This window comes from Tamandua tetradactyla, chromosome 25, assembly GCF_023851605.1.
Source record: "Tamandua tetradactyla isolate mTamTet1 chromosome 25, mTamTet1.pri, whole genome shotgun sequence".
NCBI classification, from domain to species: Eukaryota; Metazoa; Chordata; class Mammalia; order Pilosa; family Myrmecophagidae; genus Tamandua; species Tamandua tetradactyla.
In genome coordinates, this window is record NC_135351.1 from 90252 (window position 1) to 162340 (window position 72089).

General features: G+C 37.1%; 1 protein-coding gene across 4 annotated transcripts; it reads left to right on the forward strand.

The window, feature by feature from the left end:
- Positions 1 to 10789: 10789 nt before the first annotated feature.
- On the forward strand, positions 10790 to 47656 carry LOC143668864 (uncharacterized). 4 transcript variants are annotated; one of them, XM_077143446.1, is made up of 11 exons: positions 10790 to 11325; positions 12618 to 12679; positions 27880 to 27939; positions 36129 to 36206; positions 38216 to 38353; positions 39672 to 39809; positions 41127 to 41264; positions 42581 to 42718; positions 44032 to 44169; positions 44935 to 45072; positions 46122 to 47656. In XM_077143446.1, exons 2-11 carry the CDS (start codon positions 12643 to 12645, stop codon positions 46868 to 46870), a joined length of 1752 nt encoding a protein of 583 aa, XP_076999561.1. In that variant the 5' UTR covers positions 10790 to 11325; positions 12618 to 12642; the 3' UTR covers positions 46871 to 47656. The 4 variants fall into 4 exon arrangements, with proteins under 4 accessions (XP_076999561.1, XP_076999562.1, XP_076999563.1 ...); XM_077143447.1 differs by lacking the exon at positions 10790 to 11325 and having other exon boundaries at positions 12570 to 12679; XM_077143445.1 differs by lacking the exons at positions 10790 to 11325; positions 12618 to 12679 and adding an exon at positions 24801 to 25267.
- The last annotated feature ends 24433 nt before the right edge of the window (positions 47657 to 72089 follow it).

Consider the following 72089-nt stretch of genomic DNA (forward strand, 5'->3'; position numbering starts at 1 on the left):
GCAGATGCCTATGATTCTTATGACCTGGTAGACAAATAATCTTAGAGAAAAACCAAAGGAGGAATACAGATCTATTAAACCTCATTGCAAACTCAGCGTCCCAATTTGCCTGATATTGAGAGGTTTTCAGGACACAGGACTTTCAGTGCTAAGATTGAGATAGTCCTAGGGAAAAAAACTGACAGCTCTTTTCTTAAAAAAAATTATGTTGCTGAGAAATAGTAAACATTCTGCTTGACTTAATACTTTAGTGAATATGTTTTCCTCTAATCATTAGGCAGCAAAAAGCAACCAGAACATTAAAGACCGGGAAATGTCCACTTGAGGTGAATTCAAAAAAGGTCAGAAATTAATATTGTGCTTGGGAGAATTCTCTTTATGGAAGGACTGCAAAGAACTGGAGGGCAAAGCACTGTGCTGACTCAGCACATTATGTACAATTTGTCATGTATATTTACAAGAAGCATCTTTCTGGTTTGAAAATATGTGCATGATAACATGGATATCATATGGAATAAGATTTTATCTCCATACCTCTCTTTCAGGGACAGAACTAAGGAAATGCTAAAGAGGCACCTTAGGCATACAAATTAAGAAGATTTGTACTTGCAAGACTATAAAAATGCATGCATCCTTGAATTTTAGGCCTGAAGAGACTTGTTGTCTCACCCTGTTCTATTTTGCTAGCTGCCAGAATGCAACATACTGGAAACATAATGACTTTCAAAAAGGGGAATGTAATAAGTTGCTAGTTTACAGTTCTAAGGCTGAGAAAATGTCCCAATTAAAGAAAATCTGTAGATATGTCCAATCTAAGGCATCCATGGAAAGATACCTTGGCTCAAGATACCTTGGTTCAGGGTCTCTCTCTCAAGTGGAAGGCACATGATGAACATAGTCAGAGTTTCTCTCTCATCTGGAAGGGCACATGGTGAACATGGCATCATCTGCTAGCTTCTTCTCCTGGCTTCCTGTTTCATGAAGCTTCCTGGGAGGCATTTTCCTTCTTCATCTCCAAAGGTTGCTGGCTGGTGGACTCTGCTTCTCGTGGTTATGTCATTCTGCTCTGCTCCCTCTGAATCTCCCATTCTACAAAAGGTTTCCTCTTTTATAGGACCCCAGAAACTAATAAAGATCCACCCAAATAGGTGGAGACATATCATTGCCTAATCCAGTTTAACAACCACTCTTGATTAAATCACAACTCCAGGGAGATGATTTCATTACAGTTTCAAACATACACTATTGAATATGGATTAGTCTGCCTTTATGAACTGGATTTTGATTAAAACGTGACTTTTTTAGAGAACACACATCCTTTCAAACCAGCACACACCCTAATCCCAATGCTGCTCTCTTTTTCCATTAATTTCTTCCCTGAGAGAATGATTGTGATAGTTTATTTCTATAAGGCCATTTTAGCTCCTGAGAAGAAATGTGCTGTGGTAATAATATCCTACAGTATTGATTATGTTTGCAGTCAGAATATTTTGAACTGAAAATGTTCAAACTATGAGGGAATTATCTAGATGTAAATATAATATACCTTTAGGTAAAATTTTCCTTGTTATCTGTCAATTACCTCATCAGAAACATCTCGCCACATAAGCAACCCCCTGATCTTTCACATTTAAGCACAGAGCTGTAGCCAGACTTTCTATTGATGTTCCATATTCCTCATTTTTATTCAAAGGACTCCTCAAATTCATATTATGATTTTCTTCTTTGAGTTTTTTTTCCTTCTTTCTATTTATGTTCTGCATACATTGGAGAGAAAAGGTATATTGGAAGAAACATTTATTAAACCTTCTATTTACTGAACCCAATGCAAGACATTATCCATCTAATAATATATCTAATAATAGATTCAATTATCATATTTCTAAAATGTCATGTTTTATGTATTTTTCCTATTGAAAAGACATCTTAAGAAGCATAGAGTTTGACAGTAACAAAAGCGTTGTTACTTTCTCTTTAAAAAAGTTTAATAAAGTTATTCTTTATAGTTTTATATGTATAGGTATATAAAACCTAACCATCTCTGAGCAAATCTGGCTTCAATTTCACCTAGGGTAATGCAATTCTTTTCTTTATGCCATCAGAACTTTAGCACAAGTTTCTTACATGATTCCTATGTTTTATTTCCTAATGTTAGGATAGATAAAATGATTAATCCAGTTTGAGTTAGAGAAAGAGGAAGCAGTCTGCTTAAGGCAAATCCTTCACCTGACCACCTCACAAATCACATGATAGTCAAGTTGCCTTGTGAAAATTCACCCTGTGAGAAAAATGACTGAATCTTTTCACATGTGTATGTCAGAAAAACACAGTAATGGATGCAATCAACCTTCATCACTCAGAGGCTCTGTATTTGAGGATTGGCTTCCTCGCTAAAATTTGTTACACCCAAATCAAAGCTTCCTGCGCTTTCACAGTCTGGACATGCAAGATTATAGGCAAGTTTCACTCATCTGATTGAACATGCCAGTTCCAGCTGAGGCCGAAGAAGTGAAGATGCCCTCCCACCTGCTTGTCTCAGCTTTCGTATTGTTAACTGTCCCTTTAGTGGAATACTTAGTGTCACTTTTTTTCCCTGCATTTTTGGGCTTTTTGTTGGTGATTTCACTGATCTAAATGTCCCCCAAGCATGAAGTGCTGTTTTGGGTTACTAAATGTGAGATGGCTTAGATGCGCCTTACAGATTTTATAAATTTTGTTCAGGTATGAGTAATGGTGCTTTTGACTGTCATCTCAATGTTAATAATGAGTGAACAATATATATTAAATAAGATGTTTTTAAACAGAAGCACACATAAAACAGGGTTTTGTATTGATTGGTTGTCGAAAATATTGTGACCATTGCCCCTATTCCCCCTAGGGGCAATGGTTCAGTATTCACTAATTTGGTGTTTGGGGCAAATTCATGAACATAATTTTGTCTTGGAGCTTTTGGCCATAAAATGTATATTGTAAATTCTTTTTTTTTTTTTTTTTTTTACCAACTGATGGACCAGAAGAGATGAACATGCTATGGTATAGATAAATTTTAAAGGAACCCTGTTGGGAGAATCAAGTAAGCACCAGACAAAAAATTTAAACCAAAAGAAATATGGTGAACATTTTTTGAAAATCACTTTATCTCATTAAAATGAAATACAGTCTTTAGAAAAGTTCAGTCATTTTATTTTCTAATCAAAATTACATACTGATTCCAACAATGGTATGTATAACATTTATTTTAAATGGCTGTATGTCTTCTTAGCTCAAGATTTGAATCTTAGTTTTTGCCATGAACTCCATATAAAACATCAGGGTCCTAAATTGTTATATTTTAGTACCCAGAGTAAGAAAATGCTAAAAAAAATCTGATATTTAATAAATATCTTTAAATCTACTTAGTGATGTCATTATTTGAAAAAAAAGTGACACTTCAATGTAATGTATTTTTCAACTGAACAAGACAATTTCTGAGTTCCAATGCTGAATTTTAGATTGTCTTGCTTTATTAATTCATGTTATTATAAAAGGTATTTTTAGTATTCTAAATATCATGTTTTCCCTAGTTTATATAATGCTCAGGATTAGCTTGATCAATATGAACAACAACAACAACAAAAAAACCCATAAGATTTAGCAATTCATATTTTAGCCTAAGGAAATCATCATCAAAATTCAGCAAGATAAGTACATATAATTTTATTTTTTAAATGGAAATATTCTACATGGAGTCACTACTGTGGCCTTTATTTATTCTGATTTTATATATTTGTAAAATACTTTGATCTACAAAGTATTAGAATTTGTGAATTACAAATTCTAATTTTGTAAAATAGCCACTGGTTATTTTAAATTTACATTTCCTTACTTATTTTCTATCCATTTTCAATAATTTTTCAGTAGTGTTTAAGATAGACACATTTCTTAATATGCTGTTCTTGAATTTGTTAAAAATACCAAATAATTCTAATTTCATAGTTAATCCTCCTGGTAACAAAACATGCTATTATTTCTTTTTGTCTAACATCACATTTTAAATAATATAATTCAGAAATGGCTTTCTGCTGATACTATTAAAAGACTATTTTGAATTTAATTTTGCTACCACATAACTGTTCAATTCAGTTGAAACACATCACCAATGAATGAAAGACATTATTGAAAATTACTGTTTACTATGTAAAGCTAAAAATATTAATTGACTGTTGTCATGGTTGGGGACAGGTGTCAACTTGGCCAAGTTGTGGTACCTGTTCATCTGATTGGGCAAGCGCTGGCCTGTCTGTTGCAATGAGGACATTTCATAGGATTAGGTCATGATCACGTCAGCTACATCCACAGCTGATTCCATTTGTAATCAGCCAAAGGGGAGTGTCTTCTGCAATTAGTGATGCTAAATCCAATCATGGGAAGCCTTTTAAGGAGGACTCAGAGGAGACAGGTTGCATTCCTGCTTTGGCTGGTGAGCCTCTCCTGTGGAGTTCATCCAGGCCATCCATTGGAGTCGTCAGCTTCGCAGACTGCCCTGTGGATTTTGGACTCTGCATTCCTACGGTCACGTGAGACACTTTCATAAATTTTATATTTGCAAGTGTTCCCTGTTGATTCTGTTTCTCTAGAGAACCCTAACTAATACATCTTGGTACCGGGAGTGGTTCTTAAGGAACAGAATCTTAAAAATGGGTTTTTATGAATGGTTTTCTACTCTGACTGGGCTCAGAGACACTAAGGACTCTGATTCCCGTAATCAGAATGACACTCCCAATCCATGGACTGAGTTGGCAAAGGAGATATTCAAAATATCATCATTCGATTCTCCTAATGCTTCGCTTGTACGAAGCCAGACTCTGGGGGATAATGTTTTTGACACTTTTACAGAGTTTTGTAGAAATGAGAGTTATAGAGATGTTGGTTGGTTGTTGTTAGATACGCTGTCTACATTAAAGGGTGACAGGGATGGGCTTAAGGCTTCAAACAAGAAGCTTAAGTGCCGTCTGAAAGATGTAGAGGTTTCTATGAGTATCCTGAAGGAAAATTTTATTTCCTGTAGCCGTAGACTTGAGATCTCTGAAAATCAGACTCAGAATCTTATTGTTAGAGTAGCAACTTTACAACGTAAACTGAAATCTCAGCCTTGCATGGTGTCTGCCATTAAAGTGAGGGCATTGATTGGAAAGGAGTGGGACCCTGAAAAATGGGATGGTGACATATGGATTGATAATGATGTTGGGGGTGAGGTTGAAACCCTAGACCATGCTGAGCCTTCTTTAGATAACCCTGTAATAGTCTGCCCTGAGGACATAGCCGCCCCACCTCCAGCCTGCCTTGAGGAATTGGCCACCCAACCTCCTCCTGAAGGGATTAGCCCTAGAGTTACTAATCCTGTTTCACCAGATGAAACTGCAAATGAAAGCCCTGAAGCAAATGGCTTGGAAGATATTTCTAATTCTTTTCATGACCCACCCCCACCACCCCTCATTTCTTCTAGACCTATAACTAGACTAAAGTCCCAACAGGCCCCTAAAGGTGAGGTACAAAGTATCACACATGAGGAGGTACGTTATACTCCAAAAGAACTGTGTGAGTTTTCCAATTTATATAGACAGAAATCAGGGGAATATGTGTGGCAATGGATTTTAAGAGTGTGGGATAATGGTGGGAGGAATATAAGGCTGGATTAGGCTGAATTTATTGATATGGGCCCACTAAGCAGAGATTCTGCATTCAATGTTATAGCTAGAGCAGTTAGAAAAGGTGTTAACAGCTTGTTTGGGTGGTTGGTTGAAACATGGATCAAAAGGTGGCCAACATTACCTGAGGTTGAAATGCCAGAACTGCCCTGGTATAATGTAGATGAGGGGATCCAGAGGCTTAGAGAGATTGGGATGTTAGAGTGGATTTATCATGCAAAGCCTGCTCTTACACCCCAGGAATGTCCAGAGGATGCACCTTTTACCAGAACAGTGAGAAATAAATTTGTGAGACTAGCACCATCATCCCTCAAGAGCTCTGTGGTTGCACTTCTCTGTAGGTCAGATATTACTGTAGGAACTGCTGTCACTGAGCTGGAATCCTTAAACACAATGGGGATGACAGGATCCCGAGTTGGCAGAAGCCAGGTGGCAGCACTTAATCACCAAAGACAGGGTAGACGTGGGTATTATAATAGACAACAAACTCAAAGGAGGCATCAAAATTATATGACACGCAGAGATTTGTGGCATTGGCTAGTAAATCATGGGGTGCCTAGAAATACAATAGAAGGGCAGTCTACTAAATTCTTGTTGGAGCTGTATAAACAAAAGAGTTCTAGGTCAAGGGAACAGAAGTCTAACCTGAATTACAAAAACACAGAGTCACGGCCCCTTAACCAATTTCCAGACTTGAAACACTTTACAGACCCTGAGCCCCTTGAATGAAGGGGAGGCCAGGTCCCTATGGGGGAGAAACCTGTTACACTGCCACAAATTTATACTGTTAACCTTCCTCTAAGTCTTCCCCAAGGAGACCGACGGCCTTTTACCAGAGTAACTGTGCATTGGGGAAAAGGAAATGATCAGATATTTCGGGGATTATTAGACACTGGTTCAGAAGTGACATTAATTCCAGGGGACCCAAAACGTCACTCTGGACCACCAGTCAGAGTGGGGGCTTATGGAGGCCAGGTGATCAATGGAGTTTTAGCTCAGGTCCGTCTCACAGTGGGTCCAGTGGGCCCCCGGACCCATCCTGTAGTTATTTCCCCAGTTCCGGAATGTATAATTGGCATAGACATACTGAGCAACTGGCCGAATCCCCACGTTGGTTCTCTAACTCGTGCAGTGAGGGCTATTATGGTGGGAAAGGCCAAGTGGAAGCCACTAGAACTGCCCCTACCAAGCAAAATAGTAAATCAAAAGCAATACCGTATTCCTGGAGGGATTGCAGAGATTACTGCCACTCTTAAGGACTTGAAAGATGCAGGGGTGGTGATTCCCACCACATCCCCTTTCAACTCTCCTATTTGGCCTGTGCAGAAAACAGATGGGTCTTGGAGAATGACAGTGGATTATCGTAAACTCAACCAGGTGGTAACTCCAATTGCAGCTGCTGTTCCAGATGTAGTATCATTGCTTGAGCAAATCAATACATCCCCTGGTACCTGGTATGCAGCTATTGATCTGGCAAATGCTTTTTTCTCAATAGCTGTTAGTAAGGACCACCAGAAGCAGTTTGCTTTCAGCTGGCAAGGTCAGCAATATACTTTCACTGTCCTACCTCAGGGGTATATCAACTCTCCAGCCCTATGTCACAATCTTGTTCGCAGAGACCTTGATCGTTTCTCCCTCCCACAAGACATCACACTGGTCCATTATATTGATGATATCATGTTGATTGGACCTAGTGAGCAAGAAGTAGCAACCACTCTAGATTTACTGGTAAGGCATTTGCGTGTCAGAGTATGGGAGATAAATCCAACAAAAATACAGGGGCCTTCCGCCTCAGTAAAATTTTTAGGTGTCCAGTGGTGTGGGGCATGTCGAGATATCCCTTCTAAGGTGAAGGATAAATTGCTGCATCTGGCCCCTCCCACATCCAAAAAAGAGGCACAACGCCTAGTTGGCCTTTTTGGATTTTGGCGACAACATATTCCTCATTTGGGTGTGCTACTCCGGCCCATTTATCGAGTGACCAGAAAGCTGCTAATTTTGAGTGGGGACCTGAACAAGAGGAGGCTCTGCGACAGGTCCAGGCTGCTGTGCAAGCTGCTCTGCCACTTGGGCCATATGATCCAGCAGATCCAATGGTGCTGGAAGTGTCAGTGGCAAATAGAGATGCTGTCTGGAGCCTTTGGCAGGCCCCTATAGGAGAATCACAATGCAGACCCTTAGGATTTTGGAGCAAAGCCTTACCATCTGCTGCAGATAACTACTCTCCTTTTGAGAAACAGCTTTTGGCCTGCTACTGGGCCTTAGTAGAGACTGAACGCTTAACCATGGGCCACCAAGTTACCATGAGACCTGAGTTGCCTATCATGAGTTGGGTGTTGTCTGACCCACCAAGCCATAAAGTTGGGCGTGCACAGCAGCACTCTATTGTAAAGTGGAAATGGTATATACGAGATAGAGCCAGAGCAGGTCCTGAAGGCACAAGTAAGTTACATGAAGAAGTGGCACAAATGCCCATGGTTTCCACTCCTGCTGCCACATTACCTTCTCTTTCCCAAACCAGAGCTATGGCCTCTTGGGGTGTTCCTTACAGTGAATTGACGGAGGAAGAGAAAACTCGGGCCTGGTTTACAGATGGTTCAGCACGATATGCAGGTACCACCCGAAAGTGGACAGCTGCAGCATTACAACCCCTTTCTGGGGTGTCCTTGAAGGACAGTGGTGAGGGCAAATCCTCCCAGTGGGCAGAACTTTGAGCAGTGCACCTGGTTGTTCATTTTGCTTGGAAGGAAAACTGGCCAGAGGTGCATTTGTATACTGACTCATGGGCTGTTGCTAATGGTTTGGCTGGATGGTCAGGGACTTGGAAAGACCATAATTGGAAAATTGGTGACAAAGAGGTCTGGGGAAGAAGTATGTGGATAGACCTTTCTGAGTGGGCTAAAAACATGAAGATATTTGTGTCCCATGTGAATGCACACCAGAGGGTGACTTCAGCAGAGGAAGATTTTAATAATCAAGTGGATAAGATGACCCGTTCTATGGATACCAGTCAGCCTCTTTCCCCAGCAACTCCTGTTATTGCCCAATGAGCTCATGAACAAAGTGGTCATGGTGGTAGGGATGGAGGTTATGCATGGGCTCAGCAACATGGGCTTCCACTCACCAAGGCTGACCTGGCTACAGCCACTGCTGAGTGCCCAATCTGCCAGCAGCAGAGACCCACACTCAGCCCCCGATATGGCACCATTCCCCGAGGTGACCAGCCAGCTACATGGTGGCAGGTTGATTACATTGGACCACTCCCTTCATGGAAGGGGCAGCAATTTGTTCTAACTGGAATAGACACATACTCTGGATATGGGTTTCCTTTCCCTGTACGCAATGCTTCTGCCAAAACTACTATCCGTGGGCTTACAGAATGCCTTATCCATCGTCATGGTATTCCACATAGCATTGCTTCGGATCAAGGAACACACTTCACAGCAAATGAAGTGCGGGAATGGGCACATGCTCATGGAATTCTCTGGTCTTACCATGTTCCCCATCATCCAGAAGCAGCTGGATTGATAGAACGGTGGAATGGCCTTTTGAAAACTCAATTACGGTGCCAACTAGGTGGCAAAAACTTGAAAGGCTGGGGTAATGTTCTCCAGGAAGCTGTGTATGCTCTGAATCAGCGTCCGCTGTATGGTGCTGTTTCTCCCATAGCCAGGATCCATGGGTCCAGGAACCAAGGGGTGGAAATGGGTGTGGTGCCACTCACTATTACTCCTAGTGATCCACTAGGAAAATTTTTGCTTCCTGTCCCTCCTACCCTGAGTTCTGCTGGTCTACAGGTTTTAGTTCCAAAACAGGGTGTGCTTTCTCCAGGAGAAACAACAGTGATACCACTGAACTGGAAGTTAAGATTGCCACCTGGCCACTTTGGGCTACTTATGCCTCTGGATCAACACACCAAGAAGGGGATTACATTATTGTCTGGGGTAATTGACCCTGATTATCAGAAGGAAGTAGGACTGCAACTACATAATGGAGGTAAAGAAGAGTTTTCTTGGAATATAGGAGATCCCCTGGGGCGTCTATTAGTACTGCCATGCCCTGTGATTAAAATCAATGGAAAACTGCAACAACACAATCCAGGCAGGACCACTAATGGCTCTGAGACTTCAGGAATGAAGGTTTGGGTCACCCCACCAGGCAAAGAACCACGGCCAGCTGAAGTGCTTGCTGAGGGGAAAGGGAATATGGAATGGGTAGTGGAAGAAGGTAGTGATAAATATGAACTTCGACCACGTGATCAGTTACAGAAACGAGGACTGTAATGCTGTTTTGTTTGTGTTATACTATTTAAGTTGTAAGATATCAAGTTTAAGAATGAATGTTGCCCAAGGATTTGCACCCTATTCTGGAGAGATTTAATGTGTTTCCAGTTATATGCAGCACAGTTGAGTATTGTCAGGTAAAAGAAAAAATGTGTGCTTATTTGTTTTCATTTGGAAATTAAGTATGGTCTAAGGTGATGTATGTATATATATGTGTGCCAAGTTGACAAGGGGTGGACTGTCATGGTTGGGGACAGGTGTCAACTTGGCCAAGTTGTGGTACCTGTTCATCTGATTGGGCAAGCGCTGGCCTGTCTGTTGCAATGAGGACATTTCATAGGATTAGGTCATGATCACGTCAGCTACATCCACAGCTGATTCCATTTGTAATCAGCCAAAGGGGAGTGTCTTCTGCAATTAGTGATGCTAAATCCAATCATGGGAAGCCTTTTAAGGAGGACTCAGAGGAGACAGGTTGCATTCCTGCTTTGGCTGGTGAGCCTCTCCTGTGGAGTTCATCCAGGCCATCCATTGGAGTCGTCAGCTTCGCAGACTGCCCTGTGGATTTTGGACTCTGCATTCCTACGGTCACGTGAGACACTTTCATAAATTTTATATTTGCAAGTGTTCCCTGTTGATTCTGTTTCTGTAGAGAACCCTAACTAATACAACTGTTAAAATGTTTTATTTTCTAGACAACAACTTGTCAATGATTTTGTATTTAGAAACTCCAAAGCATATCTGTGTATATTGTGGTTTTGAAATATATTCCCTGTTCCTAAGGATCTATTATATTGATAGAGGAACTGAGTCAAGCAAATAGAAAATCATTAACAATCACAACCTCAACAACAAAACAGTATGGTAAATATGGAGTGAATCCAAGGGCAAAGTGACTCTTAGGAAGTAGTATATTTTGCCTCCTGGGAAACTATAGGGACAAAAACTCTGGGAATATGGAAGTATTCTGAGTTCAGAGATATTCATCCACTTGAAAGCTATGTGCCCTAAGAAGATGAATCCCTGAGAGAACCTGATGTTTCCCTTAGCAGGTATGCCTATATTCCTGAGCCATCTCAGTTCTACTGCATGACTACAGATTCTGACTTTTTCCTTTTTAATTCCAGATGTCCTTCATTTGTGGATGGTCATGCTTTGCATAGCTCTGGCAACCTTCACTCTAGATAACCCTATGGAAGTGTCAGGGCAGCTAACACTGAATACTGCCCTGAAAAGGCTTTTTCTTTCAGGTGGAATAATTTTAAGAAGAGATCTGGAATTGTTGGGTTATTTCAGAGAATTTAGTTAAGCTAGAGGATGCAAAGGAGATGAGAGATAACACAAAGGACCAAATGGTATGTTTTAGTAGAAAAGTAATATGTAATGTGTGTTTGCTTCTAGCATTTATAGGAATCCAGATTCCTTGTTATTTTGGGGCTGAAAGAAAGGAAAAGAGTACTAAAGCATGTTTAATTTTTAAAATAAGAAAAGATAACTGGGGATTTCCATGATAAACTTAAATCCATGGTAGTAGCAAAGTTAAATAAAAACACAAATTATACTGAGGGAAAAATAAAACAACCAAAACTATAATTTACTTGCATAAAATATACCTAAAATGGTATATTTTCTCTGTTAAAAACTAGAATCAGGTCACTAAATTTGCTATCATGTTAAAATTTAAAAAATAATTGGATTATTTCCTGGCCTTTCCTTTTACCCTGGACAATAAATTTTTGCAACAAATTCAATTCATGGTATTCAGTAAAGGTACATTTATTATGCAGTGTGCCCATTTTAAATCCCCACCCCAAGATCTGCCTTGTGTTTATAAGAAAACTTTGTTTATGAGACTTTGTTTGGAAAGGCCTTTAAAACATTTGTCTACCACCTTCAGAGAATATTTGTCTACCATCTTAAGATAAAGAATAGGCTCTGGGTTTTGGCCCTTATACAGTTGATATAGAAGGTGAACACGGTATCATGCTGACTGTGCTTCTAATTTCTAGTTTCTTCTTTCCTTTTATTTTTCACCTTTTTGGGATAGTTAAACAAACCTTCAAACCTGGTGAAAAACATTAATTCTAGTAAGTTTATTTCAAGTTCACAAGGAATATATTACTTAAAATACTTCTTTTAGAATTGAGAAATCACTTCTACCTTTAAACATATCCTACAGTATACAATTTTACTGAGTTTTGGATGATAGTGTCTCATTGCATTCAGAATTATTAAGACCAAAATAACCATAGGTACTGTCCATAAGAGGCAGATATTTCCGTTGGTGTGACAAAATGTGTATATATTGTTATTTGTGTGTGTTCTGTATTTACATTAAAATGAGTAACTTATCAACAGAAAAGAATACATAAAATATATGTTTTTAATTAGAGAATAGACAATACGTGGAAAAAATTCAGGGAAGGAAAGAATAGTGTCAGTGTTATCAGGGAAAAGTTCACTTAGGCAGTTGGATTTGCGCTTATCTTTAAAGATCTATAAGGAAGAGCAGGTTAAAAAAGAAGAAGGAAACATTTCAGCAAATTATATCAGCAAGGGGACCACCCCAGACCAACTCCAATTGGATTAACCTGTTAAGCTCACTATTGCATATCTCACATTAATAGATCTTTATTCTCTTTTTCAGTTTGTTCTTGTTGAGCTCTGGGCAGATGAATCCCTGTAGGAGATTTCACATCTACTTGTCAGGTAAACCTCAACTCTGGCCTGGCAAGGATTAAAATCTTCCTGAAATCCTGACTGAGCAGCAATTCCTCCATTTTATTTGACATAGCACTATATCACATGGATGCTGGTTCCTTCCCCACTCACTGTACATTGTAAATTCACTGCATGCCACAAGGTCAGCTGAGTATTAGATGCAGGGTCCTGTCAGAGGTGCTGACAGCTCCATCTTTTCTGAGGGAAGGGAAAGCGAGCTTCTAAAATTCAGTTGCAATCCAGGCCCAAGAGTCAAGAAGGCCTTTATTTATCTGGAGGTGTGAGGTGATTATTATTAACTAAGTTTCTATGATTCTTAAATCTATTTAAAGAGATGAATCTTGTATTCTCCCATCTTAAAATCTTTGAAAGTACTAGGAGGGAGAAAGAGCTATAATCAAAATGGGTATGACTAGCAAGAAGAAAATAATCTCAGAAAGGCATGCAGAATCATATAAATTCATTATGTATCAGGCAGTTACCTCACACCTCAATTTTCTCCAGCCAAAAATAGAATTGTTTTAAGAATCCCCATTCCTTGTCAAATGGTGGCTTTAGGATAACTTTTTAACTCTCTTTGTTCTTGACACTTTTAATTTTGAAATTAGTTCATTACTTAAATCTAGCAAGTTACATTAAAATAGAAAAAAATTGAAATTACAAAATATCTTCTGGGTAAATATTTAGTAAAGCCAGATCTGAGAATATCATTTCCCCCAAAATCTTTCAAAATAAATGTTAAAATATAGCAAAATTATTTGCAACTTTCCCAGCAACAATGAAGTAAGTAAAAGAGAATAATGTCACTTCAAAATTTGCTGGCCAAGAAAAGAAAAAGAAGGTTTTACCATAACTCCAGTAGCTTTTTAAATAATGTCTATTTGCCAAAGTGGGGGGAAAGGAGGATACATGCAATTTTGAGAATTGGCAAATGGACTGTGGTAGTTAGGTTTAGGTGTCAACTTGGCCAGGTGAAGTTATCTAGTTCTGTTGCTGTGGACATTGGCCAATGGTACGTGAACCTCATCTGTTTCACATTACAACTGCAGTCAGCTAGGAAGCATATCTGCTACAATGAATGATGTTTGATTTAATTGGCTGGATGTTTAAATGAGAGCGCTCAATGTAGCACAGCCCAAGCAGCTCAGCATACCTCATCTCAGCACTTGCAGTTCAGCCCAGGCCTTTGGAAATGCAGAAAAGAATCACCCCAGGGAAAGTTGTTGGAACCCAGAGGCCTGGAGAGAAGGCCAGCAGAGATCACCCTGCACCTCCCCACATAAGAAAGAAACTCAGTGGAAAGTTAGCTGCCTTTCCTCTGAAGAACTAACGAAATAAATCCCCTTTTATTGAAAGCCAATCCATCTCTGGTGTGTTACATTCTGACAGCTAGCAAACTATAACAGCCTCCATGAAAGAGAAGAAGAGAAAATGGACAATTGTTATCAGTATATGTATTTAAAATGGTAAAGTTGATATGACACAACTCAACAAATGAGTTCAACTGCAGAAAAAATACAGCTAAAGAACAAATCTTTGAACTAAACTAGGTCAAGGAACGATCCCATATTAAAAAACAACACATCATGACTAAAGCATTTCTATCCCAGTAATGCAAGAATTCTTCAACATTAAGAAGTAAAGTAGGGTGGGCCACAGTGGCTCAGCAGGCAGGAATGTTTGCCTGCAATGCCAGAGGACCCGGGTTCAATTCCCGGTGCCTGCCCATGTTAAAAAAAAAAGAAAAAAGAAATAAAGTAGTAAAATTCACCATAATGTTAGAACTAAAAATAAGCTTGCTATGATGATTGTTTTAGTTTCCCAACTGCTAAAATAAATACCATATACATACCATACAATGGGTTCATGACAGGAATTTATTGGCTCACAGGTTCAGAGGCTAGAAGGTTGGCTTTCTCCCAGGGTCAGGGTCTTCAGGCTGGCTGGCAATCCTTGGGGCTCCCTGGCTTTTCCATCACATGGCAATGCACATGGCAGCACCTTCTTTTGCTTCTGGGTTCCATTGACCTCCAGCTTCAGGCTGCTCATCTGTAGAAAGGTCTCCTGTAATAGCACTGAGACCCATATACTTCAGTTGGGCCACATCACATCTTGCCTGAATTAACCTCCTCAAAAAGCCCTACTTACAGTAGGTTCCCATGACTAAAACCTATGAAACAATGAACAATATTATGCCAGAACAAAATGAACAACAATTTATTTCCCTGTTTCATTACTCCTAATTGGACTTAGAAATGGGTTAAAAATGTTTTCCTGAGGTACATTTCCCCAAGACACCACGATTTTCTTCACTGAGGCTGCAGAAGCATTTGACAAAATTTAACATCCATTCTTGATTCTTAAAATAATTAAAATTAAACTTGAAGTATATTTCCTTAACATGATAAAATGCTATATTGGCTTAAAAGCCTGCAACTTAATTAATGGAGAAAAGTGAGGGAAATTCTTTCTATAATCAGGAATAAGACAAAGATGTACATTAACACTATTACTGTTTAGAGTTTTATTTGAGGTATTAATCACCATAATTAGACAAGATATATTAGAGCTCTGAGTACTTTAGTTTAATCTAAACCTAAAAATAATTTGTATAAATTACAAATCTTCACATATAAAATTTTCTAGCTAGAAAGTAAAAGGACAAAATACTCCATTTAAATCAGCAAAATGCAATAAAATAACTAGGCATAACGTTAGCAAGAAATGTGTAAAACCTATGTGATAACAATTAAAATGCTTCTGAAAGAATCCAAAGGAGATCTGGCAAAGTAGAAATGCCCTCAATTTGTTTGGATGAGTTTGGATTAAAAAGATGTCAGCTTATCCATAAATTAATTTATAAATATAAGGTAAAGCTGACAAGTATACCAACAGACTTCTTTTATTTATGCCCCCAAAACTTTTCTAGCTGATTTTAAAGTTCATATGGGAAAATATTGAACAAGCTAGCAGAAAAATTAAGAATGATGAGAGGGGACCAATTGTTTCAGATTTCAAAAATACAAAAAAGTCTCACTTAACACATTGAGACTCAATTAACACAGTGACACATGTGGAGACACACAGACTAAAAAAAAAGAAAAGACTTGAAATAAAGTCCTGAATAAAATATAGAGGAGAATTTGCTATAAAACTGACACTTTAGTCAGTAAGATATTATTGGACTGAGTAGCAAATTTTTTATCCAATTAGATTAAAGGCTTAGTAATTTTAATTTTTAAAGGTTAAAAATTTAGTCATAAAATACTAGAAAAAAGTGAGTAGATGCTTATAAAACCTTGGGAAAGGGAGGATGTTTCTTCCTAGTATTCAAAATCTAGAAGCCATAAAATAAAAGACTCATAAATTTGATGACAAGAATACAAAAACATCTGCATATGAAAAAAGAAGAACCACATAAGCAGAGTCAAAATGCAAATAACAAACAAAGAAACATTATTTGTAACACATTTTAGAAGAAAAGGACTACTTCTTTTATATAAAAAGCTCTTAGGAATTTATGCAAATAATGACCAAGAACTCAATACAAAGGAGGGTGAAAGAATGCATGGTTGGATAGTTCACAAGACAATAACTGAAAAATTGCTTCACCTCATTTAGTAGAATAAATGCACATAAAATCTAAACTTAAATATCACTTCTCATTCATTAGATTGGAAAAATTTAAACATTTTTCTGAAACTTTGTAACTTTTTACTTTCGTATGAAAAACTGAGACCACTGACACTTCACACCACTTTCTGTTGAGAGTGTGATATGATATAAATGAAGGGACTAGAATTTGCCATTACCTTCAAAACTATAGATATATTGTCCTTTTAAATCTGCAGTTGCTTTAATAGGAATCTATCTTACAGAGATGACTGCACATGTAAGAAATGATATAGTCTTTAGATATTAAATGAGGCAATTTTTTTTGCATGGGTAGGCACCAGAAATCGAACCCAGGTCTCAGGCATTGCAGGCAAGAATTCTGCCACTGAGCCACCATCGCACAAGCCCAAGACAATTGTTTTTGAAATAGCAAAAGGTAAGAAACAAGAGATCCAGAAACAAGGAAATGATTAAACTATGATGCACAGTCACCAATTTAAAAAAATCATATAAGGTTTCTATATATTAAAAAATTCTATATATTGTTCTGGCTCTGGAAAGATGCCAGAACACAGTCAAATTAAAATGTAAGTTGAATATAATGTTATTGATACTACTACCTTCTGTGTGGGAGAGGAGAGAAAATTAGAATAAATGGCATAAGAAACATTGAAAGCATATCCAAGAAAATAATTCCAAATTCCTAATCTTTGTCTAATAAATGATTAGCTGAAATCTTTCTTCCCACTGGCTCATCTTTATAAAATGCCTATTAACCTGACTCAACCAGACGTTAGTTAGGTTTTTCTCCTGTGCACCAGTCCCTGAAATTTGAATTGACCCTGAGAATAAGAAAACATTAGGATGCTGAACTTCTCCTCAAGAACCTCTCCAACAAATATACTAACAGCGCCCATCCACTCCCCCCACCGCACACACAATTCCTGCTTAACTGTCTGATCACAGCACCTGCTCACCCACTCTCCCACACTTTATTTCCTCTAGCCTTGTTTACTACTCTTAATAAAAGAAAAGATCTTTTCTGCTTTACCTTGTAACGCTTGTAGATTTTGTTGTTGGAGGGCTTGCCCTATTGCAATAGGCTCCCTCCCCCTACTGCAATAGTTCCCCTTGATAAAATCCTTCATTATTAATGCCTGAACTTTCTTTCTTTTTCTGCAGCATTTTATGTATTTTGTTTTGCATATTAACATCTGTGGTGGTGCTTGCTCACATAAATTGAAATTTAAATGGGGCAAGGGCTATGTGAGGTCTGTAGATAAAAACTTGAGATCCATCTGCACAGAGGTGGCAGCTGGAGTTATGAAGTAAATGAGAGTTTTCAGAATAGCTTGCAAGGAGAAGAGTATAGTTTGAACTAGAAACTTTAGTCATATTTGCAGTTTCAGGAAAATTAAGAAATTATGAAAGAGAGGGAAAAATTAAGAAATCTGTCTTTCCTTTTTTCAGTCAAACCACCAACTACATGAATAAATTGATTTAATATGTAAGTGGTTAAGAAGCTTCAGAATGCAGCAGAAATTGCATTAGAAAGCACGAGACTTGGAATCTCCTTCTATCTCTGTCTATAATGATCTCTTTGACACAAAGTAATGTTCTTTCCCCATCTCTTAAATAATGGAAGTGAAATTGATGTCCTCAAGATATTATTCATCTCTAAAAATCAATGAATCTTGTGAAATCAAAGTTCTACTTTATCTTCACCAAGGTTCAATGGCTTTTGTAAAAAATAAAATGGATCCCCAAAATTTCACATCTTGGCGCTAGGCAGTTAGAATTGATGCCTCTGTTAAGAGATTTATGCTTGCAAACCATCTGTTAGTAACTATCTCCTGTGGTGATTGAGCTACTTTATTAAAAACAAGTAGCATATTACTTTTTCCTATACAAACTTCCCTAAAGAAACTTAACTAAAGGTAATTTGATACAGTGAAATGTTAAATATCCTTTTATCACCATAGGAAGTTAAGTTTTTATGTCATAGGTACTAAAAGACAGTTAATTCCAGAAAACAGACACAACTTTTTGCATCTTGCCTGCTAGAGCAGCTGTATTAAAGTACATTTAAACAAAGAGGAGGTAGACATATTCATTGAAACAGCAATGCCAATATTCAAGAGAATTTTTGAGAAGCAATTCTTTCATAAGACTGTCAAAGACAAATGAGAATTGTCACTGTGGGCTCCTGAAACTTAAAGAAAGGAAATTGACTAAAATTACTTCCATGATTAAAATTAAGCAGGATGTGTAAATATTTCAACAGAATATGTGCTAAAAGCAAATGCTTTCAAATTGGTTTTACCAAATCGTTATTGCTAAACTCTGACTTTCCAAGCTAAATGTGGTTTGTAATTTCTTAACAAATTAGCTTAAGTTTAGTATAAGCATAGTTTATGCAAAAATGCTGAGCACATAGCTAAGCCTTGACATATATTTATTGAGTGTTAATCATCCAAGCGCTGCATTAAGATTTTCATCGTTTAATCCTCTATTACAGGTTCAATGTGATTTTTGTTACTCTATTGTCTTATTGCATACGGTAATTCTTTGAGAAAAAAGTTAACATTTCCTGTTAACTTTTGTGGGAGCAGCTTATTTTTCCCTATGAAAACTGCTATGTCAAAGCCTGTGAATTTGCATGCGGCATTCAAAATAACATACCTGGTAAGGGTTTCTCTACATTTATGCACCTATCACTCCTGGTAAGGAAGCAGAGTACATTTCTTGGTCTGTTGACACAGGCAGGGAATCTTCCTGACCATTTCTTAGATCTTACACGCACTCTAGCTGCTGATGGAGCCACTTCCTTGTATCCCAGAGAGAGAGGTTCTCACCACAGACTTCTAATATTCTTTCTCTCCTCTCACCATTACCAAAGATCACCTCTCATCTAATTGAATAGTTCTTCAATTTTTATTATAGGCATTGGCCTTTGAGGCTTTCTAGCTCTTCTTCAGCTAGTTTTGTCAGTTATATTTTTTAAAAATTTGCATGTCAGTTTTCGAATTTCTTGGCACAAAGTTGATGATATTTTCTTATTATTCTTGTCTGTGGCTATAGTTATGACCCCTTTCTTATGCAAAAAATATTTTGGGGGGTGCAAGGGTAGTTCAGTGGTAGAATTCTCACCTGCCATGTGGGAGACCCGGGTTTGATATGTCTCTGTGTTTTTTAAATAGTCCATAATTTCAGATATTTGTCTACTTTGTCTTCTCAAACTATTAATTCTTTATTGAGGTTCTCTTTTGGTACTTTTCATTTCATTGCTTTTTGCTTTTATTTTTATTTTCCATTCCTTCTATTCTTTTTTTTAGATTTTATTCTCTTTGGTTTTTTTCTTTGCTCACTTGTTCATTTTCAAGTTGGACCTTCCACAATTCTCATTAATTCATAATTCATCTACTTTTATAGGCATTTAAGCTATATATTTGCCTAAAGTACTTCATTTGCTTGATGTTGCAAGTATTGATATATAAGATTTTCATAATCATTAAATTCTAACCTGTTTTTATTTCTGTTAAAATTTACTGTCATTATTTTTAAATATCCAAGTATATTAGGATCTTTAAATTTACCATTTCCTTATTAACCTCTGACTTCATTGTACTGAGTCAGAAAATGTAGTCTGTGTAATGCTTACTTTTACGATTTAATGTTGAAATTGAGTGAAACTTCCTTTAGGGCCAATCGATGATCATTTTTGTATTGTAAATGTTCCATTTGAGCTTGAGGGGAATGTCTATTTGATATTTTGGGGAATAAAATTGTACACACACAGATTAGATTAAGTACACTAATTATTGAATTATTCAGAACAGGACAATCTATGCTGTGACTTAAAAAAAGGCCTTTCAGTGATTCAGTTAATATTGAATATTGATATTTTTGTCATTTTTCTACCATTTAATTTTCTTATAACTTTTTAATGTTCTATGTTTCCTTTTTTCCAATTTCCCTCATATTTAAATTAATTTGGTCTTAGGGCAATAGCAGTCTTTTGGTAGTCTCTGTCTCTGATTGCTGATCTTATAATCCCAGCAGACACCATCTGATGTGGACCTGCCTCCAATATGCTCCTTCCCAAGTGCTTAGTTGCAGAGGTCCAAGTTCCTAGATTTACCAATCACATTGCTAGTTTTCAAGCATTCCCATGAGAAGTCTCCAAACTTCTAAAAGTCCAATGTTCCCACAGAGTTGTTCTTCTTTCAGGCATGGTACTACAACATCATTATTTAATAAATATGTCTTCTCCTCTGCTTAATTTTCTTTCCTCATGTAAATCCCATTATGTGGATGTTAACATGTCTACAACTATCCTCCTTAAAATTTAGATTTTAATATAATTTATATTTCTTTATTTTTTCCTGAGGATGCATGCATTGAATTTCATCATTATATTTGAAATGCCTTTAGTTGGTGATATGAAGGCAGGCTTTCTTAAATTCTGTCCCTTGAGCCCAACAAAATTAATAATGAGAATCAAAGATTGATACTCAAGCTACAGAAGGAAATAATTATTACAAATCTATATGTTACAAAAGTTATACATTATATAGTGATATGGGCTTAAAGTTATAATTCTTTTTGATTTTTAATACTGTAAAGATTTCCCCCAAATAAAATTACAGGGCCCTGAGAGACCCAGCTAAAACTGTTTAAATATAAAGATAAAGGCCAAAAATTTGAATGAGCCATAGTTAAGCAAGAAACATTCTATCAGTGATGGGGAAGGGAAGGAGAAGTCTGAAGCCATGGGATTTAGCCATTTTTCCCTAGAAACTATCTCCCAAACTCTGAATAATACCTTGGAAATGAGAAAAGGAAGAGAATAAACTGGGAAAAGTTATCAGTTTAATGTCTTAGAGAGGTTGGCTGTGGAAAAATGAGCTAAAAGAGAGGAGGCAGGGAAGAGAGAGGATGGAGGGAGGAAGGGAGTATGGAAGGGAAATAAGGAAGAGGGCAGGAAGGAAGGAAAGTTGAAAGGAGGGGAGAGAAGAAGAGAAGAAGGGAAGAAGGCAGAAGGAAGGAGGAGATAAGAATAAAAAGACAAACTAGAATAATCTCACCTGAATGCTGCAGGGATTAATGAAACAATGCAGAATAATCTCACCTGAATGCCACAGGGATGAATGAAACAATGCAGAATAATCTCACCTGAATGCCACAGGGATGAATGAAACAATGCAGAATAATCTCACCTGAATGCCGCAGGGATGAATGAAACAATGCAGAATAATCTCACCTGAATGCCGCAGGGATGAATGAAACAATGCAGAATAATCTCACCTGAATGCCGCAGGGATGAATGAAACAATGCAGAATAATCTCACCTGAATGCCGCAGGGATGAATGAAACAATGCAGAAATAACTTTAATAAAACTGAGAACCATGGGAATGGTACTAAGAATACAGGGAAGAGTGAGGTATTATAAGAGACTATAATACTGTTGATACCATCCTGGTGCAGGTGGAAGAGACGTCCAGCTGAAAGGAAGAGGATACGGGGATGGTTGGAAAAAGGGCACAGGACAGAATATACCAGAATGGTGCACAAAGAAGGAGCCAATGGAGTCAGGATTTGATTTCGATATTACACCAAAGATATTTAGTACAGAGCTTTCATAGGTAGGGGGTGGGAGAGCAGGATAGAGAACTTTAGAAAAGGTTCCATATCCCTCACACACTTATACACCTATCATCTATCTGCTTTCATCTATCCACTTTCACTCTGCCACAGTCATAAAGTTTAGTGGCTCCTTCCATCACGTTCATGGCTTGATTTCCTTTATGCCACACTGTCCTCTCCCCTTCCTTTATATTCTCACTCATAGTCATTTGCTTATATCTTCTCAAGCTTCCACTTTTGCATACTCCTTATCTCACAGAATTATCCCCATATGTTTTAGCTTGCCATATGCTATAACAAATTCTGTATATTGCTTGGCTTAAGCCACAGACATTTATTTTCTCACAGTTTTGTAGGCTAGAAGCCCAAAACCAGGGTATCATCGGGATCATGCATTCTCTGGTGTCTGCAGTGTTCTTCTGGTGACTGGCTAGAAATCCATATCTCAACCTCTCCCCACATCATGTGGCCATCTAGACCCTTCTGTCTCCTACTGCTGCTATGTCCAGATTTCCTCTGCTAATAAAGATTTTCATGTTACTGGATTAGGGCCTACCCTGGATTCCATTTGGCATCCTCTAGATTCTATTTACAAACAAGTTCACACTCACTGGACCAGGATTAGGTCTTGAACATGTCTTTGTGGGGACAAGATTCAATGCATAACACCATACTTACTCTCTTATATTCACTTTTTCTTGTTATTATATGGTGGTACACTTATATGCATGCCATTCATACAGTACACTTACACTTTATTTTAACTTCTTTAGAACTTATTTTTTTGTAATTCCAATTCATGAAGACATCATAGTCTCTTATTCGCCTCTCTGCCATCTTAATTGCTAACACTTTTTTAAATATTCAAATGTTTCCATGGTCCTATAACCATCTTCCTCTCACATGCATACTCTCTTAAGCCAGTGTGTGTCACCAATTCTTAGGAACACATTTTTAGCTCTATAATCTCATACAGATAACATACAATATCTAAACTATAGCATGAGAATTACATATTTTTCATACTATATATCCAACTAATAGTCACAATCCATGTGACTATGTCACACATTTTGCACATGTAACACCTGAGTCCAGGTTTTGTGAGAACAGAGACAAAATCTGGAGACACAGAGAGACATAACACTTAAGCAATCCTCACAAAAACAAACACTTCTCACATCCACAACCTCTGTACATCCAGTATTAACACTTACCCCAAACATAATGCACTTTACTCCCAATTTTACAACAGAGAATACACATGCACACTCACACAATCCAACCACTGACACATACTTCACTTTCCTGTACTCCCTATATCAAACATTGTACCAAATATAATTAATGTTTTGGATGAGTAATGAAGGGGAAATTTGTTTATAGAGTTGGTAAATATTTTGTACAAGGAGAGGGCCATGAGTTCTGTGCTGGTTTGAAGGAAGTATGCCCCCTAAGAAAGTCATGTTTTAATATAAATCCCATTTCTTAAAGGTAGAATAGTCTCTATTCAATGCTGTGTATTTGGGACTGTGATGGGATCATCTCCCTGGTTGATGAGATTTAGTTAAGAATGGTTGTTAAACTGGATTAGGGAATGACATGTCTCCACCCATCTGAGTGGGTCTTGATTAGTTTCTGAAGTTCTATAAAAGAGGAAACATTCAGAGATTCAGAGAGACTCAGAGAGGGCAGAGAATGCTGTAACACTACAAAGCAGAGAGTCCACCAGCCAGCGACCTTTGGAGATGAAGAAGGGAAATGCCTCCCGGGGAGCTTCATGAAACCAGAAGCCAGGAGAGTAAGCTAGCAGATGACGCCGTGTCTGCCATGTGCCCTTCCAGCCGAGAGAGAAGCCCTGACTGCGTTCGCCATGTGCCTTTCCAGATGAGAGAGAAACCCTGAACTTCATCGGCCTTCTTGAACCAAGGTATCTTTCCCCAGATGCCTTTGATTGGACATTTCTATAGACTTGTTTTAATTGGGACATTTTCTTGGCCTTAGATCTGTAAACTAGCAACTCATTAAATTCCCCTTGTTAAAAGCCATTCCTTTTCTGGTATATTGCATTCTAGCAGCTAGCAAACTAGAACAAGTTCTTAGACAGATGTTATTTCCTTAGGAATCAAACTGTTGATTTATTTGAGCTTCTAAACCCAATGGAATGGGGCCTGTAACAATAAATATGGCAGGCTATAGAAGGAAAAGAATGACTTTTAAGAGGCTGAGCTCATTGGTAGGTGGGGGAAAGATCTAGTGACAGTACATATTAGGGGTAAAAGAGATTGAGAGAGTCCTGGTCATGGCCAGGTTCCAATAATGCTAAGGTTGAAAGTATACCAATATTGCCCCTAAAAGAAAAGGCCCATTCACTGGTAGATTGGAGTTGACCCCAGAATTCAAACTTTAGATAGGGCCTAGCTATTCATAGCTGATGTGGTCTGAAGACTGGAAAGGGGTCACAGAAAGAGATCTTTCAGTTTTGACAAGAACAGAATGCCTGATGAGGAACAGGAGATGTGAAGCCAGGAGCTTTCCTCTTCACCAAAATGCTGCTTCTCTGGGAAAGTACAAAGAGAAGAATGACCAAAGACATGGTGTCTGCATGTGAAGTGCATGGGACTGTTCCTGATAGCAGTGGGAATTCAATAAATGTTTGAGTCTTATGAAATTATGAGCTATTTTCAAGTCTATGCCTATACACCAACACACATTTATGTTAAACTTTTATTTATACATGACTTAAATATTAATAATAAGGTATAACACTGACTATTTTCTGTGAGTTAGGTAGAGTCTGTTAGATACGTCACATCACTGGGAAGATACCTTGGATACAGGAAAGAATTTCCTTTAAGTCTAGTTACTTATCTTCTAATTTCAATTAGAAAATGGAAGATATAAAAAGTCAAGTTAATGATAGTCTCCACTGGTAAAAGGAACCACCGCAGCTCTGGGATGCAGTCAGCCTGTCTCCCTCTGAGCCCCTGCTGAGTCACTGAAATGCATTGACGTCACAGAATCTTGCCTTACTGGTGATCATTTGCATCATAAAGCTCTGTGGGTGACTGAGCATTGGCCAGACCAGTGATCTGGTGAGGCAGCAGTTGCTCAAGTGACTTGTTGCTCTTGAGTACACAAATTTGATACTGAGCTAACATTAGCTGATTCTTTGAGAGTTAAGAAGAACAGAATTTCGGAGAGGAAAGGACCCGATTCGAGTCTGTTCCAAAGAGCTGAACCATGAAAAGGAAACAAAAAAGGAAACATCTGGAAAGCACAGACTTCCAAGAAACTGTTAAGGCATCACGAAGTATGTTGGAAACATATTCTCTGGTTATAGTGTCATAAGGAACTGCATCTAAGGAGGGATGGAGAAAGGAATCCTAGTAGTAGAGGGTGAGGTGAAGAGGTGGGTTGGGAGAGTAAGAAAGACAGAGAAGCAGATGCTGGTCATCCTGAAGGTCTAGAAGGCCTGAGAATAAAGAGAAGGATGATACAAACCTGCTCCTCTCTCTGTGGCTTAGGGCTTGTGCTAGCCTTCTGAAGTCTGCCCAGGTTATTTTGTCATAGACCCAATGGTTGATTAATCAAAGGCTTTTTTCCTCACAAAACCCATGTCCCTTGATTTTATTTCTGCCTATGGGGCATTAGGTAAGTAAATGATGCTGCCCTAATTAGAAGTTTTCTAATGTTTTCTCCTTTTAAAGAAGAAGAAAATGTGGCTCATTGAACTGAGGGAATAATTTTTTAAGAAGTAAAGTTAAGACCCTGAAAACCTGGTTATGCAGGGATGAGAATATAAACTAATAAAGGATTTATTTACTAAAGAGTAAAAATTGTCCTATATTTGAATATTTAACTGTGGGGCTTCTATGTAAAATGTTGTTACTGGGCAAAGGCCTTGGATTCTTTTGCCCGAAGTGCTCAATAACCAATTCCTGAGATGCTAGGGTTTCAAAGACAGAGTTCATTACTAGGCACATAGTAGGAGAGTAGATGGCCTAGCAGCCTAAAATCTGTCTCCCCAAGTTTAGGAGGGTCAGGGTTTTAGGATTTTAGCAAGGTGAGATGAGGACATTTCAAAGATCAAGTTCAAAGCAGGAAAAGAGACAGTGTTATCATTGTCATTTCAATAGGAGAACATGAGTAGAAAACAGAGGGGACAGCTATCCTTCAGTAGTAAAGGTATAAGCCCAAAGGAAGGGAGTCAAAGGACCTTTCAACAGTAGAGTTTAGCAGACATGATTTACAAATATCTGGGGTGGAGGCTAGTTGATGGTGACTTCAAATGCTTCACGATCATTAGGACCTTTGCCATGTAAGCAAATGACCAGATAAAAGGAGTAACAGCTCTTAGTCACAAAGGCACAAGATAAGGGCTTTTACAATCATTTCAGATATCAGGGAAGCTGAATTAGAGTTTAGGGAATTTCAGGTATTCTCCTCTGTCTACTCCAATACCCCAGAAAGCAAAAAGGAGTATGAGGCAGGCCATGGTGGCTCAACAGGCAGGGTTCCTGCCTGCCATGCCAGAGACCCTGTGTTTGATTCCCGGTGCCTGCCCATGAAAAAATTAAAAGGAATATGATTCAGTAATTAAAATTATTCTTAAATCTTAATTTCTTGTTTCAATATAGACATAAACAGGAAACAGTACACATACAGAAAACATTGTTAAACCACAGTTAAAATTTAATGGTTGAATTGAGGATCAGAGTCAGACCCTTTCCTAAAACATGGGAAAGATTTAGTCCTGGTTTCTAAGGAAGTTAAGAGTAAACAAGTAACCTTAAGATGGAGGACCATTGCTTAGTGGTGGGTGAAGAGAGAATAGAGCCAGCCCTGAATTATAAATGTTGGCTCATACTCTTGAAGAGACCCTGAGATTTCCAACAAAGTTTGGCTGTTTTGCATATTAAGACTGGGCCCTGGAAGAAGTCTGGAGAGTGGAGCTTCTTCATTTCATGGGTCTAAATTTTTAGAAAAGGTTGATGGAGAAAACAGTTTGCAATTATTTTCTCCTTCTTACCAAACTATGCTGCACAGGGGAAGGGGCAAAGAAGAGGTGGTGGTATGAAGAGAGATATAATCCTAGTATAAGTTGTATGGGACATCATGGTTCATACCTGGCATAACTTCAATAAAGTTAATGCATATCCAGAGTTCTCACTGAGTGTATTGAGTGTTCAATTTGAGACATACAAAACCCATACACCTCTTCACACATAACCACATATAGCACACAGATCAGTCAAGGAATGTTAAGCATTAATGTCTAACATAATTGGCCACTTACAATTACCAGTACAATTCTTTGTACTAGTTAAATTAGTATAGTAACCATTGCACAAACGTATTTCTTGCTTACATAAAAATTCAGGGTATATGTCTAGGTTAATAGGGCAATTCTCCTCCATGAGGTCCCAAGCTAATGGAGACCTGTGATCACTGACGTGCGGCTTTCAAAGTCCACCTGGGTTATCAATATCCCAGTCAGCTAGAAAAGGAAAAGACATGGAGGGACATGGAAGAGGCTTTTATGGCTATGTCTGGAAATGGCAAAGGTCATTTGTACACATTTTACATTGCAGAAAGTTTATTCATATGGTCAGAATTATCTACAAGGGAGGTTGATAAAAAAAATTAATCTAGTAGTATACCTAGGGAGAAAGGAGACAATCCAATTTACAAAGATGACACATTGTGCAAATCCACCAATATGTGACACATATTGACACAACAAATATTATTCTACTTTTAAAACTTTCAGTGATAGGAACTGGACTACACTATCCATTGACGTGAAAGCCATAGGTATTAACTGTATGTATCACAAAGTAGACTATTAACAATTGTTTAATGGATGAAAAGATGCACATGAACAACATCTCTCTTATTCAATTGTTTTTTTTAATTTCCCAGAGAAGTTGAAAGTGACATATGCTGTGCAGTGTGAACACAAAGAGATGGCCACAACCCTAGGTAGGAAAGCATGGGGGACTTCCTCCTCCTGTCAATACTTGTCTTGCATCTCATTTGAACATAAATTCACTGGTACTGGTAAGGAGAGCCTACTAAAGAGGATGCAGAAGGGAATGTAGGATCGAAGCAGGGCTTAGAATTAAGCTGAGTGGCTCAGGTCATCAACTGATAGAGACTGCCCAGTCCAGGAAGAAACTAAAAATGCTTCTCTATCTTCTACAGTAAATGCTCAGGAGATCAGCAATAGAAGCAACATATTGCAAGGGATAAACACCTGAGAGGCCTGGAGAAAGCTAGAGGAGATCAGTGGAGACCAAGTTTCTATTTGAGGAAATGGCAGGAAAGGGACAAAGGGGATGAGAGTTTCATCGGAGAAACATAAGAGGAGAATATGGATATGAACTAGGAGAATTAATATTATATTGTCAGGAAGAAGTGAAAGTACTGATGGCTTAGGACAGGCCAGAGGTGGAGGGATCCCCTAGAGCTGGACATGAGGTGCTAAACACATACACCCAGTTCAAGGCTCCCAGAGAGGAAACAATTTCCTCCATCTTTGCCTTCAAGAGTAGAATGCAACTCTTTGCATAGGACTCTAATGTAACTGAGGCAGGCGTGGTGGAATGAAGGAGAGATATTGTAAGACCTGCTCAGGCTTAGAATCCCAAAGTGTCCCATGTTAAAAAAATGCATCTTCACCTCATCACATCCATATGTCGTCATAACTAATGTTCTTACACTCATCCCTGCACAGTCCCACCCTGCAATCCATATCCTTTCCTCTCATTTCCTTACACATGTATCTAGATGTATCTAGATGCTTATTAAATGTTACATTATACACTCACATTCTTATTTTGCCATTTTTGCTTTCCTGTAGAGTCAACCTCCTCAGAAGAGCAGTCAATGAGCAGCATCTCCAGTTTCTATTCTCTTATATTCTTTTTCCAATTTTCTATTTTGCAAAATTTAAAATCTGTGGAAAACTTAAAGGGACGATACCACAAATATGCATATATCATTCATTTTTCACCTAAATACAGAACTTTAAAATTTTGCCTTTCTATCTATTTAAGAATAACTTGAAAATAAATTGATGTTACATCTTTCACCACTAAGCATTTTTAGGACGTAAGACATGAGAAAAAAAGAGAAGAAAATGCACTCTTCTACATTGTCCCATCTACAAAAGATATTATAAGGGTGTATTTTCATTTGATCTCCTCTTGAAATTATGCTATTACTGTTGTGTATTTTAATCTTATACATATGTATGTACATATATATGCGTGTATAATCTTATATACAAATGTAATCTTATATATAGAGAATGACAATTTTAAAAATTATTTTTAATTTAGACTTGTTCAGATACTACGTTTTCCTTGATTCTCATGTCTTCTTGCATCCGAGTTTTTTCTGGGCTTCCTTATATTATCATTTTCTTTCTGTCTGAATATTTTACTACTTATTTCTCTGAGGGACTGTAAGAAATGTTTTATTTTATTTGCATTTTCATCTGGGTCCTAAACTATAGTTTTTGTTCTTCCTGTTCCATGAATCTTCCAAAATCTTTGTTCAGTTTTTCAGTCTCTCATCCTCTACTTTTACTTTTTCCTTTCAAATCTGGATGTCTTTTATTTCACTTTAGTATCCAATTGCCCTGGTTAGAAGCTGTAGTACCAGGTTGTATAGAAATGATAAGAGTAGACATCCTTATCTTGTTCCTTATCTCTAGGGTTTTTTTACCATTAAGATATTAGCTGTAAGTAATTCATGGATTTCCTTTATCAGTGTGAAGAAGTTCCCTTCTTGTCCTAGGTTTTTGAGTGCTTTATCAGGAAAGATGTTGGATTCTGTCAAACATTCTCTGCATCTATTTAAATAATTATGTAGGTTTTGTCCATAGTCTTGTTACTATGGTGGGCTGCATTGATGGATTTTCAGATGTTCATTTACATTCCTGGGGTAAATCCCACATGTTCATGTTGTATTAGCCTTCTTACATGTTGCTGGAATAAGTTTCTAGTATTTTGTTGAGAATATTTGAGCCCATATTTAGAAGACATATCATCTGTAGCTTTCATTTCTTCTGCTGTCTTGCTCTGGTTTTGTTAGGTCATAATGACCTCATAGAATGAGGAGGGAAGTATTTATTTTTCTTCCAATTTTGGAAGATTTTGTGAAGAATTGGTACTCTTATTTAAAGATATGGTAGAATTCAGAAGTGAAGCTGTATCAGCTTGGCTTTTCTTTGTTGGAAGCTTTTTGATTACTAACTCAACCTCTTTATTTTGTTATAGGTTTATTCAGATTTTTCAATATTTCTTGATTCGAGTTTTGGTAATTGTATCTTTCTTGAGTTGTGTCCATTTCATGTACCTTATTTTATTTGCTGTACAGCTTCTCATTTGCTTATAATACTTATTTCTATAAGGTTGTTAATAATGTCTTTTTTTTAATTCTAGTAATTTAAATTTTCTCTTTTTCTTGGTCAGATTATCTGAACGTTTGCCAATTTTGTTGATCTTTTCAAAGATCCATTTCTGTTTTCATTGATTTTCTATTCCCTATTTCATTAATCTCTGTGTTAAGTTTTACTGCTTCTTTCCCTCTGCTTCTTTTATATTTAGTTTGCTCTTATTTTTCCAGTATCTTTTGTAAGACGGATTTTGTTGGATATACTATTCTTGGTTGAGAGGGTTTTTTGTCCCCCCTTTCACTCAGCACTTTGAATATTTCATCCAATGCAGTGGGATGAAATATTCAAAGTGCTGATGAGAAGTCAGTTGTCACTCTGTGCATGAATAGTCATTTTTCTCTTGCTGCTTTTATAATTTTATCTTTATCTTTGCTTTTCAGTATTCTTACTATGATATGTCTAGGTGTGGATCTCTTTTTATTTGTCCTACTCAGAGTTTATTGAGCTTCTTGTATGCACAGTTCTATAACCTGTGTATGTAAATTAATGCTTTCTTTCAAATATGGGACGTTTTCACCATCATTTCAAATATATATTTTTTCTGTTTCTTTCTCTTGTTGCCATCTTAGATTCCCATCACCTATATATTGGTGAGCTTAATAATAGGCCACAGTTCTCTGAAGCATTGTTCAACTATCTTTATTCTTTATTTCTCACTGTTCTTTGGATAGCACAATATTTTAAATCTACAAGTTCACTAATTCTTTCTTCTACCAATTTAATTATATGATTGTGCCCCTCTAGTGAATTTACATTTGTTTTTGTATTTGTACATTTAAACTCCAAGATTTCCATACTCCAAGATTTCCATTTGCTTTTTGTCTAAAATTTTTATATCATTATTGATATTCTCTATTTGATAAAACACCATCATCATACCTTACTTTACCTCTTTAAGCATGGTTTACTATCATCCTTGAATATATTCATAATGACTGTTTTCAAAACTTTGTCCCTTAAGCTTGACACTTGTCCAATTTCCCAGCAGTTTCTGTTACTTCTGTTTTCCTGCAAATGGGTCACACGTTCTTCTTTCTTTGCATATATCAAATTTTTTCCTGAAAAGTAGGCATTTCAGAACATATATTGCATCAGTAAGATACTGATCTGTCCTCTCCCTCTAAGCACATTTTAATGTTGCTGTTTTCTTGATTGTTTAGTGATTTGGTTTGGAAATTTCTGTGAAGTCTATTTCTGCTGTAGTGAGAAGTCTTTGATATACCTATCCAGAGGGCATAATCAACCTGACATGACAGTGGTTCTAGCTGGGCTCTGACTGTGTTCTCCCTGATACCTCTGTTAAATGACTTGCCTTAACTTAAGTATCAAACTGAACTGTTGCACTCCAATAATTGCTGGCTAATTACTTCATTGTTTCTGACAATTTTCTAGGACATATATTTGCTTCACAGTCTGGCCCAATTTAATTTGGGCGCATTTTCAGGGGTAGTTTTTGAGACCAATGTTTCAGGTTTGTTCTCACTCCAGGAGGGCTCCTTTTAGCTCCTTATTTGCTTCCCTCTGGTAAATTAGCTGCCTTACACTTTAACTCATTGCTCTCATGGAGCTACCAGCCACCTTCTAATTTTTACCATGAAATTATCTATTGTTTTCAAGAAGGCCTTTCAGCTTACCTTTCTTACACTATGTTTCAAAAAAGTGAGTTCTTTTGGGGAGAACTTCAGAATTCTGTCTTCTTATGTCCTATCTCTCACCCACTGGTCTGTGGGGATGGTAACCTCTGCTTTTTGCAGCTTGCTCCTCCCGGTGTGGAACTTTTGCCCTTTGAGTGAGCTCAGATATCAGTAATCAAAGCCCAAGTATTCTTATTCTGGGTTTACCCTACATGTCAGGGTTGGGTTGAGTAAAGGGACCCCCAACATCTCTACTGTACTTGATTGGAATTCAACTAGTGGATCATAGATATGGGAGGGATGAGAAATGCTGTCAGTCAGCCTCTTCCAGGGAAATATTGTAGTCCCTGACTGGATGCTAAGGACACAACCTGGAATGGAACATCCATTATGCTAAGAAATGGGTGGGTCAAGGCTCATCCTCAGGTGTCACATACTGAAGGGTCACATACTTTCACTGTTCTTACTGAGATTTAATAAATTTTCTTGAATAAATATTTATTTTCTTTATGTCCTCATATAATTTTCTGAGACTCTATGATGATTGTTTTAAATATATTCCTCCAGTTATGGTTGCTTCACTGTGGAGGAGGTACATGCAGTTCCACATAGAGTTGAGTCTCTCTGTCTTTACTTTTGAATCAGAAAATACTGTAGAAGTGAAAGCCTGGAACATATATTGGGATCTCAACTCTGGTTTCTTTCTGAGAACTTGAACTTGAAAATCCTGTCTTGTTTTGTTTTTGTTTTTTTCCAAACAATTTTTTGTTCTTTTGCTGTTGTTTTCCAACTTTTCCAGTTTTCACCAAGAATTTTGGCTCATCCACCATCCTAGAACACAATCTCTATCTTGTTTGAAATACTAGGTGTTAAATATGTCTTATTCATTTGGCTTCCTGAAAACCACACCACCTTGATTTTCCTCTTAATCACTGTCATTTCTTCCAAAATATTACTTCTTGGCACTCTTCTTCACTGTGGCCTCTAAATATTCTATTGTTCTGGGGCCAACCCAGAAACATCTTCTTTCTTACACACTTCCTTATAACCTCATCTAATTTCATGTTTCACAAAGCTACACATATACTGAAGAATCCAAAGGTGTAGTTGCAATATTCAACTCTAAGCTTTATAATACAGCTGCCTATTTAACACCTTCACATTAACATCTCAAATTTAACATTTATAACATAAACTCCTGCTTCTTTACCCCTCAACTGCTCCTCCAACAGTCTTCTCCACTGAAGACTTATTAGCATCACCATACTTTTTATTGCTGAGACCAGAAATTTTAGAATTATCTTGGATTCTTCTTATGTTTGTTCACACACACAATCTTTCAACAAATTCTTTGAGCTTTTTCATTTTTCATCATCTATATTGCTATGACACTAGTGGTAGAATCTACTAACATTGCTTGCTTTGGCTCCTGCTATAGGCTCTAGTCTTCCTCATATTGGCAACAGGAAAGTTAGTGTAAAGCTTTTCAAATGTAAGACATATCATGCCACTTTTTTCTTTAATAGAGCCCAAGTTCATATAGACTGAAAGTCAAAATTGTCATGATGGCTACTGAGGCCCTCCACATTATGTACCATTAGCAACACTCATCCCCTATGCTTCTACTGTAAGCCTTGGATGACTCTTCTTCCTTTGCACCAGCTGAGTGCTGTTATTCAAACATGCCATGCAATTGCTTCTGCATGCCTAATGTTTACTCTGTCTAGACATCCCTTCTCCACCTTGCAGAACACCAATTCTCTCAACAACTTCAGGTTTTACTCATGTCACCTTCTCTATGAGGCTTGAATTGATCATTCTATCTTAATAAGTTACCTGTACTCTGGTCCCCTTTCCTGCTTTATTTTTCTTCAGTAGGATTAGCACTGTTTAACCACTATATAATTTAATTATGTGTTTTTTATTGTGTATTTCCATTCAGTAAAAGCATACTTCATGGGGATATTGTTTTTGTTGTTGTTTGTTTTGTTTTTTTAGTTTTGCCACTGGTTTATCTTTAACACATAGAAAATAGTATCAGGTACATATCAGATACTCAAATAATATTTGATGAACAGATGAATAATACCTATTCCTGAATGGATATTTTTATTCACCATTTTCTTCTTACTACTTATATTCTAAAATATAAATATATTTACCTTAATTTTTATTTTGATGTGAATTATATTAAAGTACACAGAAAAGTGCAGATATCACAAGCATACATATTGGATGATTTTTAACAAAGTAAGCACTGATTTGTGCCCAGATAAAGAGACATTATTAAGATCTCAGAATCCTCCTTCTGCTCTATTTTTGTCACTACCATCCAAAGAATAATGATTACCCTTACTTATAAAACCCTAGATTAGTTATCCCTATTTTTGAACTCTATAGAAGTGCACAATACATCCTTTGGGTCTGCCTTTCACTCACCATTACATTTGTGAAATTCATCCATGTTATATGTAATTGTTGTTTATTCATTCTCATTCTGTTTATATTTCATTGCATGAATGTATATTAATTTCTTTACTGTTTCTCCTTAGCTGGGCATTTGGGTTAGTAGTAATAGCCTGAGATATTACCAGTCATAATTTCCTGAACATCATATTACATGTCATATGCTGTTTAGACATATTTTGTTGATGAATGCCTAAGATTTAGCTAGGCAATATTATTCATACTCTATCTTAAATCTTCAGAAATCAGACTTTTTTCATCCTTTCATCTTCTTAATTCAATCAGATACTACTGTCCACTTAATCTTATACTCTCTTCTTCTTTAGCTCTTCTCACAGTTCCATATTCTCTACACCCTGATTTTCATAGCCTCATGTCTTTTCATTATTTCCTTAGATCTCACAAATACACTAATTTATCTAATCTTGAAAAATATTCATACTAATTACATTATGTAGTTGAAGCACAGAATTTCATATCAAACACATACACACCAATCAATAATCATGAAATGGGCAACATACACATGTAAATATATGCAGAAACAGCATGGAAACAAATTGCCCATATCATCTGCACTCACACCAAACTCATCTCATATTTATCTCACAAATATCAACTCAATCATCATTTATATCCTAACCCAGTTTTAACCAAAGTGTTATGAGCTTGTACACATCCAGTACATTGTACTCACCACACAGAATTTTGCTCCACTTTTGGCATAATACACTTATGAGACCCACACTTGAGTGTCAAAGGACAATTTATAATTTTGAATAGTTAAATAATGAGCAGTGAGCATTGACATTCGAAATAGGGACTGTTTTATTTCTTCAACAATATAAATAATGTCTTATTTCTTCAACAATATAAATACACCAGTAGTTTCATGTGAGGTTGTAAATCTCTTGGAGGTGGGATGGTGAGGTTACTATAGAGTGAAAAATGTAGAGAAAGGCAAAGGATACCAGAAATCTTAATGAATGTGAGTAGATATGAGAAGCTATGAGGCAGGCTCTAAATAAAAGTAGAGAATACTGAAATAAGCCAGTTCTCTGCCCAAGCTAGAGACATACTGTTGAGGAAAATAAATATTTTCTTCAGAAGGGAATTTTGGGAGAAGAATGGTGAGAAGGAATTAAAATAGAAGCAGCTGTTGCTGCTTCTACCCCTAAACAAAGTTCTGTGATTCCCTTAGGAATTGTGTTTCTTCTGAATATAAAATTATGTCCTGGGAACCAAGGACTGGAGTGTGAGACAATCTAGGCTCCCTGAAAGTAGTATTCCAGAAGAAAAATTTGACAAAATAGAAGAAAGCAATAGCTCCATTTTTTCGCAAATTCTGACACAATCAGGAATATAACAGTAATGCAATCCAATCCAAATCCTAACACCCAATGATAACACAAAATTTTATGTGTCCATGCACGTTGGGGTTCTAAGATGATGCAGACTTTATTTCTCATGAGGCCAGGGAAAATGTCTGCTCTCAGAACTCAGAACATGATATATACTTCAAATATTTTATGGTGAAATGGATGAATGAATGAATGAATGAATGATTAAACCCTGTGTATCTCTATGACTTCTACTGTATTTTCTAGGGATCACAAACTCATGCAAAGATACTTCACAATCTGGCTCCCCTTTGAAGACTATTAACTCAGCCTGTGAGGAAAAAGGTACATCCTCTGTATCAGAATACTTCTCCTGTGTCTCCTCTTTACCCATGCCCTCTTGTGGTGGTAAGGAAACAGAAGAACTAAAGTCTAGTTAGATAAGGTTTTGGGAGTCTGAGTAGATGTGTCCAGCTCTGCATCTCTGCTCAGGCACTGAGAGAAATATGTACTTTGGTCTTATTCTTAATTTTCTTCTCCTTTCCTTTCAGTCAGTGCCTACGTTTCTTTCTCTGGATTAACAACAGTAACCCATCAAAAAATGCTTTTATCTTTTTAATTTTTGTGCATGTGTTGGGGAAAAATTCCATGGATATACTTTAGGAAAAATAACATCCTTTACAAGGTGGGGCAATTCATGGGTACAGTCTCCACACTGATATAGTTCAATTAAATCTAAAAATGAAAAATTAACACAAAGTAGAACTGTAGCTAATAATAGATTAGTAATATCCAGTAGTAGAAAATATGCAAATTCTCTAGGTGGATATTCAACTATGTGAAGAGTGTTCTATATATGATATTTTGCTGAAGATGAGCTCACAATCAAAAATTGCAAAACACAACTGTAAGGCCGAGTCTTCAAATATAACAAACAGCAAATTTTTACTCCCAAGGAGATAATGTAATTGAACAACATTATAGGGAAGGTAGATCAATATATCTAAAACTATGAAAGATATAAAAGATACACAATTAAAACACTATCAAATAAAAAAGGAAACATTTGAAAAACAACCAAAAAGTTTTAGACATGAAGTTTATTCCAACAAATTATGTAAATTCACCCAAGCATATCACACTCATACAACCTGCATATATAATGACCATCTCAACGCTATATGTCATGTTGAGGAAACATGACAGACATAAATGATGCACACATCAGATTGTATTCACTAAACATGATATATTCTCCTGTAAAAACAAATACCACAAACATGAAAATTGTCTTCATCCCATTCTACAGTGACACTCTACAATGACCCAGATGCAGATTGAATGTGTTTTGAGAAATAAAAGTTTTGACATAGAGTTGGAAGTTTTCAAACAGAGGAAGGGGCTTAATGTGTTTATGAGATTTTTTTTCATGAGGAACCTGAATTTACCTAGTCACTTACTGAAACCTATGAGTTCAGTTCCCTGGGAAAGGGAAATAAGAACAACTAACTGGAGATTTTCATGATATATTTAAATCCATGGGAGTGCAGCATGCATTCAAAAAATAAATTGTGCTGAGGCAAAACAACAAGCTAAAATGTACTGATAAATGGGGAAGGTCCTAAGAGAGGTTATCACTATAATAGTTAGAGGTGAGAAACTGAGTCAGGCTCAATGTGGTCAAGGGATGCTGAGAAAGATGGTGTCACTGATGCGGCCAAGTGAAACTGTACCAGAGGAAGTGGAGGGGGGCACCTGAGAGGCAAGATGTGGCCAATATTGGGAGGTGCAAACTGGAGCCAACTTCAGAGATCTTGTTGGAGGCTCTTACCCAAGCTCAGAATGAGCAGTTCTTACAATGCCCAGATCCAGCAGAACCCTGAGTTTAGATGCTTTAGCATGAGGGAGGAGGCAACTGGGAACAAGAAATGGAAAGTCAGTGGATTTCTTTTCCTGCAAATTCTAACTTCCTCAGGAAGCATTTAAATTTTCATGAAAAAATTGATAACTGACAAACAGAAGCATTTTATTTATGGGCATACATCAAATTTATTCTTCAGGTAAACAGAAATAGTGATAACAAAGAATACATGCACCTAATTCTATGCCAGGCAGATTGTTGAGCCTCTTATACACTGCACAAAAAAACACAGTCCGCTGATCTGTAATCCAGCCCCACAATATACATCATTACAATACATGTTTTTGTATACTTAGATTTTGGAACGCTGAATAGGAACTCAGCTGTAATCATCATGAAGAGAAAGGCCATAGGCATTGTTGTACATGATAGAACTTGACTGTTTACTGAATGCAAGAAATAACATTTGTGTGGTTTTCCTTCTCTTTCCAAGAATTCTCAGACCTGACTAAAGAAATTCCAGAGCCTGGACCCTCAGGGTTGTTCCAAGACAACAGGCAGATGGCAGAGAAGGATCCAAATTCAGAATACCACTCCTGTGCCTCTTCTGAAGACAATCCCATCCATACCGGTAAGGGGGTAGGGAACAGGCGGGACTGAAGATGGAGCAGGAGGGAAGGTAGGATAGAATGACATCCTTGAGATGAAACTGAGTCCATGTGCTTAGCAACTGGCAAAATCGCCCCATCTCTCAAGGACTAGTCCAGGATCTCTGACCAATCTATGCAAGATTTTCTGTCTCCTTTGGGGGAGGCTCCTAATTTAAAATCCAAGATAAATATGGAAACTCATTACCAGAGAAGGAATTTCTGGCAAGTCTGAATTCTTCATCCCCATTCTACAGTGACACTCTACAATGACCCAGATGCAGATTGAATGTGTTTTGAGAAATAAAAGTTTTGACATAGAGTTGGAAGTTTTCAAACAGAGGAAGGGGCTTAATGTGTTTATGAGATTTTTTTTCATGAGGAACCTGAATTTACCTAGTCACTTACTGAAACCTATGAGTTCAGTTCCCTGGGAAAGGGAAATAAGAACAACTAACTGGAGATTTTCATGATATATTTAAATCCATGGGAGTGCAGCATGCATTCAAAAAATAAATTGTGCTGAGGCAAAACAACAAGCTAAAATGTACTGATAAATGGGGAAGGTCCTAAGAGAGGTTATCACTATAATAGTTAGAGGTGAGAAACTGAGTCAGGCTCAATGTGGTCAAGGGATGCTGAGAAAGATGGTGTCACTGATGCGGCCAAGTGAAGCTGTACCAGAGGGAGTGGAGGGGGGCACCTGAGAGGCATGATGTGGCCAGTATTGGGAGGTGCAAACTGGAGCCAACTTCAGAGATCTTGTTGGAAGCTCTTACCCAAGCTCAGAATGAGCTGTTCTTACAACACCTAGATCCAGCAGAACCCTGAGTTCAGATGCTTTAGCATGAGGGAGGAGGCAACTGGGAACAAGAAATGGAAAGTCAGTGGATTTCTTTTCCTGCAAATTCTAACTTCCTCAGGAAGCATTTAAATTTTCATGAAAAAATTGATAACTGACAAACAGAAGCATTTTATTTATGGGCATACATCAAATTTATTCTTCAGGTAAACAGAAATAGTGATAACAAAGAATACATGCACCTAATTCTATGCCAGGCAGATTGTTGAGCCTCTTATACACTGCACAAAAAAACACAGTCCGCTGATCTGTAATCCAGCCCCACAATATACATCATTACAATACATGTTTTTGTATACTTAGATTTTGGAACGCTGAATAGGAACTCAGCTGTAATCATCATGAAGAGAAAGGCCATAGGCATTGTTGTACATGATAGAACTTGACTGTTTACTGAATGCAAGAAATAACATTTGTGTGGTTTTCCTTCTCTTTCCAAGAATTCTCAGACCTGACTAAAGAAATTCCAGAGCCTGGACCCTCAGGGTTGTTCCAAGACAACAGGCAGATGGCAGAGAAGGATCCAAATTCAGAATACCACTCCTGTGCCTCCCCTGAAGACAATCCCATCCATACCGGTAAGGGGGTAGGGAACAGGTGGGACTGAAGATGGAGCAGGAGGGAAGGTAGGATAGAATGACATCCTTGAGATGAAACTGAGTCCATGTGCTTAGCAACTGGCAAAATCGCCCCATCTCTCAAGGACTAGTCCAGGATCTCTGACCAATCTATGCAAGATTTTCTGTCTCCTTTGGGGGAGGCTCCTAATTTAAAATCCAAGATAAATATGGAAACTCATTACCAGAGAAGGAATTTCTGGCAAGTCTGAATTCTTCATCCCCATTCTACAGTGACACTCTACAATGACCCAGATGCAGATTGAATGTGTTTTGAGAAGTAAAAGTTTTGACATAGAGTTGGAAGTTTTCAAACAGAGGAAGGGGCTTAATGTGTTTATGAGATTTTTTTTCATGAGGAACCTGAATTTACCTAGTCACTTACTGAAACCTATGAGTTCAGTTCCCTGGGAAAGGGAAATAAGAACAACTAACTGGAGATTTTCATGATATATTGAAATCCATGGTAGTGTAGCATGCATTCAAAAAATAAATTGTCCTGGGGAAAAACAGCAAGCTAAAATGTACTGATAAATGGGGAAGGTCCTAAGAGAGGTTATCACTATAATAGTTAGAGGTGAGACACAGAGTAAGGCTCTCTGTGGTCAAGGGATGCTGAGAAAGATGGTGTCACTGATGCGGCCAAGTGAAGCTGTACCAGAGGGAGCAGGGGGGGCACCTGAGAGGCAAGATGTGGCCAATATTGGGAGGTGCAAACTGGAACCAACCTCAGAGATCTTGTCGGAGTCTGTTACCCAAGCTCAGAATGAGCAGTTCTTACAACTCCCGATCCAACAGGTCCCTGAGTATAAATGCTTTAGCATGAGGGAGGAGGCAACTGGGAACAAGAAATGGAAATTCAGTGGATTTTTTTTCTTGCAAATTCTAACTTCCGCAGGAAGCATTTAGATTTCCATGAAAGAATTGACAACTGACAAACAGCAGCATTTTACTTATGGGCATACATCAAATTTATTCTTCAGGTAAACATAAATAGCGATAACAAAGAATGCATGCACCTAATTCTATGCCAGGAAGAATGTTGAGCCTCTTATACACTGCACAAAACAACACCGTCTGCTCATCTGTAATCCAGTCCCATAGTATACATCATTCCAATACATGTTTTTTTCATACTTAGTTTTTGGAATGCTGAATAGAAACTAGGCTCTAATCGTCATGAAGATACAGACCATAAGCATTGTTGTAAATGATAGAACTTGACTGTTTGCTGAATACAAGAAATAACATTTGTGTGGCTTTTCTTCTCTTTCCAAGAATTCTCAGACTTGACTAAAGAAAGTCCAAAGCCTGGACCCTCAGGGTTGTTCCAAGACAACAGGCAGATGGCAGACAGGGACTCAAATTCTGAATACCACTCCTGTGCCTCTTCTGAAGACAATCCCATCCATACCGGTAAGGGGGTAGGGAACAGGCGGGACTGAAGATGGAGCAGGAGGGAAGGTAGGATAGAATGACATCCTTGAGATGAAACTGAGTCCATGTGCTTAGCAACTGGCAAAATCGCCCCATCTCTCAAGGACTAGTCCAGGATCTCTGACCAATCTATGCAAGATTTTCTGTCTCCTTTGGGGGAGGCTCCTAATTTAAAATCCAAGATAAATATGGAAACTCATTACCAGAGAAGGAATTTCTGGCAAGTCTGAATTCTTCATCCCCATTCTACAGTGACACTCTACAATGACCCAGATGCAGATTGAATGTGTTTTGAGAAATAAAAGTTTTGACATAGAGTTGGAAGTTTTCAAACAGAGGAAGGGGCTTAATGTGTTTATGAGATTTTTTTTCATGAGGAACCTGAATTTACCTAGTCACTTACTGAAACCTATGAGTTCAGTTCCCTGGGAAAGGGAAATAAGAACAACTAACTGGAGATTTTCATGATATATTTAAATCCATGGGAGTGCAGCATGCATTCAAAAAATAAATTGTGCTGAGGCAAAACAACAAGCTAAAATGTACTGATAAATGGGGAAGGTCCTAAGAGAGGTTATCACTATAATAGTTAGAAGTGGGTAACTGAGTCAGGCTCTATGTGGTCAAGGGATGCTGAGAAAGATGGTGTCACTGATGCGGCCAAGTGAAGCTGTACCAGAGGGAGCGGAGGGGGGCACCTGAGAGGCATGATGTGGCCAATATTGGGAGGTGCAAACTGGAGCCAACCTTAGAGATCTTGTCAGAGTCTGTTACTCAAGCTCAGAATGAGCAGTTCTTACAACTCCCGATCCAACAGGACCCTGAGTTCAGATGCTTTAGCATGAGGGAGAAAGCAACTGGGAACAAGAAATGTAAAATCAGTGAATTTTTTTCCTGTAAGTTCTAACTTCCCCAAGAAGCATTTAGATTTACATGAAAGAATTGACAACTGACAAACAAAAGCATTTTACTTATGCACATACATCAAATTTATTCTTCAGGTAAACAGAAATAGTGATAACAAAGAATACATGCACCTAATTCTATGCCAGGAAGAATGTTGAACCTCTTATACACTGCACAAAACAACACAGTCCACTGATCTGTAATCCAGCCTCACAAAATATATCATTCCAAAACATGTGTTTGTATACTTAGATTTTGAAACGCTGAATAGGAGCTAGGCTCTAATCGTCACGAAGACAAAGGCCATAAGCATTGTTGTACATGATAGAACTTGACTGTTTATTGAATACAAGAAATAACATTTGAGTTGTTTTCCTTCTCTTTCCAAGAATTCTCAGACCTGACTAAAGAAAGTCCAGAGCCTGGACCCTCAGAGTTGCTCCAAGACAACAGGCAGATGGCAGAGAACGTCCCAAATTCAGAATACCCCTCCTGTGCATCTTCTGAAGACAATTCCATCCATACCGGTAAGGGGGTAGGGAACAGGCGGGACTGAAGATGGAGCAGGAGGGAAGGTAGGATAGAATGACATCCTTGAGATGAAACTGAGTCCATGTGCTTAGCAACTGGCAAAATCGCCCCATCTCTCAAGGACTAGTCCAGGATCTCTGACCAATCTATGATAGATTTTCTGTCTCCTTTGGGGAAGGCTCCTAATTTAAAATCCAAGATAAATATGGAAACTCATTACCAGAGAAGGAATTTGTGGCATGTCTGAATTCTCTTCCCCATTCTACAGTGACACTCTACAATGACCCAGATGCAGATTGAATGTGTTTTGAGAAATAAAAATTTTGACATAGAGTTGGAAGTTGTCAAACAGAGGAAGGGGCTTAATGTGTTTATGAGATTTTTTTTCATGAGGAACCTGAATTTACCTAGTCACTTACTGAAGCCTATGAATTCAGTTCCCTGGGAAAGGGAAATAAGAACAACTAACTGGAGATTTTCATGATATATTGAAATCCATGGGAGTGCAGCATGCATTGAAAAAATAAATTGTCCTGGGGCAAAACAGCAAGCTAAAATGTACTGATAAATGGGGAAGGTCCTAAGAGAGGTTATCACTATAATAGTTAGAGGTGAGAAACAGAGTAAGGCTCTATGTGGTCAAGGGATGCTGAGAAAGATGGTGTCACTGATGTGGCCAAGTGAAGCTATACCAGAGGGAGCAAGGGGGGCATTGAGAGGCAAGATGTGGCCAATATTGGGAGAGGCAAACTGGAGCCAACCTCAGAGATCTTTTCGGAGTCTGTTACTCAAGCTCAGAATGAGCAGTTCTTACAACTCCCGATCCAACAGGTCCCTGAGTATACATGCTTTAGCATGAGGGAGGAGGCAACTGGGAACAAGAAATGTAAAGTCAGTGGATTTTTTTCCTGCAAGTTGTAACTTCCCCAAGAAGCATTTAGATTTCCATGAAAGAATTGACAACTGACAAACAGAAGCATTTTATTTATGGGCATACATCAAATTTATTCTTCAGGTAAACAGAAATAGTGATAACAAAGAATACATGCACCTAATTCTATGCCAGGAAGAATGTTGAGCCTCTTATACACTACACGAAACAACACTGTCTACTGATCTGTCATCCAGCCCCACAAAATATATCATTCCAATACATGTATTTGTATACTTAGATTTTGAAACGCTGAATAGGAGCTAGGCTCTAATTGTCACAAAGACAAAGCCCATAGGCATTGTTGTACATGATAGAACTTGACTGTTTACTGAATGCAGAAAATAACATTTATGTGACTTTCCTTCTCTTTTCAAGAATTCTCAGACCTGACTAAAGAAAGTCCGGAGCCTGGACCCTCAGGGTTTTTCCAAGACAATAGGCAGATGGCAGAGAACGACCCAAATTCAGAATACCACTCCTGTGCATCTTCTGAAGACAATCCCATCCATACTGGTAAGGGGGTGTGGGGACAGGCAGGCCTGAAGATGGAGCAGGAGGGAAGGTAGGATAGAATGGCAGCCTTGAGATGAAAGTGAGCTCATTTGCTTAGCAACTGGCAAAATTACCTCATCTCTCAAGGACTGGTCCAGGGTCTCTGACCAATCTATGCAAGATTTTCTGTCTCCTTTGGGGGAGGCTCCTACTTTAAAATCCAAGATAAATATGGAAACTCATTCCCAAACATGGTATTTGTGGGAAGTCGGAATTTTTCATTTGAACACTTCCAACACTATGCCTCGTTATTGAGGAAACCCTCCCCTCCGAAAAGATCATTACCTCTATCTCTATATTTCATCTACCCCATCTCTATCTACATCTACATATGTACATATCTGTAGCTGTATGTATGCATGCAAAATTCTTCATAAAACCTGCGTTGCGTATTGTCTATTTACATAATTCCTTATGAGGAAAATTATTCTGAAAATAATATCCAACCTTTAGTGATTTAAAAGTGTATTTTAGAAATGGTATTCTGTCTTCAATACTTTGTATACATCCTCCAAAATAAACATAATATACCCGGTCTTACTCATAAGACCTCCACATGCACAGTCATAATAACTGTTATTGTTTACTTACACTTTGGAATTTTTAATTGAGAAAGGTTACTTTCTCTTAACAGCAAGTCCCATGGATGGAAGCAATGTTTGGCCCTGAACGGATACAGAACCCAGCAAATATCACATACCTTAGTGTTTTTATTCAATTCCTCAGAATCCTCGAAGTTTCAAGAGGATGCTTCACAGCCTGGGCCAGTAATGGTCTCAGCGTGGACTCAGACAGCAAGAGAAAATTACTCTGACTCCGAATATTCATCCTCTGCCTCCAAGATCACACCTGATGAGGAAGACGGTAAGGCAATGTGGAGAGGGGCGGGGTGGGGGTGGTGATCTCAGGTTGAGTAAGAATCCAGTTGAACTGCTCAGACCAACCCCTACCTCATTCACTTCCCCCTCAAAATGGGAAACCGTTTCAGGGCAGAGGAACTAAAACTGAGACCTCTGTGGAGGGAAAAATAGGGACTGCATTGTCAAGAATAGAACTTAGCTCTTTGGCACAAAATTCCAACATGTGAACACTGGCAAGACTGTGGGCAAGCCGGTGGAGAGCGCCGATAAATGCGTGGGAATGTTATCAGAACCTCACATCAGCACACACGCATACCCTCATACACACTCGCACGTCTAGACTCCATGCCACCAGGGATAGCCTTACTTCTCTTTTTCACTCATTCTCTTAAATACTCATCGCTGAACTCTCCATCCACCCTTCCTATTCCTTAGTGCCAGCATACAGGTGTACCCTTATGCCCTGATTCCCTCAATTCTTCCTCAGACTCATTCTTTTACATCCTCCTCCCACAAACACCTCACATCACAGATGACTTGTTTCAACTCCCTCAGACAAGAACATACCCTAAAAACTCACATACTCTGAAAGCAATGCAATTTCATACGCAGTATTTCTCATCCACATGCTAATTCATCCACAATGCCTTCTGTTCTTCATAGCGCTGTGCATTCTGAGAGCTCATATACTCGTCCTCTAATGCTCTAAATCTTACAGTGTCATGATATCACAGCATACACCTCTGCTGCACTCACTCACAGGTACTGTCACACCAGATATCACACATGCACACACTCAGTAACCATCGTGTTTTTGGCTCGGACTAGAGCACCCACACAATTTCATGAGGCAGACCACATACTCATTCTCTATATATTTATACCACATACACACACCTCAAATAACACATACCACACACAGAATTCTAAAATACCACACACATGTGTACTTGTGATCCATGTACTCACAGACATAGTCTCAAGGCCATCTTTTTTCCTACACACTTCTCACAGTTAATCAGTTTGTCTTATGTTTGAAATTTTATTTCCCAGAAATCTATCAATTACAACATGGTGGCCTCTGTCTCGGATCTTCTGAGATGCCTCAACCCCAGGACTCAGAGCAAGAGGACACTTCCTCCCCCTTGCCATATGTCACTGTTCCTTTTCATCCCACCTGTAAGACCTGCATGCCATCCATCCATGTAACAAAAGAGGAAAAACTCATGAACATTTACTACATGCGTGTCCAAATGAAAAGGGGTGTAGCTGTCTCATGGGATAATTCAGAAAAAGGAGTGGGGCCTCCCCTAAAAAAGACAAAAATGGAAGAAATGACCTGTCCTGAAGAAACTCACACAGGAGTCACCCAATCTTATGCACCTACCAGAGAACTCTTAACTGAGAGTGAGTCCAACTTGGAGATAGAAGCCCAAGAGAAAAGTGAAGAAGCCGATGAAGTAGAGATTCCTGCCCTGGAGGAGAGTTCCAGGGCCAAAACACCCGACTGGCTAGTGGCCCTGGACAGTGGCTTCCGGTGCATGGGCTGCTGTCGGGTCTTCCCCAGCCTGGAGGTGCTGCAGGAGCATGTGCAACACGGGATCAATGAAGGCTTTAGCTGCCAGGCTTTCCATCTTGCCTTGGCTTTGCTAAAAAAGAAGAGTAAAATAGAAGGGAAGAAGAAGAGGGAGAAGAGGAAAATGACAAAGAGAACACCTGGAAGCAGTCAGGAAGGAAGCCTTGGTATAAGAACATCCTCATGCAAAGAGATTATTTTTCAATCCCTAAAAGGGAGGAAGTGAACCAAACCAGATCCTACAGAGGGGCTCCACGTTCTCTAAGCAGCCATAGTACCCCTCTTTCTCCATACATGCCTACAGCCACCCCCCCCTTAGGTTCAGAAAACTACTTTAACAATACCCATTGCTTTCCCCAGCCGTGAGAAGAAGGCAGATACACTGTGTGCAGAAAAGCAAACATCCTCATACAAATTAAACATTGAACATCAGTAAAATGCTACCACTAGAGTTGATAAAAGGACAAGGAGACATTTTTGAAGTGGAAATTCCTGTAGAGCAGATTATTAAATTGGTGAGAACCTCAGGGGAAGGATAAAACCCCAAGAATACTTGGTACCTTCTGATGAGAGGTAGGATCAACAGTATGAAAGTTCACCAGAGACGTCTCCCAGGGTCCAATAATCACTGTCGTAGAGATGGAAAAGTTCCTTCACAAGAATATATGCCTTGAGATAAAGCACACGGTTGATGTCAAATCAGTGAGAATGTTTCCTTTCCATGTACTGGAAATGGGTGCAAAGGCCTGTGTGGCAGTTTAGTCAAACAGATGAGGCTGGACCCATCATGCCTTGGAGAAACAAGGATTTGTGAAAGTTGCATCCTCTCTAGGCTTATTCCCTGGCCTGGCTGCCTTCTGACAGGGAATGTCCCCAGGGAGAAGATGGCTTCAACTCAGTCGTCAAAGACTTTGCTACGTTTCTTTATGTCCACCCACATTGTCTCTCGGGTTGGTTAGGGACAGGGAACAAAACGGATACTCAACTTATTTTTTATTCATTTTCAATTTTTTTTTTTTTTTTTTTTTTAAAGACAGAGAGAAGGAAGGAAGGATAGAAGGAAGGAAGGAAGGAAGAAAGGGAAACATTTTTTTAAAACATTTTCTTGTTTTATTGTATTCTGTTTCTCCGTTTTTTGTTACATGGGCTGGGGCCGGGAATCGAACCGAGGTCCTCCGGCATAGCAGGCAAGCACTTTGCCCGCTGAGCCACCGCGGCCCGCCCTCAATTTTTAATAAAGCTCATTTGAAGCCAAATCTTATGGAAATAATGGAGTTTTGATAGTCTTATTATTGTTAAATAAAATGTCATGTAGTTTGACCTTACCTCTGTAGTAGATTGTATGCTTTTTTAGAAACTGGAACGTCATTTTTTTTTGTACTCACAAAAAAGTACAAAGTGACATATCAAAGACTTCCACAATGGATTTTGTTAAAAAGGAAGGGTAAAATTTCTTACATCCTACCAATTTCATTTTTGATATTCATCATTTATTCTGTTTTTTTTTCTGTATAAGGACTAAGAATTCTAATCTCTGTGTGGATTTTGTTGATCTTGAATTATTTCCCATTTATCTATGAAAGTACATCTATTCATTCTTTTGAGATTCTAAATCCTCCCTATGCTTGATTTCCTTTTCTTTCTAAGCCCCAGTATACTTAATATTAAGGAGAGTATGAGGTATGTTTTTAAAAAACTACATTCTCAAGTAGTAATGCATGGTTTTTAAGAGTTAACTGTCATGACTGACTTCCATATGGAAAATGATGTGTGGTGTAATAGCATAAGGATAGTTACAGTTCTCCAGATGCTGAAATTGAATCCACATATATGACATAGTTTCCACCTTAAAATATTGTGACTTTATGTTTTAAATTCATTCTATCCTATATTATAAAACTTTTCCTTATTCACAGTACAGAAACTTGTAAAAATTGTCTCCATTACACAGAGAATAGTGTAGAAACATATTACAATTTCATTCATAGTTTCAAAATTAAAAATTTGAAGAACTCATCAATATAGCATAGAATATTAAAATAACAAAATTTAACTAATTTTAATATGCTTTAATTTTTTTTTGTTAAAAGGTTTATTTGAAAACATTTTCATGAATAGGGAAGTGCCAAACCAGGGGTGGTAAGTAACAAGAAAGGAGTCGAGTGGATAAGCTTATATAGGACAAATGCAGAAACAAGTGAGGAAATGTTCTGGTTGGATATCTAAGAAACACCCTTCTTAAGGTGTCTATTTCCCATAGGTTGGCATTAAGTTCCCCTTACATACTATAGCAGGCCTTTTATGGAAAATGTATAGCAGATGTTTACCAGAAAGGTAGCTTCTCTTTTTTTATTATTATTTTAAAGTTTTTTTATTAACTAAAAAAAATTAACAACAAAACATTAAGATATCATTCCATTCTACATATATAATCAGTAATTCTTAATAGCATCACATAGTTGCATATTCATCATTTCTTAGAACACTTGCATCAATTTAGAAAAAGAAATAAAAAGACAAGACAACAGAAATAAAAACAAAACGATAACAGAGAAAAAAAAGATTATACATACCATACCCCTTACCCTTCACTTTCATTAATCACTAGCATTTCAAACTAAATTTATTTTAACATTTGTTCCCCTATTATTTATTTTTATTCCATATGTTCTACTCTTCTGTTGATATGGTAGATAAAAGGAGCATCAGACACAAGGTTTTCACATTCACTGAGTTACATTGTGAAAGCTATATCATTGTTCAGTCATCATCAAGAAACATGGCTACTGGAACACAGCTCTACATTTTCAGGCAGTTCCTTCCAGCCTCTCCACTATATCTTGAACAACAAGGTGATATCTACTTAATGTGTAAGAATAACCTCCAGGATAACCTCTCAACTCTGTTTGGAATCTCTCAGTCATTGACACTTAGTATCATTTCACTCTTCCCCCTTTTGGTCTAGAAGGTTCTCTCAATCCCTTGATGTTAATTCTCAGCTCATTCTAGGATTTTTCCAAGTCCCTTGATGCTGAGTCTCAGCTCATTCTAGGATCTCTGTCCCACATTTCCAGGAAGGTCCACACCCCTGGGAGTCATGTCCCATGCAGCAAGGGGGAGGGTGGTGAGACTGCTTGTCATGTTGGCTGGAGGGAGAGGCCACATCTGAGCAACAATAGAGGCTCTCTTGGGGGTGACCCTTAGGCCTAGATTTTAAGTAGACTTGACCTATCCTTTGTGGGATTAAGTTTCATATGAACAAACCCCAAGACTAGGGGCTCATCCTATAGCTTTGGTTGTCCACACTGCTTGTGAGAATATCAAGAATTCAACTTGGGGAAGTTGAATTTTTCCCCACTCTCACCATTCCCCGAAGGGGGCTAGGCAGCTTCTCTCTTATGTGCAGATTTTTTGTCTTGGGTTTGCAGGTCGGTATTAGCCAAGACTAGTTATGCTAAGCCAAATTGGCCTCCTGAATTTGCAAATTTACCCTCTCTAGGTTATCCTCCCAGTTCTGAGAGATTGACCAAAACTTGGCTTTGGTTCCACTCTCTGACACCACTGGTTTATTCATATTCTGTCTCACTGCAGATGCCACAGGTGAGAAATTCAGGTTCATTAAGTGGTATCTTTCCTTTGCCTTCCTTCTTGTCTCTCTTGCTTGAGTCACGTTGTCACCATCTGATGAGTTAGTGGCTGTGGAAAAGTATTTAGAGTCCTGAGATAATTCAGGGTACCAGGAAGACTCCTACAGTGACAGCAAGGTGGAAAAGACCCAGATATTACAGGAGACTCCTCAACTAAGGTCCTAAATTTCCAAGCCAATTACTGCTAAACAGACCGAAGGACTTAGAGACAGGGACCTTCTATGGCCGGGTGGTCTGCTCAGGAATTTTGTGCCTTGAGCTTCCAATAGCAGAGGTCTTTGTCCCGGTACAATAAGTGATGTCAACCACACCACAGACTCCCTCCCTGTTCAGCCAATAAATAGTTTAAGGCCATCATGTTTCCCACACTACTTAGGTAAGAGAGTCAAGAGATTTTTGTTGGGCAGCTATGGATTTAGTGGTTTTATCAGCAAGTGCACTTAAGGTTTCAGATAAGTTTCTAATCATAGCTTCATTAGTGCTAACTCTCCCAACCAAGGGAGAAGAGACCAAAGGAAGGAAATTCGGCATCACATATTCTCCTCAGCAAATCAAATCTTACTGCATTATATAAGCTTAAAACAGTAGTCTAGTGTTCAGTTTCTGAATTTATTAAGTAAGGAAAATGGGGTAATGTACATCATATGGGGTAATGTAGAAAATGGGATAATGACTACATTGGCCAGTCAATTGCCAGGTATTGTGGCACTTCTTGAACATTCTAGTATTTTTTTATTTTATAAATAGTAATGTTGCAAAGAACATTTCTGATCACAATACAATAAAATTAGAATTCACAAAATCAAAAAATGGAAAATTCTCTTCCACCTAGACATAAAAGGTAGTCAAATCATTAATTTGGGGAAAAGTAAATACTCTATTTACACTACAGAGTATCCAAAAAAGAGTATAAGCCTAGGGGAAAATAATGTATTTATTGTACATTTTTTCAGATTAAACCTAGATCCTCATAGGGATACTTCATTTGAACAGGTATTTGGTGGTTTAAGAAAAACATTATTAAAAATAAATTTATCCTTTACTTTATATAGAGAACTTGCACAAACACATACTCACACTCAGGCAAGTTGATAACATGCTTTCACACCAAGCTAAATGAGCTCTTGTTGGATAACTTGCTATGTCATCAAATCATCTAAAAATGTAAAAATCTACTAAGGAGGGTGGTGTAACAGTGGCTCAGTAGAAGAATTCTCACTTGCTATGCTGGAGACTCAGATTCAATTCCTGGTGCCTGCCCATGCAGAAAATATATATATAGATCAATAGGAAAAAAATTCTACTAAGGAGATTTAAAATATATTGTTGGCAGCTCAATAAAAAGCCCATAAATAATAAATAAATAAATAAAAAGCTCAGTTACCCTACCAGTACATTAAAAATATGAATCTTTTTTGATGAAATAATAACAAAATCAAGTTAAAAATGCAGTTCTCATCATTGCTATGATAAGGTCCAACATTCCACTCAAATAATGGACCCTAACATATACAGCTGATCACATAGAATATACAAGGAAGACCTTATCTCTTTAGCGAACTGTGAATTGTGTTTGTTACACCCTTTCTGAAATTTCTAAAGAATAATACAAAGTAAAAACATATATAATTTTATATCAATCAATTTTAACAGTACTATGTACCCACTTCACTTTACCACAATTTTCAAAATTGTTTTTTTCTCATTTAATGTGGATTATGATCATTGAAGTAGATTTGCTTGTTATTGATGGCCAAATATTTCTGATATCTTCTTCATTTTAAAGTCACAAATAATAGAGAAGAGTAGTTAGATTAAACTGCAAGCCCTAACCTTCTCTGCATTTAAGGGAAATTGTTTTTCAGAAAACAGTTCAATTAATCTGGGGTGAAGTCAGCATGGTAACTTTTGTAATAGTTCCAAGTAATAGAACATTACTTTAGCAATGAAAGATTGATTACTCATTCTAGAAAGCAGAATAAAGCAAACAATAATCATTATTCAACTAGATAGAGGCAGCACTGTCTTCCCTCCTGTACTACTTGCTGTAGTATTTCTCAAAATGTGTACAATTCAAGTAAAATTTTGAAAAAAAAAGCCTATATGTTCATCTTTATCTCAACCTCCAGCTTTTCCCAGAAGCTGTAGTCATTCCATGCAGAGAACTGGAGCAACTGAATACCATTTTAGGGAGAAAGAAAATGTAAGGGATATTCCTGACACACTAGAAGGGAAAGAAAGATCCAGCTTTCAAACTAGGGCTTGTGAAAATAGAACAAAGGAGAGTCAGGAAGAGAAAAGAGATCAGGCAACAAGATTCCTTCAACCTCACATTTTGAAGATTATTAAGTGTGAGATTGAACCAACTAGTAAGTAGGGAAGAAATCAGCAAGAAATCTGGTTCTCTTATATAGCAGAAATCAAGACTGGGGATTGGAATTTAGAAGCAAGGTCCATAAGCTTTCTTAGGTCTACCTGGTTCTATGCCTTATTCGACAGGACATGAGTATGATTTTGCTACTCTACTGTATGATTTCAGTAGAGAGAGGTGGTTAGGCCCCCTATCCATATTTTACCAAAACAAAGTTGATTCAGTTATCTATTGATAGTCCAATCAAAGCTTTTGTAAGCAACTTTATGCATATGTTATATTTGTGAATGTAAACTTTCAGATCAGAGTTTTGGGAGGTCAAACACTTTATAAAGTATATCTCCATTTTTGGTAGATATTGCTAAACTACCTTCTTTAGAGTTATTATATTTTGCATTTCCACCAGCAATATCTGAAATAACTGATTTTCTTCAGTCTCATCGGCAGAATACTTTGTCATACTTCTAGACTTCTGCCAATAATGTAAGAAATGGTACATCTATTATAATTTTCTTTACTTTTAGATTGACTATATTTTCATTTGTTTAAGGGTCATTTGCATTTCCATTCTTGTGAACTGTGCATGTCACTTTTTCAGTTGAGTACTAATAAATGGGTACATGTGGGAAAACTGAAGCTGGAAGATAAAAAATATAAAAGGAATATTTTCAATTTTTCATATGGAAAAATGAACAAGCCAGAATATCCAAGCAACACTTGGAAAAGAATAAACAATGAAGGGGGTCTAATCCCAAGAAATATTAAAACATACTTGTCTTTTCATTTGTGAAAATATATGTGATCTTTAAAAAGAATAAGAGGGATGGAATAAAATAGAAAATCTAGAATTAGACCTAAATGCATATGGAATTCTACATATGATAAAGCTGACATATCATTGATGGAATGTGACAAGTCACAGAGGAAATAATTGACAAATGATGTTGAGGCAACTGAAGAATCATTTTGAAAAAGAAAATAAAATTAGATATATACCTTGGTTTAAAAAAATGTGAAAAATGAAAAACAAAAATAACAACCCTGAAAATCATAGTTGTATCACTTTATAAAGAAAGCATATGTCTAATTGCTTTCCCAAAGTATCAGAATAATTAGAAAGATTAATAAGCCAATTGTGTAAAATTGAAACACTTCTGTTTAGAATGACATTACCGTAGTCAAAGGTCACAGACAAACTAAGAAAATCTCTCATTATCCTTATAGATAAAGGCTCTTAAGAATTGAGAACAAACCTGCAAGAAAATGAAAATGAATTATAAATGAATCTTTTTTTAAAAAAAAAATCGAATTTACTTCCCTCCAAACTTAGTAAAGTAAAATTAAATCAAGTATAGAATTTGACAAACCAATTAAGTATTTCACTTCTTCAGGGAAATTTATTTAGTATATCAATTGAATTCTAGTATCTTTTTCATTTCTAAAAGCTTGCATTTATGTATCTGGAACCAGTTTGGAAGGAGTATGTTCGATGGCAAATTTCCATATCCTCTCATTACTTCACATTCTATTTTACAAATAAAATGTTTAGCATACCTCAAATAAAACTAATATTTTTGATTTCCAACACTTTGCAATAAATCTTGAACCTCAAAAACATGTCAAAAGAATCATTTTCATTCCTACCATACTTATAAGCACTTGAATTTTATATATAGCTTCAAAATTATCTTAATTATTTTGAGCATTTACTGGGGAGAAAGATTTTGTTCTTAAAAGAGTTGGAGACAGTTGTCACAATGTTATAACAGCATTCAACCGCTGTGTATACAACGGTATCCCAGTCATCAATATGATTTTTTTTTGCCCCAATTCCTGATTTTGAGTAAACTTTCCACCTGGTCCAGCAGTGTGAATGGATTCATAACTCAGATTCAAAAACCTTCAATGTTCCACCCTCAAGAATCATGATTGAAAGCGGTGAGGCAAACCTCTCTGCCAGTCAAGCAGTGGAAAATGACTTAGGAGCATTAGCAGTTTCTATAAACATTTATCAGCATAGAAACTTTAGAGATTGGTCTGCTCTTTTATTGGTGCAAGTTTAGGGGCTGTAAAGATTGCTTTCCCAATATATCAGGTTTATGCTCATTCCTTAGTTGTAATCCCTGAAGAGACATTTGATCAAGGCATATGACCTAATGTTTTGCTAAAATTTAACTTATCAGTGTTTGCTTCAAATAATAGGGTAAGGACAAAACTTTTGCTTAATTTTGTGCTCTGCACATACTTATTTCCCTCCATTTTACTGTATTGTCATTAAGAGTATTTAGCCACTCCTGTATCCCCTCCTCTCATGTCATCCTGTTTATTTATACATTTACAGAGAGGCTATAGACAGGCATTTCCCAAGGTAATGAAGATATACAGCTTTTTAAAAAGAGCCAAAATTATATCTTTCCCTTGAGTTTTATAAGAAAAATCATCCTGTGACTGGGTTGCTTCTCAATCTTCTATCAATAAGCTGTCATGGTCTGTTGGAACGTAACAAGTATGTCTTTTCTGTGATAAAAACACATTGGCTAACATGGTTCACCATTCACAAATGATAAAATAATGATACAAATTCATTGCTCATTCAGGAAAGTACAAAAACAGAAAAACAATTCTTTCTGAGAAGACAGAAAATAGGAGAAAATGCCCAATGACACTTTACCTTTTTTCTCCTCCTACCCCCAAATAAATGGCATTTTCTAATATTGAATGCCATTAATTTTTAAAAACTTTTTTATTGTATAGTATAGCATATATACAAAGCAAAGAAATAAAAAAGCAATAATTTTCAAAGCAATCTTCAGCAAGTGTGAATACCATTAATTTTAAACTTACCTGTGAAATAACTGGTTTTGTGTTGAGGGATTTTCTCTTTAAACCACCTGAAACTTTGTCATGAAACCTTGTAAACTTACAAGGAGATGGGCTCAAAATAACCTTTTATAATGTATACAGTGACCCTAAAATCTCTTCTCTTTGATAGAGCCCCAGTGAAATCACAGATGTTTTTTTTCCTCACATTCCCAGTATATTTTTTCCCCACATTTCCTCTGTATATGTAAACTTTACCTTAGATCCTACCTGGAAGCATCATGACTCATCATACTGCTTGCAGCCTTGTCACCATATTGTCATGCCTGTCTGCTCTCTTCTGGTCATAATGAATTTTCAATCCTCTATGACAGGGTTTTTCACCCTTGGTACTATTGATATTTTGACCCAGATAATTCTTTATTAGGTGGGGGTAGTTGTCCAGTACATTGTAGGATGTTTTCTTTTCTTTTTTTTTTTTACATGGGCAGGCACCAGAAATCGAACCCGTGTCCTCAGGCATGGCAGGCAAGCACTCTTACCTGTTGAGCCACCATGGCCCGCCCCATTGTAGGATGTTTTGACCCAGATAATTCTTTATTAGGTGGGGGTAGTTGTCCAGTACATTGTAGGATGTTTAGGAGGCATCTGGCTTCCATTTACTCTATCTACACAATGCAAATAGCCTCATCCTATCCACCAGAGCATAATAAAAATGTATCTTTAGTTATTTCCAAATAATTTTTCTCCCTGAGGGAGCACATTGTTTAAAAAAAAAAACTTTGGAAGATACCTTATTAAATTCAGGAAAAAATAAAGATATTTATATGGGAAAGGAAGAGAAAACCTTCTAACCTGACAATCAATTTAAATCAACTGAAAAACTATTTGAACTGATGATAGTTGACTAAGGTAGCCAAAGGAAGGCACAGATTACAAAGATAAGAAAATCACCAATACATGCGAACATACAACAAGAAGTAAAATTCCATTCACTATTGCACCCTTAACAAGAAACACACACGGCCCATTTGAGGAATTAATTAAAATGTCACGGAAGTACATAGCAAGGGATTTGAGTAAATGAAGATTATTTTTGTGCTCCTTATTGCTGAAAATGCATATATTTATAACTCTCCCTAATTTCATTTATAAGTGCAAAACAAATACTAAATCTAGTAATATTCTTTAAATGAAGCCTGACATGAAAATTCTTAATTTTATGTTGAAGAGACTTAGGAGCAAGAGTGCAAGGGACTTTTTTTTGCATGTCAAACATACTACAATATCTAATATTAAAAATGTTAAAATCCTCTAATAAAATAGACGGGTTTTGCCTAAGCCCAGAATGATTTTTTTGCCTTTGTTGCTTGTGTGTTGACTCAGCTTTGGTTCCCAGGGTACAGGCTGCATCAGAGTCAGTACACAGATTGTTAATTTGGGAATGCCCTTGAGATCTACCCTTGAGGATGGTGAGGAAATGAAACGGAGTTGAACAAAGTGAGAAGCGGAGTTGCGATGCAGGCCCAGCAATTGCACAGTGACTCTCCAGGGTTGCCCAGAGCTGGGCAGAGATGGCCGTGAAACTCCCACGTGGATCAGCTATTGAATATAGACCCACAGATAGGGAATGCCCTAGGGAGAGGCTTTGTGTGGCTGAGGCTATCTCTGAGGGCCTGACATATGAAGATATCCGCAGACTCTGCAAATGGGGCAGCATAGTGGTTCCTTGAAGTGGGGTGTGGGAGGCACAGCATAGTGCCCCCCATATAAGGTGAAAGATTGTCTCACTTGTCCAGGCCATCATGACAAATACCACACGATGGTTGGCTTAACAACAGGAATTTATCGCCTCACAGTTCCTGAAGCTGCAAGTCCAAAGTCAAGTTGTCAGCAAGCACACGCCTTCTCCCTGAAGTCTGCTGACCAGCCGCCATCCTTGGGGGTCGCTGGCTTGCATCTATGCCTCCTGGTGATCATTCTCCTTTGATCTGCTCCCCCAATTTCACTGACTTCTGGCTTCTGCCCCCCCTGGTAGTTTTCTCTGACTGTGGCCCGATTTCTTCCCCTTATAAAACACTCCAGTAATAAGGATTAAGGCCACCCTGATTTAGTTGGGCCACAACCTCAACTAAAAATATATATACCTTCTAAAGGTCTTGTTTACACAAGTGCACACCCACAGGAACCAGAAACTCAGATTAAAAACATGTTTTTTCTTTGCAGCATGTACTTCCAACTACCACAGAGATTCATTTTTCAAATTTCTATTATGTACTTTCTTCTCTAGCAAAAAGTATAAAGGTCTTGCCTCCAATAAATGTTATATTCAGTGTCTCTTCCTAATACCTTTTACTTTTCTTGCTCTTAGCTCATATTGTGCTTTAAAACATTCAAACATGTAGAGATGTCAGAGAATAAACACAATAGACTCTACTGTCACTGCAGTGTCAATTTTTAAATTGCTTTTTGTTCATAACATTAATATATGTTCCATGAAGAATATTAGAAAATGAATGTCAAAATAGAAGTCATCACAAAGGTAAAAATCAGTATACATCCATTGATATGAGCATTATGCTAGGTTAGTTTGATGTGGTTTGTATTTCCATAATTTTTTCACTTTATGAGAAATGATTTATAAATATTCTTATATAACATGCTTTTTTGTCAACTTCTGCCTTGTGTTCAGTATAAGGAAGTACAATGACATATTTAATCAAATTCCTGTAGATGTTTATATTATTATTTTTTCTATAAAATAATGTAGATATAAAGTACACAATCATATGTAAGCATGTTTGCACATATCTCATTATTGCCTTATTTATTAGTAAAGAGCTTGCCATACTTTCTTTTGTATAAATGCTGTGCTCCAGCGTTAGTTCACTTCTTAAGAGTGAATCACCCAAAATAGATTTGTAACCAAATGCAAGCTCCTGACACAGGCAGTTCACAGGGAGGGTGAAAGCCTATAAGCAGAAGCATCAGACACTACACAACATTGACTATGTATTGAGGACACCTAAGGCAACAATGTGTCAATGACAAATAGCATGAAAACATGAAGGGATGAATGAATTTCACTAAGGGTCAATAATGAATTTTATGAGTTTGTATAAGATGATTTCTTCAAATTTCTGGTTGGTTTCTTTCTTCTACACTGAGTGAATCAATGCAAGACAAAATAAATAAAGAATATTCAGCAATCCTAAGATCTCCTAGGATCTGATTCTGATCGCAAAACTGAATAGAAAGACCTTGCATAAATTTTCTGGAAAAAGAAAGATGGATGCTAATATATTGTGTAGGGGATTTCTCTTCCAGTGGGAAAGAAAATTAGAAAAGGAACCTCATGGCTGGAAGCCTGTGTGTTTAAAATTTCTGAAAACCTAAACAAGATTTGTCAAAAATGTATCAGCAAAGCAGAGAAGAATTTATAACCTTTAGAAACTTATTTCTGTGGGAGCTACATCTTTTGTTCTAACCCTATGAAAAGTATGTATCTTTCAAAATGTTGATTATTACAGCATGACAGTCATGAGTATGGTAAAACTGGAGTATCCTTGTACAGTTTTAAATATGCATTTTTTTGTTTTGTATTAGCATAAAAGTAAAGGAAAGTGTTTCCATTTTCTTTTCATCATTGCAATGCACTATTCAAAATTCCTTTCCCTCTAGCCCTGCCATTTTTCACATCTGGTGTGAATTAAATGACTCTAGGCCCTTGGTCTTTAAGTCTGACATGCCAAACAGAAATCTAATAACCCATTCTTTGAATGTTAAATGTGTGAAAGAGAAAGAAAAATACCCAGCTTCCATTAACATTTTTGCAGTCTTGACTCTTCTCTCCACCCAAATGTCATATTTTTCCTGATATTTATTTAAATTACCTGTTGCTTAGGTACATAACTGAGATGGTCAGAGTGCTGATGTAACAGTCACCCCTACAGCAGACATATAAAAATCAGCAGAATATAAACAACTTCACTAAAAAAATGAAATTTATATGGGGATAACAGGAACTGGATTTTATTACCTTTATATGTCAAGGAAAGCAAACTATATAATGGACTTTTTAATGCATTTTGGCAATAAATCTATCAGCTTGGTTCTTAGAGTCACAGCGTGTGAACTGTTTGTTCTTAAGGTAATAACTTGAGTTAATCAAAATGGAAAAGTGATTCCTTGATGATGATGCAACATAGTTTTTAAAATGGCATCAATATTCATTCAGAAATCTGGTTAAATATTTGAGCTTTGATGGCAACAAGCTGTTGCTAAGTTGTTAGCTAAAACCTAGTCAAAAGGAGTGTTACTAGAGAGTGGTTGAATTTCTGCACACAGGTTCATAGTGCGGCTTTTGGAAACGATGTTGAAAAATTGAGGCACTTGATGTGTTCTTGATATTTTTCTTTGAACACAACACAAAAAATTGACCTGCAACCTTTGTGGTTTCACTTGTACTGCACATATCACTCAATCTCACAGGCTCTCACTTTTCACCAGGAATCTGAGGATTGAGGAATAATTCACATTCACATGACAAGAAGTATGGGACCTGGAAACTTTACTGGGATTGAGGGCCCTGTGCTGCTTTTTAAACTCACCATTCCACTCCTTTGGCTCTCTTTGACCATTTCCCAAGATTCCCTTCCTGATATCTCATGCCTGTGAAACTTAAGAATGCAATTTCTTTCTCAAGTGCATCAATCAAAACCATCTATGTTCACCAGTCCCTGAAAGTAACTGCAGAGAGTGCAAGTGTGGAAAGGGCTTTTAGGTTCTACCAGGCTGTTCCATTAGCCTGTGTCAATTTTATCCGGCCCCTTAACCCTGAGGAATCTAGCAGCATTTCCAGTGAAAACACATGAGTCTTATTTACTCTGGTTTTAAGAATAAACTGACCAATGAGTACACATTTTTGTTTTCTTTATTCTTAGCAATTTTAATAAAATATGATTAGTAAGAACACTCCTGGCTTTATCATACATTAGAAACACTGAATTTTATTTTTGATCCAGTATTTGGGGAGAAGTTTTTATTCTAGCTGACATAAAGCTCCCTGCTTTGGTGAGACCACAGGCAGATGAAAAGGTGCCCAAGTTAAGTCAGTCTTTACACTTTCATTTCTTTAGGACTTAGGAATTTCATCTTTCATATCAGGTCTGTCTCCAGCAGAAAATAGTGCACTCAGAAAGGGTAAATGAAGAGAGTTTAATACAGCATTATTTAAAATGTTGATGGAACCAACAGGGAAGATGGAAGAAGTGCAGGGCTAGAAATGATGAAAGTTGCTCCTCTCCATACACCCTACAGGAGTTGTGGCCTTTGAAAATACTACTTTTGCTGGCAATTAGCTGCCTCGGTGGAAAGGGAGGTGGGAAGACTAAATACCCCAATATCTATGTCCTCCCACCCTCTCATCTTTGCACATTGTGCAAACATAGCAAAGATAAAGGGCAAAAAATGCTTTTCTTTTGTTGTTGTCTAGGAGGTCCAGAACCTCCTGACACACAAGGCAAGGTAGAGAAGAATGTAAAGGAAATCTGAAGGAACAAAGGGGGAATAACAAATACATCTATAAATTAAAGGGATTAGACCTGAAGATCTCAAAATTCCTTCTGCTCTACAATTCTGCCTTTCTCTCATGTGCAACTATTTGTCCCATATTAATTATATTTATACTATTTCTTACAGGGTCTGATTTTAGTGTATTAATTATAATTTCTCATTTATATAATATTTTAGTTAAAATACTTTTTAGAAACCTTTCATATTTGCAAAATTTTCCAGTACTATTATCTCTTGATGTAAGTGAGAATATCACAGTACCTTGAATTTTACATGAAGGCTAATTTAGTCAATTTGAATTTAGATTTTTGCAAGCTTTTCTCTATAGTCAGAGAACAAACTGAGGATCTGCTTGGTTTTCTCATAGAATTCTTAAGATTGGCACAATTATTTCCTTTTATTCCAGCAACCTATACCTTGGAGTATAGGCAAGGTTGAGTTTGAATTCTGGGATTCATAAATAGCATTTATTTGTTAGTTTCTAGACAAACATAACACCATGGAAACATACATCAAAGCAACCTGGGAGATTGGATAGGACTATTTTTGTCCCCTTTTGATGGATGAGAAATACCTATGAAGACAGTGATTTTTCTGAAAACTGATAAAAAAAAGAAAAAAGAAAACAAAATTGCTCACCATTATTGAAAGCCTTTTTCAGTAACATGTCTTCCTATATTACTAGTAAGGATACTTTGGGGAAGTTGGACTTTGACAAAATGACTATTTGGTAATGTATGCACTGGTTTGAGACTGTTATGTTCCCCTAGAAAATCTATGTTCTTTTAATCCTAATTCACACTTGTGGGGGCAAACCTGTTGCTTGGGTGGGATCTTTTTGATTAAATGCCTCTATGGAGACGTGATCCATCCAACTGTTGGTGGGAACTTTTAATTAGGTGGTTTCCATGCAGCTGTGTCTCCACCCATTCAAGATGAGCATTAATCTGTTTACTAGAGTCCTTCAAGAAGGAATCGTTTTGGAAAAAGCTTCAGAATTGACACAGACAAAGACTTCGGAGGTGCAGAAAGAACCCCCCACACATACACACACACTGCCAGAAGCCAAAGGACCAGCAGACACCAGCCACGTGTTTTCCTAGCTGACGGATGTGTTCCAAACACCATCAGCCTTTCTTGAGTCAAGGCATCTTTCACTGGATGCCTAAGTTTAGACATTTTTGTGGTCTTAGAACTGGAAACTTATAGCTTAATAAATTCCCTTTATAAAAGCCAACCCATTTTTCATATATTGCATTTCCAACAACATTAGCAAGCTAAAACATTGGGATAAAAATATGCTTGCAATAGCATGAGGTATGAGAAATTATGAAAATAGATGATGTTGGTGATGGAAAGCAGTCATAGTATTCAGCCTCTACATTATAACATTATTTTAGAAAGTCTTATTCTTTTTGGAAATTTTGTTCTAAAATTGATTCCTGGGGATCATTTTTAAATTACCTGCAATTTATCCTTGAAAACATATATTTTGTCCAAAAATTATAGATAATTATAATTAGGAAACTATAGAAAAGTACAGAAAGTAGTCATGACCATCCATTAACCTTTACTCAGATATGACATCTGTTAATTATGATATATTTCACTTCAGACTTTTTTCTGTGCATAACCTCTGAAATGCTCAGTTAAACAAAATTAAACTGATTTTTAATTTCAGAATTATTTGGAGCATTTAATTTGCTAATGTGCGTGGGTGATTACAAAGAAGGAAATTTGTTTCTCAAATTTATTTCAATACTTTTCAATATCTTTCTTTCAATATTTTCTTAATTTTCAGTTTAGGATAGTATTAACTTGTTGATATCTTCCTGTATTCATGTTTCTATTGCTTTTATTCCTCTATGTTCCTTCCTATACTTAATTAAATACAAATTAATGAATTTTACCATTGTTTCTGAAAGACCACCATTAGTCCCATATAGCATTTCTGATCATTTACACAAATAACTTGAAAAATGGACAGTACCTTGTACACTTTTGAAAATTTTTCCCCATTCTCCAAATATATGTATTCCCTGAGGACAATTTTGTCAATGAGCAAAGGACATACATCAGATCCCCTTTACTATTTTTTCTTCTTCATTTTATTTTTAAAAAACAAACTTTTTCATTCCCCTTTCCTCACTTGTCCCTCTGCTGGTAGCCTTTGATCTGCTTTCTATCTCTGCAAATTTGTTATTTCTAGTTATCTAAGTGATATCATACAATTTTTGTCCTTATGTGTTTGCTTATTCTGCTGAACATGTACTCAAGTTTCTCCCATGTTGCAACTTATCTCATAACTACATTTTTAAAATAATCAAACAATATTCTACTGTGTATATATATACCATATTTTCTTTCTCCATTCATTTGTTGGTGGAGACTTTGGTTTTTTACAGCTTTTAACTATTGTGAATAATTCTCCTATAAACACGGGTGGACCAGTATCTGTTCATGACCCAGTTTTCACTCTCCTTGGGTACACACCAGAAATAAGATTGCCAAGTAAAATGGAATTCTGTATTTAACTTTTTTAGGAATCTCCATAATGTTTTCTACATTAGCTGCACCATTTTCCCTTACCACCAATAATGCTCTAGTGTTCCAATTTCTCTGCATCCTCTCCAACACCTGTTATTTTTCATTTTTAAAAAATAGCCATCCTTGTGTGTGTATGGATTGGTATCTCATTGTGTTTTTAACTTACAATTCACTAATGGCTAATGATGCTGAGCATCTTTTCATGTGTTTATTGGCCATTTGTATATCTTCTTTGGAGGAGTGTCTACTTAAGTTCTTTTCCCAGTTTTTGAGTTATGTCTTTATTTTGGCATTGTAAAAGTTCTTCAGCTCTTCTGATTAGTAAACCCTTTTCTGACATAGGATTTGAAACTATTTTCTCCTATACTATAAGTTCTCTTTTCACTTTCTTGATAATTTCCTTTGATAAATATTTCTGAATTTTACTGAAATCAACTGTATTAATTGTTTCTTATTTTTCCTTATGGTTTTGATGTCATATCTAAGAATTCATTAACAAATCCATTGTTGGGAAGATTTATCCCTATCTTATCACCTAAGATTTTTATTGTTTTAGTACTTAAATTTAGGTCCTTGATCTATATTGACTTGATTTTTGTATATAGTGTGAGGTAGGGATCTAACTTCATTCTTCTGTATGTAGATACACAGTTTTTCCGGTACCATTTGTTGAAGAGAATATTCTTTCCCTGCTTCAAATACTTAATACCCTTGTTGAAATTAATTGGCCCTAGAAATGTGCATTTATTTCTGGACTTTTGATTGTGATTCAATTCAATTTAATTCACTGATCTCTATTTGTGTATCTTTTGGCTAATTCCACACTGTTTTGATTACTGTCAGTTTAGTATAATTTTAAGCCTGGAAGTATAAATTCTTCAATCCTGCTCTTTCTTTTCAGGATGGTTTCAGTTAGTCAAAGTCTCTTGCAGTTCTATGTAAATTCAAGGATCAATTTCTCAATTTCTGAAAAAAAAATATTCTGGAATTTTACTAAGGATTACATTAATTTCACTCAATATTGCATTGAGTAAATGCTATATTAACAACATTAACACTTCCAATCCATTTATATGCATTGTATTGTCATTTATATAGATCATCTCTTATTTCTGTTAGCAGCAACTGGTGGTTTTCCATATGCAAGTATTTTGTATCTTTAATTAAATTTATTTGTAGGTTTTTATCTTTTAGACACTAGTATAAATGGAATTATTTTCTTAACTTCATTTTTGAATTTTTCTTAGCTAATATACAGGAACACAAATGTTTTATTTGTGTTTGCCGCTTTACTGAATTCATTTTTTAGCTCTAAAAGTTTTCTTGGAGATTCCTTTGGGTATTCTCTCTCTCTCTCTCTCTATATATATATATATATAGAGAGAGAGAGAGAGACAGATAGATAGATAGATAGATAGATGATCATGTTCTCTGCAAATAAAGATAGTTACACTTCTTCTTTTCCAAAGTGGCATATTTTATTTCTTTTAATTGCTATGTTGCTCTAGCAAGAATTGTTACTTCAATATTTAATAGCATTGATGAAAGCTGGCATCCTTGTCTCATTCCTGTTCTTAAGAGGAAAGTGTTCTATCTTTCACCATTGAATACAATGTTAACTGTGGATTTTCATAAATGGCCTTCATTATGTTAAGAAAGTTCCCTTCTATTCCTACTTTTCTGAGTGTATTTTTTCAAGATTGGGTGTTGGATTTTGTCAAATGCTTTTTCTTCATCTATTAGGATAATCATAGTTTTTTTCCCTTTCCTTCTATTATTGCAATATATTACATTGATTTATTTTCATATGTTAAACCACCCTTGCATTCCTGTGATGAATCCCTCTTGGTTGTGGTGTAAAATCTTTTAAATATGCCATAGGATTCAGTTTGCTAATATTTTGCTAAGGATTTTTGCATCTAAATTCAAAAGGGAAATTAGTATGTAATTTTATCTTCTTGTGATATCTATATGAGACTTTATAATCAAAGTAACGGTGGCCTCATAGAATGAATTTGGAAAGATATCCTTCTCTTGGATTCCTTGAAAGAGTTTGAGAAGGATTTGTGTTTATAGTTTTTAAAATGTTTGGTAGAATACTCCCAATACTTTCTAGTTTTTGAGGTTTTTATAGAGAAATTGGAGCTAAACCTTATTAGGGATATCTTATATATAACACATCACTTATTTTCTAACGTTTTTAAGATTCTGTCTTTATCTTTGGCATTGGGTAGTTTATCATAATGTGTCTCAGTTTAGATGTGTTTATGTACATTCTGCTTGTGGTTTGCTGAGCATCCTTGGTTCGCATATTCATATCTTTCACAGGTTTTGGAAATTTTCTGTCATTATTTCTTCAATTACTTTTTCTGGCCTTTTATATCTCTCTTCTTCTTCTGGTACTCCTTTGATATGTATATAGATATATGTGGTGCTCTGAAGCCATATGTACCAAACAAACAAACAAACAAAACAAACAAACAAACTTGTCCTTAAACCTAATGCATTCCTGTGGATGTAAACCCATTGTAAGTAGGACCATTTGATGGGTATATTTCAGTTAAGATATAACTCACCTGATTAAGGATGGCACTTAGTCCTCTTATTGGAGTCCTTTATAAATGGGATGAATACAGAGGAAGAAAGAGAAAACAGTAGAAGCAAGAAATTGAGAGCAAAGAAATCTGGAGAAGGGAGAGACCAGCAGATGTTGTCATGTGGCAGAGGAGCTGCGGATTGCCATTAGAAAGTCTTTGTGCAGGAAGTATTTCTTGATTATGCCTTAATTTGGACATTTTCCTGGACTCCAACCATGAATGAATAAATTGCAATTGTTTAAGCCAATCAATTTCATTGTATTTGTATCATTAGCCTAGCTAAGTAAAACATATTTTGGTACCAGGGAAATGAGGTACTGTTATGGCAAATACCAAAAATGTGGAAATGGCTTTGGAATTGGGTAACCAGTAGAGGCTAGAAGATTGTGAAATGCTTTATAGAAAACGCCTACATTGCTTTGGAGAGACTCTTGCTGGAACTATGAATGCTATAAGTACTTATGATGAGGACAAAGTGATGAGACTTTGTACTAAACATTGTATCTGAAATAATTTAAGGCTTTGGGGGATATTATGATGGAATGAATGTATTTTGCATGAACAACCAATATGTCTTTTGGGGGTGCAGAGGAAGAGTGTGGTGGTTTGAAGCTATATGTACCTCACAAAAAATGTATTTTTAAATCTAGTTCCGTGGGTATAAACCCATATTTGTAAGGTCTTTCAGAATTTTTTTCATACTTCACTCAAAATTTATCTTGTCTTTGAGTAAGGGGCTTCTGCATCATTTCCTGTCTCCTCTTTAGTTTACTCCAAACTCTATTTCAACTGCAAGACAATGTCTACCTTTGGATAATGAGGCTGGAATTATTTTCCGAATTTCAGTATAGATTTTAAAAATTTTTCTTCTTTTTATTCTTCAACACCATTTAATTTAAATAAAAGAAAGTTCACACACATACATTGACATTAATTCCTTTTATTTTTTAATTATTTTCTCCCAACTTTACAACATTATATGTGATAATTTTCCTAAATATTTACTGTTTATTGCTTGTGATGGAAAATAAATTTAACAAATTTTAGCAATTCTTTGAATCCTGTTTTATGAAACACTGGAGATGAGGAGCCCAAGAAGTAAATACTAGTATATCCGTTCTATTTAAGAAGAACTAAATTGGTCAAGGCTGTGGCTACAAATCTGAAGAATTAAATATATGAGAGAAAAGACAAAATTAATACCACAAAAAAATTGATAACTTTGAAATTACTTCATTCTGGGGGCCTGGAAAGACTGTCAGGGTAAATTTCAGAGTTTTAAAATGATAATGAGCTCAATTTTTGAACTACATTTCTTTTTTCTGGTCTGTGCATTTGACTCTGAGTTGACACAAATACCTAAAACATTGAGCCACAGACTTAGTCCATGTTATTTGCAAGAGTCTGATGCTGCATTATAGTACAGGTGGAATTGTGCCAATTACATTTCTGATGGTTTTGGAATTCTCAATGGACATGTCATGTGTAGAGAGGATATAGGCCTAAAGAAAAGGTGATGACAAAATGTCAAAATATATCAGATTTTCCTGGCCATCTCAAACTAATAAGCTTTTCAGTTGAAAATAATGCCCATCCTGCTGCTCTTTTCCAATAAGAAATTAAGTCAGAATCACAGTCTGATGAAGACATGGTAGGAATTTTTACTGACATATTTATCTTTGTTTCTATTAGACCTTAATGTTAAAATAAGCAGATGTCTGCTTTATCAGGTCTCTCACTCTGTGACTCAGGAAACCTTCCTATTCTGAATTCTACAATTTGTATTGTATTATCTGGCCCTGCTGTGAGATTCTCATACATGAAAAGATGACAGTTGCTAAGATTTATTTTCAATCTCAATGTATGTTTAGGAGCTGTACCATATGTGAGAAATCAGGTTTTTATGATGAACATGGTATTAGAAGCAAATGCAACTTTTTTAGACACCCTTTTTAAGCTTTAGTTTCTGTGTTTAACAACAGTCAGTTGTGCCTGATTATAACAAGCTGTACCAGTTTTTAAAAGTACATACTTGTATGCAGTCTCAACATTAGACTACATTTGCATTAACTCCTTTTTTGTATGTCTTATGTTGGACAGAGTAGTATTTTTTTTGACCACTGACTAAGCACAGAGTTTATCTAGAATTACTGAAATATTTTTATTATATTAAATGTAATTACCATTATTATTTAAATTGATCTCCCACTATTAAATTCTCAATGACAGCATTTTCTTTTCTATCAACATTTACTCAACCTTAATGTAACTGCAAGAAACAAATGAACTGAGCTAAAAATATTATTTTGTTCTCTATTTACAAATACTAAATTGATGAAAGATAAGGAAGATATTGTATAAAATTAAAACAATGTAATTAATATTCAAATAAAGGAACCTAGCAATATTTAGAAAATTCTTTAAAAGTGTACACACAACTTTATATTTTTTATAAAAATAATCTACAATTCAAGTTAAGAGTAGGGTTTCTTATGTATTCTTCTTTACCACTAGTAAAAAAAATGATGGGCATAAAATTAGGGGTAGCCTATCTTGATCCAACTTGATAATTTTGCTAATGAGAATTTAAGTGATTAGCCCATGAGGAATGGATAAAAATCGTGCATATACTTTTTCCTAATAATTGTCCAGGTCAAATGCAGAAGTGTAGCTTTTAGTTTGAACCCTATGTTTTTCTCCTGTATCTTATTTATTATTTATTACTTTGATTAATAATACATTAGTTTTATTTATAACTCTCCAGTGGATTTCATCTTATTTAAGACAATGTTTGAGCTGTTTTTGAGTGAAAAATTATAATATGTAAAATTAACCATAATTAAAAGTGTATGTAGATGAATTTCCAGTGCATTTTTCATCACCAAACTTATGATTTTCTCATTCATGTAAGTCTCCTATCATGTTTCTCTTTACATTTGTATTGGCTAAGTTCCTTTTGATATATTTCCTTTTCCCAGGATCTATGCCATACTTGCACTCTTAATAAGTAGATAACTGCCTTGACAACTTAAAATTGTATTCAGCAACAACACTTTTTCAAAATTATAACAAACTTTCATCAGAAGGCCAGTAATCTCTGATAAAATCCAAATTACAAATCTCAGTAGCAAAAGAAACCATAAAAATAGGACAACTGCAAGTGGGTTTTCATATCAATTGGTGATAGCCTTACCTCTTTTCATTTAAATATGAAAATGACTATTTTGGATACATAAAATACTTTATGTAAAATCAATAATGAAGCACAACTGACACTTTCCCAAATTTGTGATTTTATTGAATTTATTTGATTTGTGGTCTTTTTATAGATTTAATTGTGCATTTTGTCAAACTGGTAGCTAGCTAAACACTAATAAAGAAAAAGCTATAGCATCACGAAAAGTTCCCATCTTTATAGGAAGAACAAAACTTGGGTCATTAGCCTTTAATGGTTTTTAATGTCTTGGGACACTGAAACAATTACCACTTGAAGGAAATGATTTAGCTAGCTGTGAAATCTATTCAGCAGTGGCTAAATGCTTACAAATGTTTCACATATTTGGTCTGTGTGTTTAATGGCCATCTCTGAACAGATGATCAGCCTTGAAATTGGAATTACTCTAGGTGGTAAGGAGCCTGTCCTAGAAAGGTCTGGAATTCTTTTGGTACTCATAACAAATACAAAAATACTTATCAACGTGTCCAACCATCCTCACTCACATGTGCATATTTGGAATATAGATTGGCCCAGAAAAACAATTTCAATTAAGAAAATGAATTGATTCTAATACCTTGAAAAGCCGATTTCACCTTTTTCCCTTCATACATGCCTTTTCAAAGTACAGCCATGCAGGTTCAGCAAAAAACACACCTTCTATGTCTTTTGGAGGATATACGTCCTAGAAAACTATGCCTTCTTACTTCAATTTATCAGACCGATTTGCAGAAAACTTAGAGAATATAGTGCTTTTCTATAATCATTTGTAACTCATTGAAAATCATATGCCTCCAATATGGCATATGATTTTGGGCCACACTTTCCCAGAAGGCTCAATAACAGCAACCACACTCTGCAAACCTTGTTCCTAAGACAGCCTGAGGAAAGCAGGTGTCTAAACTTTCCTAGTCATCACTACTCATTTGCCCCCTTCCACTTCCACTGACCACTTTTCTTCCTTTTCTTTCAGTTCACCACTTTTCCTCACAATAATAATTTCTCCAAGATGTTACTGTTTATGCTGGGCTGTTTTGCTTTAAGCCTAGGCAATTACTACAATTACTTGCAGAAAATATATCTAAAATGGTATATTTTCTCTGTTAGAAACTAGAATCATGTCACTGAATTTGCTATCATGTTAAAATTAAGAAAATAATTGGATTATTTCCTGGCTTTCCTTTTACCCTGGACAATAAACTTTTGCAACACACTTAATTCATGGCATTCAGTAAAGGTATGTTTATTGTGCAGTGTGTCCATTTTAAATCCCCATCCCAAAATTTGCCTTGGGTTTATAAGATAATTTTGTTCTATGAGACTTTGTTTGGAGAGGCCTTTAAAATCCTTGTCTACCACCTTAAGAGAAAGAATAGCCTCTGGGTTTTGGACCTTACACAGTTGGTATAGAAGGTGAACAGGACGTCTCCATTCACCTAACACGGTATCATGCTGTCAGTGTTTCTAATTCTAGTTCCTTCTGTTAGGTCGGGGAAATGGGGAAGGGCACTGCAACTGGAGCTGCAGAGGCTGTGTCACCCCTCCCAACCTGACTTCTAGAACTAATAAACCGCCCCTTCTGGACATCACCTGACCCCTGCCCTTAAAAGCTGCCCATGCCATAACCCAGGCATGGACTCACCTCCCTCCATCTTGGATTAGGTGAGCTCAGCCTGAGAGCACAGAAATAAACTCACCCACTTTAAATTTCCTGGTCTACCTTTCTTCTCTCTCACCCTTTCTCCTTCTAAACCTTTCATCTTGGTGCCAGAAACCTGGGAGAGGAGCACGGGTGCCACCCACCTGGCCAGAGGCGCCCTGACTTCCTCTCTCCTCCTTCCTCCACATGACCAGTGACAAGGGATCCTTTGGTTCACCACTACATCCACCACGGATTGGGTAAGCCCCTTCCCTCCTAGCCTTGCTGCCAGGTCTCACGGTTCTGAGAGAGCCTGTCCATTTATTACTCTCCAAAAATCGTGAATTCATGTCAGGTTCTCTTCCAAGGGCTGAGGTGAACAGGGATGCCTGCAAGCCTCACTCCCTTTCCTGGGACTCAAAAAGTTGTGTGGAGACACCCTGCTTCTCATTTCCTTCCCAAATTCAGGTCCAGGACCTGAAAGGGCCTCAAAGCAGGGTGAGATGTCCTCTGGGGAGATGAGCCCCCACTCGTTAGAGCTCCGAGGACTCTCTCAGGGCGTCGGGACGCCGACATCCCCTGGGCCTGTCCTTTATCCTCAGAGACCCATCAGTATGGGCAATAAATTCTCAAAAACCAAACCTTAGACTCCTCTGGGTTGTCTTCTGACAAACCTATCCACACTGGATTTACTTCCAGACATCCGGCCAAAACGCCTCACTCACTTTTGTAAAAAGGCTTGATCCCAGTATCAGTTGGCTAATGATTCTCATTGGCCTAAGGATGGGATTTTCGATTTTAATCTCCTTACAAACCTCCGCAATTTTTGCCAGAGGAATGACAAATGGGCCGGAATTCCTTATGTCTGGGCTTTCTTTCTTCTGCGCTCCTGCCCCTCCCTTTGTACCTCCTGCTCCACGGCCCAGGTTCTCCTAGCCAAGGAAACTCCCACATCCCCACTTCTCGCCAATGAAACTTCCTCCTTTTCTGACCCCTTCGATTCATCTTCCTTTAAAAGACCAAGGCCACCACCTCA

Bases quoted from the DNA above. Each gene is read 5' to 3' on its own strand.
- LOC143668864 (XM_077143445.1), top strand. From the start codon at position 25,198: ATGAAAAGGAAACAAAAAAGGAAACATCTGGAAAGCACAGACTTCCAA. The intron at 25,268-27,879 runs GTATGTTGGAAA...TTAATTTCCCAG, and splicing joins AACTGTTAAGGCATCACGAA to AGAAGTTGAAAGTGACATAT. The intron at 27,940-36,128 runs GTAGGAAAGCAT...TGTATTTTCTAG, and splicing joins AGAGATGGCCACAACCCTAG to GGATCACAAACTCATGCAAA.